The sequence below is a fragment of the Rousettus aegyptiacus genome, unplaced genomic scaffold, assembly GCF_014176215.1.
Source record: "Rousettus aegyptiacus isolate mRouAeg1 unplaced genomic scaffold, mRouAeg1.p scaffold_m13_p_11, whole genome shotgun sequence".
NCBI classification, from domain to species: Eukaryota; Metazoa; Chordata; class Mammalia; order Chiroptera; family Pteropodidae; genus Rousettus; species Rousettus aegyptiacus.
Genome location: NW_023416286.1, coordinates 71434926 through 71507014, shown reverse-complemented (window position 1 = coordinate 71507014; position 72089 = coordinate 71434926). Strand labels below are relative to the sequence as shown.

The 72089-nt window shown below is 40.2% G+C and overlaps 2 protein-coding genes across 3 annotated transcripts; both read right to left on the bottom strand.

The window, feature by feature from the left end:
• Nucleotides 1–5082: 5082 nt before the first annotated feature.
• On the bottom strand, nt 5083–9647 carry POU4F1 (POU class 4 homeobox 1). Its single transcript, XM_016160992.2, has 2 exons — nt 9284–9647; nt 5083–8633 (listed from the first exon to the last, which is right to left on the bottom strand). The coding sequence occupies exons 1-2, from the start codon at nt 9404–9406 to the stop codon at nt 7494–7496; spliced, it is 1263 nt and encodes a 420-aa protein (XP_016016478.2). The 5' UTR covers nt 9407–9647; the 3' UTR covers nt 5083–7493.
• A 9140-nt stretch (nt 9648–18787) lies between these two features.
• On the bottom strand, nt 18788–57105 carry OBI1 (ORC ubiquitin ligase 1). Of its 2 annotated transcripts, none has more exons than XM_016160995.2 (6): nt 56979–57105; nt 46523–46658; nt 44081–44172; nt 41697–41945; nt 38343–38431; nt 18788–21523 (listed from the first exon to the last, which is right to left on the bottom strand). In XM_016160995.2, exons 1-6 carry the CDS (start codon nt 57048–57050, stop codon nt 20008–20010), a joined length of 2154 nt encoding a protein of 717 aa, XP_016016481.2. In that variant the 5' UTR covers nt 57051–57105; the 3' UTR covers nt 18788–20007. The 2 variants fall into 2 exon arrangements, with proteins under 2 accessions (XP_016016481.2, XP_036084781.1); XM_036228888.1 differs by lacking the exon at nt 56979–57105 and adding an exon at nt 53887–56096.
• Nucleotides 57106–72089: the final 14984 nt, after the last annotated feature.

The window sequence follows — 72089 nt, the reverse complement described above, 5'->3', positions numbered from 1 at the left end:
CCTTTGGGGGAGGGGAAAGACGGGTCGTAGAGAAGGCAGAGCTTCCCAAAAGTTGATTCTAGGCAAACAAATATCAGAAAGGAAATGAAGATTAAGAAACCACAACTTGTTTAAGCAGCCAGTCATAAAACTTTTGCGTAAGGCGTGGCAGAAGGGCGCGAGAGCCAGCTCATAGGCGCTAAGGCTGATTTCAAATCTCATGCTCAGGTTACACTTTTGGAGGGAGGATCCCGGCGCGCACTCTTGTCTCGCACACACTTGATTTTCCCTTCTTGCCCCCCCCCCCACACACACACACGTACGCGCGCGTTCACGCACACTTAGTTGAATAAAAGCAGGTGAAACAATTGAGACATGTCTGTTTTCTTTAAAACTGGGATAAAAGACACTCCCGCTCAAAGGCTTCATGGTTCCTCTCATTTAGGTATATTTTCAGAAGAAATGAAAGCCGCGGGGAGATACCTCTGCCCAGCGTCAAATGGATCCTACCTGCTTTTAAAAATGCCTGTATTCCATTGCTCATTCATAAAATACATTTTAAGCAAGATATTCGAGCTCCAATCTCAGTCTCAGAGCTCCTTGTCATATTCTGCTTCTCTTTCTCTTTCATCACAATGCTTTGGTAAAGTCGCATAAGTGATCAAAATTAACATAAATCATTATTAGTTATTAGGATTTGGTCTAAATTACACTGTGAATATCACACCAGCCCCATCTGCCGCCCCTGCTTTCGCAGCAATAGATTGCAGATAAAATAAATGTCCTTACCCCATTAGAATGTTCCTGTCTCTGTAGCCAAAAGCCAAACAAAAGCAATAAATACCGGGCTTTTCCTCTCCACTATTCAGCTGTGACTCTTTTCATCAGCTCTTCCTCTAGAAAAGCTCGATAGCTGCCTGAAAATATTGCATTTTATATCACCAAAGGGCGATTAATATTGCATTAACTGTATTTAACATTTTTTAAGCGCGAGTAATCTACAATGAGTTTGTTTCTGTTATTAAGCACGGGGGGTATCAAAACTACTGTAGACCACTTAAGGTATCTGTATAATCATATTATTTGTCTTAACATTTTGTATTTTTTATATAATGTTTGAACGTAGCGCGCGATGTTTGAAGTGGAAGGAGCCGTGTTAATGGTCTGCTAAAAGTATTCTGACACTGGCTGGAGACAGCCAGGTCCCTTCCTTCATTAAATGTTTATTGTCAACACTTGGCGGGGGCGGATCGGAAGGGGGCGACTGGTGTAAGTGAATTTCCTCTGCTGAAAATTGTCAACATTTGGTTTTATTCTGATCTGTGCCTACAAAAGTTTGTATACGTTATGCTGCACTGAAGCCAACCAAGAGTCAAAGTTACCAAAGTTTTGTTCGTAATTCGTTTACCTAATCAATGCAAGGAGTCTGCCTCTTTTCCTCTCCGCGCCCCCACCCCGCCCGCCCGCCCGCCCCATCCCCTTTACCATTTCTCTTTCCTAACTCTATTTTAACACATTCAGTTTCCCTTCTCCTGTTCCTAGTCTCTTTTCTGAATCAGAGAGATGCGACTACCGGGGCTTTCCGCACGGGAGGGGACGCGGGCACTTTTCGTCCCATCCCTGGGTTTGCAGGAGCAGGACGCTGCTCTCACTACGTGTGTTTTGCCAGCTTCTCTCCGACCAAGAGTTTCAACCTCCGTATTGCGATCCAGGATCCTGACTTCTGAGGGACTAAGGCCCAACGGCCAGCGCCCCGGGTATAAATCCTCGTCTAATAAATTCAAATCCGTAGCAGGGCTTTGGTGGTGTGTACCTGAACAACGAAACACAAGCCAAGATCGTTTTGCTCCCAATTCTTAAAAAAAAAAAAAAAAAAATGTAAACCAGTTTTGAAAGTTTTGTGGTGTTTAAGGCGTCTGTTGACTTGGGCAAACTGTAGGGAGGGGAGTATTTCTAACTTCTGTAAAATACCGGTCCCTTTCCTTTGCTCTCAGGACATACTCAAAGGCACTTACAGGGTGGGAGATGACCTTCGGGATCACCTAATTACCGGCTGCGCAACCCCGGTTCATCTCGCAGGGGCATCGGTGCACTATTGCGCATGTGCGGGCTCGGCGCGCTCCCTACGCTCGGTGCGCGCCCCTCCGCCCCGCGCTCCCCGCGGTCCGCGCCCCTCTGGCCACACCTGCGCAGGCGCGCCAGACCTCGGGCCTCCGGCGGTCGACAAACTCCGGCCTCCGTGGCCTGGTCAAGTCCCGGCCTGAGCCGGCTGTTCGGTCGCTGTCAGGAGCTGCAGCCTCCTCAACGAGAACGCTCCAGGCTGCGAGTCGCCCGCGGAGCGGCGCACACCGCACACACCGCGGTCGTTTGACTGCGGCTCACACTCTTGGGGCGCTGAGATGACCCGCGTGGTCGGCGCCGGGTGGGTGGGTGTTTTTCCATGGCAAAGCGAGCACCCTGCCTGGGGTGGGGGAGGGCGGGTCCCCTGCTGCCAACCCACCGCCCCAAAGTCCGAAGTCACGCAGCGGAGTCGACCGAGCCGTAGACGGCTGGAGGAGAAGCGGGAGACCTCCGAGGTCGCTTCCGAAATAGCTCCGGGAGTCCGAGGAACACTTGGCCGCTCGAGTTTCGAGGCCCGTCCTGGCCCGCGCCCAGCCTTGTAGATCCACCAGATTTGGGGGCGGGGAAAAGGGAGGGCTGCCTGTTCCCCATCAAGCTTACTTGGAAACAATTAGGAAAGTTTTTAATTAGCTTCTTGTTACCATTCATTTTGATAATTTCCAGAACTCTCAAGCCATGAATTATTCAAACGCCAAGCCAACCCGAGCGGGGCGGCGGCGCGCCTCGGTCGCACGTTCCCGGCCTGACTGGGGCCGCGCTGCTTGCCAGCTGCCCCGGAGGGCGTGAGCCGGCCGGGCGCCGACAGCCTCTGTGGCATGAAGTTTTGATCAAATATTAAATAACGTAATTATTGCGACAAGGCTTATCTCGCAGGTGGAAAAGAGGCCCCGGTGAGAATTAGAATTCGGCTGCTATTTTTTAAAAAAATCAATTAAGCTTGCGGTCTCCTTTGAAACCGCCCGCGAGGACTGTGTGGCTCTCGACGTGGGGCTAAGACTGCGAGGCAATAACACCGATAAGCAGAACCATACCAGATAATTGTTGTCATCACCTTTATCATCCCGCTGGCCACCAAGGCCAATCGAATGGGGTGGGGAACTTCACCACCCCAACTTCACCAACTTCACCTAGACTATGAAAGCCCATCCACGTGAAAGATGGGGCGGAGGATGCTTCACGCAGGGTTGGCGGGAGAGGCCCGGGCGACAGAGTCTGGGGCCAAGGGCGGGAACTGGCCAGGTAGGTCCTAGAGCCAGGGCGCCCTGTCCTCTCTAGGCGCTGCCACCTGTAGGAACGGGACTGAAGTTGTTTTTCACAAAGTAAAAATCGATACAATCACGGCAGTGGGTGCCTACGGTTTATTTATGTGAGTGTAATCGAAGTTGAGAGCAATTTCAGAACACGCATTAAACAAAAATTTATTCAGATTTAGTTGGTGTATCTTGAGAACATCATTTATTAGACCTACAAAGGGAGCAGGACCTGGAGCTAGGACTGGGGAAACGAGAAAATTTAAAACGAACGGATGGCACAAACGTGACAGGTGCATTTATGCTTATTTTTCTTTTGCCTTTCGTGCTCCACCACCGCCTGGTTTTTCTGAGAGGTAAAATGCAAATGGAGAATAATTTTCTCACTCTCCAACTTATTTTGAAATTATTCTTTAAAAGAGCTGGAACCACACATCTTGCTATTTCCACCCACTGGTGCTGTGAATCCACTTAGCATGAAATTACGCTCTTCAGAACCAGAAAACTTTGAGAGGCAAACTACTGCTGAGTGGCAAGCCTTTGCATTCTCTTTAAGAGGGGATTTGTTTGCTTGAATTGACAGTTAAAGGTGTCTTAGAATAAATAGTCTTATTCCTTCTCCCATGCAGAGTCACTCAGCAGATAGCAAAGCAGTTCTTGTTTTGCACAGTTTCCTACTACAGAAAATAGGAAACTCTGCAAAGCATGTATTTTCATAATGTTTTATTAATATTGTCTTCTTTTCATTTGGTAAGTTTACTTAATACAAAACAAATGCTTAAGATTCTTATTACATACATTGGTCATCATTACATAACACAAATGTATTTGCCTGTAACATTTCATTTGGGGCATATTTTTTTAAAAGAAGCCTTTGTAAATCTTTTCATCTGTTCATTCTTGGTTCTCCAACAATGAAATCCGGTCATACTCTTCTATAAAATAACGTGGGTTTTGTTTTTTTTACAAATGCATTTTATTAAAAATTTTGATGACATTTCAAGTCAATAACAACAGAAAAAATCAATTTTGATGGAAGAGATCTATTTTTAAAAATACCTCTAAATGCTTTTTTTTTTTAAACATTAACAACTGTTTAAAATCACAGCTTTTTAAATGCACTATTCTTTTTGAACATCAAGTGTTTTGTTTCACAGATTTGCCGGTGAAATTTAAAGGATTTAGCTAAAGTAGGATGACTTCAGAAGATATAATCCCAGCTATTAAGAAACTTTGTACATTTGGCATCTGATCTAGTCCCAGGTCACCAAAAAATAAAGAATCTCTGGTCCCTCTGGAGCAGTAGATGGCACACTAAATGTTCCAAATGAACAGAGGCATTTGACCTGGTGGCAGGACAGATTGGTGGATGGTTTTGATAATTATTAACCTCCAAAGAAAAGTCATTTAGATACAACATTACTAAAGAAACATTTTTAGGCTAAAACAACACTTATAAATCTCCAAACATTTCTGTCTGTCCCTGAATTTCTAGTTATATATTTTTGGGGTGCCTGATTATTTAATAGCTTCCACCACTCTCAAGTGAGGGCTGTGGCTTAAGAGTTTCTGCAGTTACAAAAAAAACTTTGATAAACACAGGCAACTAATATAGAATTCATGTTAGTCAGAGCACCACTTTTCACGAGTTGTCTGAAAGTGAATTGATAATGGAAAAAAAAAAACCCAAACCCCAAACAAACAAGACAACAACAAACAAAAAGAACCACATCATTCTCACCCTTTCTCCTCTTATCCCCCTTTCAACATCCTCCCCTATATTTTGGTTGAATTGAGTCTCATTGCTGATCCTCTCCACCAGGACTTGGCCCAGTATAGACACAAAAATTCACCCAAATCATAAAACTGCTCTTCTTTCAGTTATGTTTTATTTGTAAGTGTACTGGGACACATCCCCCTGTCATATTTTGGCGCACAGAAATGATTCTGATAGAAGTGGGGAGGGGAAAGAGAATAGAGCAAAGACATAACCAAGGAGAAAGCTCAGCAGACATACATGGACAGGTAAATCAACCCATAAGACATTTAAGGATTAACACTGGCAGTTTATAACCACTGTGTGAGTGTGTGTATTAAAGAAAATATTTACAATAATCTTCCTTTTTTACTTTTCCTCTAAATACAAGAATATGATAAGAATGTTGTGTTTTCGGTGAAAACAGGCAGTAGACTGTGAATCACACTATCCACAAAACGGTCTATCAGAAAGCTAGCCCAGTTTAGTGCTCAGTTTCAAATGCATAGAATGTTTGCGCTGCAAACAATGATATACCACATAATTAAATAAATAATATCTAACCAGAGTGAAACCTAATTGTGTTTCTTTCTGTACCTTTCAGATCATGCATGACTTCAGTCTTGTTAAATGGCAGGTTTTTTTCTTTTCCCATTTCTTCTGTTTTCAATTTTTTAGTTCTTATTAAAAGATGGTACTAAACCATCTCCATGCACAAGATCAAGAGTGTCTTGTGCACCAAGCAGGCATTTTACCTAACCACCTTCAACTGTCTTTCTCATTTTTAAATCCATCAGCAGTTCATCAAATACCTTGATTATTACTATGAATACTATACATGATTTTCTATTTGGGAGACTGGTAGTGCAAATTAAAGTTTTTGCTACCCAATGTTTATCCCCAGCAATAAATTACTTTTGAATAATAATAATAATTAATTAATAATAATAATGAAACACAGTTGTTCTGCTTCCCCCCACCCACCCAACATGCAGACCCTTTTGAAGCAAATGAAGGACTTTAAACTGCCTTCCTCTCATTTGGGATTTAGTTGATTTTTTTCTCACAGCCAAGTCCTACTGCAACTGAAAGCAGAAACTTCTCAACATTTCAATGATTTCACCTTCTCCAAGAGAGAAGGAAAGGGGACCTAGAAGATCTAGATGGGTCTTGTTCTGTGGAGAAAAAGGGACAGAGTATCTCTCCTAGTATTTTCCACCCCGTCAGTCTATTTGAATCGATAGGAAATAAAATTCAGTAGGTAGGTTAAAATAAACCACACTCAGAAAAATAAATGAGATGATAAGCAAGTTTTGTGAGTGGGGGGGCGGAAGGGGGAAGCTGCTTTTGAAATAGTCTGTTTCTAGATCTTAGATATAAGAGCAAAAAGAAAAAGAAAAATCTTGCTAAATTGTTTTATTTTCCTAGAATAACATATTTATTTCGGAGCTCCTAAGTTCTGCTTTTTTGTCAGCTCAGACTCCTTCTCTCTCCCTAAACACCCCTATCCAAATGTGCTCAGGCTTCAGGAGTACAGGCCAGGTCACTGGAAAACTTGGACTCTACCTAAATGGGCAGTCAAGCCTCTTCCCTTCAGCTGTTCCCCTACTCACTTTCTGACAATGGAAAGCAGCCATCGGAGTCTCATTGGAACGCAGAAAATAAATCAAACAGGACGGAATGGGGTGGAGGTGAGACTTCGAAGGAAAAATTAAACACACGGAACTACTAGCTTCGCTACCCAGAACCTCGCCTTCCAATTCGTTTGGTTTTCGGTTTTTAACTCAGTTCGTGCGTGTCGAGCTGGGTCAGTAATAATAATGGTAGTGCTCTTTTTTCCTCTTCCTTAGGGGGAAATGAAGCTGCAGAATACGGCTCCCTGGAGTTAAATTTCTAAAGCATATTCATTTGCCTTTGTTCTGTTTTGTTTTAGTTTGTCTTTATTCGTCTAGTTTTTGGTGGTTGGTAGGTTTGTTTTTGTACATAGATACTTGGTCCCCAAGAGATTTTGATAAGTGTCTCTGGTCCAAAACAGTCCATTTCCCTACCCTTCCCGAGTCTCCCCCCCACCCTAACCCCTAGAACCTTCCTGCTCTTCGAAACCTCTTCTCCAGTCTCCGCTTTCCTTACCCCACTCTCCGCTCATCCAAATGCTCCTTCTCCCCACCATCCTTTCCAGTGTCCACACCCAATACCCCAGTCTAGGCTGGGGGACGGAAAGGGCAGGGAGAGCAGAAAGGGGGCGGAAGAGAGCGCCCGAGGAGCGACTCTCAAATGCAAGCAGGACAACGGACACTCCAAAACCGGGGGGAAGCAGGCCAGGGAAAAGCCCCCACGAATGCCCCTTCAGCTCCCCGGTCCGTCCCACCCGGCACCTCCCACCCCCCTCAGTAAGTGGCGGAGAATTTCATCCTCTTCTGCTTCTGTCTCTGGTTGCAAAACCACACCCGCACCACGTTCTTTTTGAGGTCCAGTTTCTCGGCGATGGCGGCTATCTTCTCGGACGAGGGCCGAGGTTGTACAGCGAAGTAGGCCTCGAGAGAGCGCTTCTCGGGCGCGGCGATGGAAGTCCGCTTGCGCTTCTTCTCGCCGCCGTTGAAGAGCTCAGGCTTGTTCATTTTCTCGCGCTGCGCGCCCTCGGCCTCCTCGAGCCACGCCTGCAGGATGGGCTTGAGCGCGATCATGTTGTTATGCGAGAGCGTGAGCGACTCGAACCTGCAGATGGTGCTCTGGCTGAGCGAGCCCACGCCCGGGATCTTGAGGTTGGCCAGCGCCGAGCCCACGTCGGCCTGCGTCACGCCCAGCTTGATGCGCCGCTGCTTGAAGCGCTCCGCGAACGCCTCGAGCTCGCGCGGGTCCGTGTCCGAGTCGCAGATGGACGCCAGGCCCGCGGCGCCCACCACTGCCGCAGCCGCCGACGCCGCCGCCACCTGCCCGGCCGCTGCCGCCGCTGCCGCTGCCGCCGCGCCGTGGTGCGCCGCCGCCGCCACGAGCCCGGGGTGCGGCAGCCCCGACGGCATGTTCATGGCGGCCGCCGCCGCCGGGTGCGACAAGTGGCCCAGGCCATGCATGTGCGGATGCGGGTGCGCGGAGCCGCCCAGCAGCCCGCCGCCCGGGCCGCCGCCGCCGCCCCCCGGGCCGCCGCCGCCGCCGCCCCCGGGGCCGCCACCGCCTGGGCCGCCGCCGCCCCCCGGGCCGCCGCCGCCCCCCGGACCGTCGTGGGCGCCACCACCGCCGCCCGCCGCGCCCGCGCCTCCCGCTCCAGCCATAAGCGCGAGCGAAGGCGACGAGATGTGGTCCAGCAGGTCGCCCGGCTCGAGCGCCTGGTGATGGTGGTGGTGGTGGTGGTGGTGCGCCAGCGGCACGGTGGACGTGGACGTGCATGGCACGCTGTTCATCGTGTGGTACGTGGCGTCCGGCTTGAACGGGTGGCTCTTGCCCTGGGACACGGCGATGTCCACGGCCGCCAGCGCCTCGGCCCGCGCCAGCAGCGTTTCGTCTAGGCTGGCGAAGAGGTTGCTCTGCAGCTGCAGGCGACACAAACCAAACCAAAAAGACCACAAAACCAAAAAAGCAAAACACAAAACAAAACCAAAGCACAAACAAGCCAGAAAGCACAACAAGCAAGGGACAAACACAAAGCAACCAAAACAGCAGGGTGGGGATAGTGGAGAATGGGAAAGAAGGAATGGGGGACACATTGGGGATGAGAAAGGGGTACAAACGAGAAGGGTCGGGAGTGTGGGGAGGGAGACAGATGTAGGGAGAAGGGAGCACAGGAATACATTCCAGGAATGAGTAAGGGAGACGAAAAAAGAGGGGGGAAAGAAGAATTGGAGATGTAACTCGCAGCTGGGGACCCGTGTCGCGCACCCGAACGCGCAGAGATCGCCCTTCCGAGGCACTGAATTAACAGAGAAAGTGGAGGAAAGTCGAGAGTCATGGCCCCAGCGCTCCCCACTCTGATCGCAGACGCCTGACACGGAGACAGGGGCTACAGGAACACGACATTAGCGCCGCTGTACAAAACGTGCCAAGCAGCGGGATTCCTCTAAAAATTCCTGCCCTCAAATCCCCGCACCGGGACCTCTGCGCGCACCAGCACCGGACATGCAGCGTCTCGGATACGGGGAGGGGGCGGGTGCGCGGGCCGGGACCGCGGGCGTGGGGCGCTTACCGGCGGCGTGGGCAGGCAGGCCCGCCGGATGGCCTCGGAGCTGGAGTGCAGCGACGGGTACTTGTGCTCAGGGAGGGTAGGATGCATGGCAAAGTGAGGCTGCTTGCTGTTCATGGACATCATCTTGATGGCTTGGCATATAAATCCACAAACGGTCCGAAAGTCCGCGGGAAAGTGCGCACGCCGGCTACCCTGGCCTCCCTTCGGAGGCTGAGCCGCGGCGGCTGGCGGCGCGGAGGCGGCGGCCGCGCGTGGGACTGCTGCTGCTCCTGCTGCCGCCGCTGCCGCCCCGCGCTCGCTTTGACCGCGCAGAGCGCGGCGCGCCGGCCTCGCGATCCCACTTCTCCAAGAGCTCTAGCCCCGCGCGCGGACGGGATGCACTCCTCTAACACCTGAGCCCCACTTCTCGCGGCCGGCCCAGGGAGCTCTCGCGAGAACTCGCGGCCCCGCCGCGCTGACAGGCATCAGCTGTCTTCGTCTGTCTGACGCGCGCTCTCCCTCTCAGCGGCGCCGTGCGTCTGCGCGCGCGCGCGCGCTCACCAGCCAGGGACCTGCGCGTGGGAGCCGCTCTTATAGTGACCACCAGCAAGGACAGCGCAGGTGATGCACCTGTAGCTACCCGGGCATGCGCACTGTACGCCTCACCTTTCCCACTGCGGGTCTGGAAAGATCAAAGGGCCAGCTATTGTCTGAGTGTAGGCATCTTTTAAGGAGAAGACAAGATGTTTGCTTGAAGCTCAGAGGTTTCCCCTCTTTTCCCAACCCCCGCGCCAGCGCAAGCCCTGAATATATGCGCATTACTTAGGCACACCGCCTCTCCCGGATGTCTAACAAGCTGTTATATAATGTATACAGCTGGGCATTTGTATGTTAAATTATGCCCGCGCATTCTTCTGTATACAGTATAAATAACAACATAGAAATGCAGAAGATGCTGTCTTTTGCTGCAAGAACCTGTTTCTTTCAAGGTTTATAAATAGATTCTTGAAGAATAATCGTGATGACAGACATTTGTTTGAAGCAGTCAGGCGCTATTGATTTCCATATAATTTAATTTCCTCCGCATACTTTGTTGTTGTTGTTGTTGTTTTTGTGATTATAACTGTGTCAGACATCGACAGTGACAGCCACTTAGGAGCCACAAGGAGCGTGTGCTTTCTACTCAGGAATGGCTGTTGAAATTGTTCATTTCTCTTATTGTTTGTCTCCTTTAACTGTGTACAAACCCACATTTCAAACGAGCTCCGGATGATCTGAGGCTTCTAGTAAACAAAAGGAAAAATAGTTAACAGGCTGTAGTTGGGATCCTTTCCTCTCCTCAATGTGTGTGTGTGTGTGTGTGTGTGTGTGTGTGTGTGCGCGCACACACACACACTTTATCCTGGAAACTCCAGGAGAAGGAAATAGCTTCAGAGAAAAAGGAATCAAATGTCCAAAAGAAAACTTCATTTTCCTTTCCATCGTTTTGGCTTCTTCCTCTTTTATCTCTGTTTGTGTGTGTGTGTGTGTGTGTGTGTGTGTGTGTGTGTGTATATATATATATATATATTCTTCAGTAGGAGACAGATCAAATAATTTTATAGAAAAAGATGATTAAAATATTAATTCAAACCAATTTAAAGAACGAGGCCCAAGCTCTGGTCCAGCCTGTCTAGTATTTATTTATTTTTATTATTGTGAAATCAAAACCTACGAAGAAGAATAAATCAATTACTCAACCTATTATATGGCCCTTTGGTGCCAAGCAGATTAAGAACCTCCCCGGGGACCAAGTTCAGGTGCCTGAGTCCCCAGGGACGAAGCTCTTGCCCGGGGTGATAATAACAGCCCAGATGTCATCACATCTGCGGCGAGAGAGCTGGAGAGCGGCAAGGGGCTGCTTATGGGAAGCAGGGATTAGATAAATAATTTTTCTGGTCTCTCGCACAACCAAAGAGATCTGTATTTCTACCAAAGAGAAGATCTCATTTCTATAAACCTAAATTTCCGTTCGCGTTGATTTTATCTTTTCTTTGGACAAACGCGCGTGTATTTAGCATACCCACTGACTACCCCAATTCCAAGAGGAGCCCACAGGCGTCCCCATGTGTTTCTGTTTTTCTCTCTACCCCTTTTTAACCCTCTCCCCCCCCCCACCCCCCCGCGCCCCGCCTTGCAGCTCGAGAGCGGAGTAAGAAGGATGTTCATTTGCTGGTGCGAGAAGGAGCCGCATTTCCATCCATTATGCGGTCCCCTGGGAGTGCTAAATGCAACTTTATCTCTACGAGGAATGGAGGACAGCGCTGGAGGGAGCGAGTGAGTCCTACGTAGTCGTCGCACCGGGTGTCCAGGCTTAACCTAATCCTTCCTGACACCCTTCTAAGCGGTTCCCCGAGCTCTCGTTTAGGGGAAGGAAGGGCTCCACAGTGGGCGAGCGCCTGGGTTCTGCCCGTCCCTTAGGGAAAACCTGGCCGAAGGGTATAGGGGATGGAGCAGAAACACAAACAGCACTAGCTTGGACCTCGGGAGAACGAGGCAAACCCATCTCCCCGAAGCTTGTCTCGGTTTCCCCTCCGACGCTGGGAGGGCGCCGGTAAGCCCAGCGGGAGGGCATCGGGCCTGACGTGAAGACCTCAACGTCCTGCGGCGACTCCACTCTTGCTTCGACTCTTCTCTTTGCACACTGTGTCTCTTCTCACTTTGGGGTGGGGCAAACCTTTGTCCAGAATATCCCCCTTTTCCTTGGGGCTAGACATTACAAGAGCTGTGAGTACAATTCTTAACCCATCCCCCAACCAATGGAAGTCATTTGGGGGCACATCTGTGTCCACTGTGGCGCTTAGCAAGGTGCTTGTCCCAGATAAAAATGCCCCCATAAAACAATACATGTGTTGGAAGGAAGAATAGGCTTATGGGGAGGGCCAGGAGCAAAGCCAGAGAGAGTTCAACAAGCCAGGGCTAATGGGGCCAAGAAGGAAAATCTCTGGAGGCCCCTCTCTCTCTTTAAAAATCTCTAGGGGCCCCTCTCTCTCTTTAAAAACGAGATGGAGACTGGACCAGATGGGTGTCCTGTCCGCACACAGAGCTGCAAATCTTGATTTCAGCCTGTTCTTTTTCAGAAGTCAATTATTGCATTCCACCCTCATTAACTTTCTACATGTTCTTCCCTCCTCAAATGCTTGCTGAGCACGTCTGGGCCAGGGCAAGACACTAGAGACAAAATGAGGTCTAAAATATGGGTATCTGACCTCCAGAAGGTGGCAGTCTCTGGGAGTGAGGCAGCTACAAGTGAAGAAGTGTCTATGGTACAGGTGTGACAGGTGTGATGAGAGGGAGTTGTAGAGAAATATGGGGTGGGCTGAGGGGGCTGAGGGATGCTCAGTGGAGAATTATCATGCCACATCTCCGCTGGGCCTTAGCCCCAGGCTAGAGTGGGGCTCAGTGGTGGATCTGCAAGCAGTTCCTTGGACTGCATGGTGCCTTTCTCTACTTACCCCAAGGCAGTGAAAGGAAAGGGTGGTGGGCGGAGGCTCAGCCCACCAATATGTCACTGCTTTGTTTTCCCAGTTTGGCAACTGCAGTAACTAGTTGGTCCCTGCCTGTGCTAATGATGCCCACATGGGGTCTGAGCCTTGGCACAGATTTCTGTGCAGGTTTCTCCCCCACCCCCTTCCCTTCTTCTTGTTTAATGACCAACACAGATTCCCCCTTCCCCGCATCTCATAGCTTTGCATTTTATCAAGAGGGGGATAATGAATGCACAGCTATTGATTTTCAAGGAATTTCCGCCCCCAGGGATAGGGAGTCTATCATCTGGATCAGAAACACATTTCTTTCCCCTCATTAATTAATTTTCTCCTCCTCCTTTGGCAGGCCCCACTTCACATTTCCTTTGGCAGCGCCTCTTACCCAAGCTCAGGAAACAGACATTCGTTGGTTGAAGTGAGGACAGTTTACAGAAGCGCTGTGCACAGGCCGGCACCTTTGGTGGGTGAACTCTCCTCCCCTTTGACTACACCCCGTCCCCGCCCCCGCCACACACACACACACACACACACACACACACACACACACACACACACACACACACACACACACACACCCCGCCCAAGTTCGAGACAGCGTGCCTGACAGCTGCCGCACGCTCTGGCTGCCTTTCTCCTTCCAGAGCCGCTCGGCAAAAGTTAGCGCTGGAGTCAGGAGCCGCTACCTGCACGTGCCGACCCCACCCCCACGCCCATTAAATTGAGTTATTTGTTCGGATTCACGCACAGGCTTGCAACCCTCGGTAATGTCCACTTAAATGCGTGGAGGTTGTGTGGGCACAGGGGGAGGAGACCCGGCTCCACGTTCTTGCCCGAAATAGGGCATCTGGCCCTACCTGCAGGCTGGGCCACCTAGGGTCTGGGGGGCCCAAGAGTGATTTCCGTTCCTCCTAGACTCGGGGCGCCAAGTTTCCCGCGGGCAGTTGCCCAGTTTGAAACTAGGCTTTGCAAGAGAAGCCCCCCAAAGTCCAGAGACAGTCGGCTTTAGAAGCAGCTGAGGTTGTTTTAAGCAGTAAGAAAGGGCAGGCAGGGAGGAGGGGCACACAAGTGTGTGTTGAGTGTGTGTGTGTGTGTGTGTGTGTGTGTGTGTGGCAGCGGGGGGGAGGAGGAGGTCGATTCTCAGAAAGAAGGGCTGCACTAGGGCGGTCTCGGCGCGCTCCTGCTGGGACCCAATCTGAGAGGTGAGCTACAGCGGGACTGGTGCGGTACTTTCGCTTCGCCGCGGGGCCGCCTTCCCAGGGCCACGTCTGGGCTACGTTGATCCTCGGTCTCAGCGCTACTCCTCGCGCATTCCGGCAGCGTCCCTTCACGTGGTGAAAAGAGTGAGCTCCTCGCTGGCCCTGCAGGGGCCCTCCGACCTCCCCGCACAACCTGCAAGGCGGCGGTGCCCACCCCATCCTATCCTGGATGGTGCCTCTGCCTTCTGCCAGCCCCAGGGCCCAGCTCAGCCCAAGGCGTGCGTCCAGAGCCACGCTCTTGCTGGCAGGGGCTCGGAGACTTTCTGGGGGCCACGGTCCTTCTTTTCTACCCCGCCCTGCGGGTACCCGTGGGAATTCGTTTCCCTCGGTCTACAAGGCGGGCTGGGTGAGTTGTTGGGGCTGGAAATGATCTCTTCCCGTGAGGTTCTCAGTCCGGCATTCAGACCGGGTCCCAGCTGGTTCTTGAGTAAGGCGGTGGAAAGCCTAGTTTTCTTTCTTCTGGCCGTTTAATTCAAATGCACCGTCTTTGGGGAACACTTTCCTGGATGTGGACTACCCACCCTATCCCAAGATGTCGCTGATGCCCTTGCGCCCCTACAGATGGCCCAGTAGCGTTCACCGCGCGGGTCACTATCACTCTTGGCGCTTCATATGTAGAAATCTGTGTATCCACCTCCATCCTAATCTTTCTGTGGACTTAAAACCCACCTACCTTGTGAAAGCCCTACGGGTGATTCAAGGCAACTCCATGCTAACGAGCACGCCTCCCCGCCCGCTAGTTGCCAGAACCAGTTTTGCTGTCCAAGGGAATAACATTGTACCACTAAATATGGCCTCGGGCCCCTGAGGCTTAGGTCCCCAGAGGAGCAAAGCCTGCCTGCCCAGCCAGGCACCTTCAAAGAGCGTGATGGTCAGAGAAGGGGCCTCGAGGTGTCTGGGGAAAAAAACAACAACGAACAAAACAACTCTACGACAGACGTCCCCATCCATGACCCCAAGCGATGAGATGGAAGTTCTGTCGCCTTCCCTCTCCCCAGGTAGTCTGCCTGCCGCTGCGGCAGGAACGCTCGCACGTCTTGGTTGGAGGGAGTTCCGCTGGCGCAAACGGACAGCAGAGGACCCCCAGCCCCCCACCAGTGCAGTTCCTCGCACCGAGAGGCGGGCTCCGTCGCCCTCCGCAGGCTCAGCTCTGCCTGCAAGAGCAGGATTCCTCAAAGGCTCCAGAAGCCGCAGAAGAAAGCGCGAAGCTGCGAGTCCAAATGCCAGAGTGTGGAGCTGGGTCCTGTCGCCCGGCTGCAACGCTTGCCGGCGCCACCGCCAGCAGCCCCTCCTCCCCGCCACCCGCACAAATCAAAGCCCCTTGCGAGGGACTGGGAAATAGTTGCCTTGTCATGTAACACATTGCCCTGATTTATTATAAAATTTTAACGAAATCATGCATATTTTAACAGCCTTTAATCACTGCATGAAAATTTAATTCATGGACTGTAGCGCGTTTAAATAAATGAAGTGTTAATTCATTAGGATTAATTAATTTGTTAAAGGATTGTGTGCAAGGTTAAGGTGGAAAGAAAACTCTTTGTTGGTTTCGCGTCTTAATCGCCAGGTTTCGTGAGTGGTAATAAAATGAAAGGAAACCGCAGAGCTAGTTGTTTCTTGGCGGGGTGGAGGGGAGGGGGCTTGGGCGGGACCAAGTGAGAGAGCCTCAAGAACGCTGGAAACTCCGGCGGGAGAGGCACCGGCGGGTAGGTCCTCCCGGGAGAGTACGAGCGCGGGGAGGAGGGACGCGGAAGGAGAGCGGCACTGGCTGCGGGAATCCGAGAAGGCTGGGTTCGCTGGAATCAGAGGGTGGAAAGACGGCACAGAGCCGAGGCCAGCGGGCCAGACCTCACTCCTCCATTCCCAACACAAAGATGACCCTGTGAGTGAAGCAAGGTCGCGCCTTCTGGCCTTTGGAGCGCCAAGCCTCGGCTTAATGGACAGATGATGGGCCAGTCCTGCCACCTTCTGAGACTTCCAGCGCCCAGGGAGTCACTGTCTCGCCATCAGGCCGCCGGCCCTAGCGGCGAGGACGAGCTGGGAGGCTCACTGGACGCTCAGAGAGAGAAGGCGGGGCAAAGCCAAACTTGCAAGCTCAGTCTGCAATCTGGAAACCTTTTTCAATCGGGAGCCCTGGCGTTAGGGAAATGGTTCCTTCTACACCTCTTCTACGATGATATCTGAATAGGCGCCCCCTCCAGGAACACGCAGAAGAGATGTCCTCTTCCACAATGAACTTTGACCCATCCTTAAAGACCCAAAGCAAATAGTGCCTTCGTGAAGCCGCCTGGGTTCCCCTGTTCCATTCTATTCCCAGCACGGGGGCACTTTTCTACTCAGCAATGTTACATGAATTATAATGGACCAGAACTAGGACTCCTTTTCACAGAAGTCTCAGTAAATGCCTGTGAAACGCTTGCCTTTGGGGACTGGATCTTTACACCCCCAAATTATAAATGTCACAGAAGGTGCACTAGTCTACATATTTGGTTAATCCAACATTTATTAGAGGGAGCCTACTCCTTGTTAGGACAGCAGACCTAGGAATCTACCTTCTTTAAAGAAGTGGAGCTTCAAGAAATTCTAGGCTGCTTCTGTCATATAAAACTGAAGATGGCCCTAGCCTTAGTTCCAGCCGACTTCTTAAAAGAAATCTGCATTTAGTAGATGCTTCCTCCTTTGGAATGGGGTTCCGAGAATTAGGCAATAAATGTTCACTATGCACTCTGAGATCATTGCTTAAAAGGGTTTCTCTCTGCCAAGTATTATTAGAAGGATCGGGTTACATGATAGGCAAAGACTGTGTTGTAGGGCACCCGTGAAAGAAATTAAAGACCTTAGGAGGCTTTGGGAAACCCTTCTAATAGGCCACACTCCATAAAATTAAACTGTTAATCTCAGTTTGATGTTTTCTACAAATATCAGTCACAAGTGCAAAAGTGAGGGGAAAGCAATGCACGTGTTACTTTGAAAAATTGAAAACCATTCGAATATATAGAAACAAGTTCCTAAAACATGTTAGGGTTCAAGACCAAAGTTATTACCTTGTTCAGTGGTACCTTTAGTTGTTTTAAACCAATATAAAGATTGAGAGACTCTAGGGAAACAAAGCAGATTTGAAATTAAAGGGCTAAAAATCTTATTTACCATTTTCACTTTTGGTCTCATTTGATCCAAACAGGTAAAAAAAAGACTTGTCATTTTGCATGGTTTGAAGATTTTGAAAATTAAAAGATAAACACTAAAGGTCATGTCAAAAAAAAAAAACAAAACAAACAAATCTAGCGTCATATCACATTCCCTCAGCCATAGCATTTTAAAAGATAAGCAGACAACAAATGCTGTTTTTGTAAAGACATGAACTGATGTCTCCTTTTTCACTAGTGCACTTTTTTCTAACTTAGTTTTAGTGTTATTCTAAAATTCACCTAAATGTCAGTTAATGTGAATCTTTATAAACTTAAAAGTTACTCACGTGCACGCGCGCACACACACACTCATCACTGAGCTCCCACTTAGTAAGATCCAGGAACACAGACAGGAATTTAATGCTACTTGGGAAAAAAAACTATTATTTCTAAAATACTACTTTAAAAGGAATCCTTGAAAATTTCAAATCCATTCATCCTTTGGCCTATAAATGTAAACTCCCATGCATGGGGCAGGAAGAGTATAAACTCTGGAGTCAGAAGCTCAGCTGTAAGAGAGAGCTCTATTCCATTCCAGCTGTGTGTGACCGCTAATCCTCAATTCACTTATATGTAAACTGGGGATAATAGTTGGCTCACAGAATCTGAAAAGCGGATTAGAAATAGAGCCTAGCGAAGTACTTGGTTTCAATATGTAGGGTTTTTTTTTTAGTGTGTATATAATAGATATATTTAAAGATATGAGACCACCATATTTGTTAGGACATATCCTATAGTAAAGATGACAAATGAGAATGTGTGCTTAAAATCACATCCTGCACAGATTATTCCCTTCAAATGAGGAATGTCACAGACCTAATTTATGAAATATTGTTTTGAGGAGGATGGAACACTTTCTGAAACAGCTAAGAAACACTCTGGTCCAACATAGACACTCTCGCCCTGGGAAGGCTTTAGTTAAATCAGGATTTCCATGGCATAGTACTAGTATACATTTGGATTAAAAACTGACACATTCATGATAAAGAAGTTACAGAAGAGTGAGGCTTATCCCCACTCTTATTTTATATTAACTTTTCAAAAATTTTATTTTGGCTCTTATACTTCTAAAGTGGAGGGCATGATTCTCTAAATCATAAAAGTGACTTGTTATACTTTCGTATAGTTTTGTTGAATCCTTAGAGCCTGTTATAACAGCGGTCAGCAATTTTTTTCTGTGAAGGGCCAATTAGTAAATATTTGAGGCTTTGTGGACAACATGGTCTCTATCACAACTCTTTAACTCTGCCATTGCACTGCAAAAGCAGCCAGAGATAATATGTAAACAATGAGTATAGCTATGTTCTAATAAGACATTTAGAAACATTTAATTTTGAATTTCATGTATTTTCCTGTGTTATGAGCTAGTTTTAGGGTTTTTAAAAACCATAAAAAGCATAAAAACCATTTTTAGTTCATAGGCCTTTTGTAAAGGTGCAGGACAGATTTGGTCCATGGCCATAGTCTGTCAACTCCTATTATCATAAGATCGATTTAAAATGATGTTTATCTGGTCTTTATAGGCTAATTCAATAGCTGAGACAACATCACAGATTAAGAGTGCTTATGACATCCTTTATTCAATTCACATAGAAAAGCATGCAGTATTAATGTAAAACAGTACAGTGTTAATGTAAAATTGTTCAGTGCACATTAGATAAACAAGTCATTGACACGCAAACCATTCTTAAAAGCCTAGATAGGCCTACCAAACATGTTTAGAATATACTTTTTCATAGCCTAAATTAACAATTGTGCTTTAGCTGACCTGTTCTCACCCACTCTTCATGAAAAACAATAATTTTGTCCTACATAAAAGGTATTCTATTAGCCAACTGAAACTTCTTTTTTCTTAAGAAAAAATAGTGCAAGCAAGAATGCTACCATGCATAGTCTTCACAGAGAACAGAACATGCAAAGAAGAATGTCACTGCTCCAAAAAGCTCCCCTGGGATGTAAGTGGATCAAGAACTTGTCGGTGAGTGCTTTTGCACCTCTAAGTCTAGAACAACGAAGGTACCATTTTAGGCTCCTCTAAACCAAACTGTTCCATGCCTTTTTTTCCTCCAAAAAGTTTCAATTTCTGATTTTCAACATGCACAAAAAGATGAGCAAATGAAAGTTCTCTGACATAAAACAAATATTTTCAAATAGAAATGTATTCTTTCATACTAGCAAAAAAATATTTTTTACAAAAATTGAACAAAACATAGTATTAAAAATGAAACACACATGTAAAACCTAAAAAAAAAAATGTAAATGAATATTGGCATAGGGTTAGAGTGCTAATTTTCCATCATGGCCTAGGCCACCACTAAACATAAATTAAAGGGGGCAGGCAAAATAACATCCATCCTAGGGAAAGCTTTAAAGAAACTCAAGTGTCTTATGAGCAGTGTGTAGACAAAACTTAAAAGTTTTACTTAAGAAATCCAAGTTCTATTAAAGGCTCATTAATAGGCCATTGTAGCTAACAGTTAAATCAAGATTCAAAACATAATATATCAAATCCAGACACATATACTATTCATTAAAAAGAAACCATCTCCCCACCTTTTCTGGTAAAAAAGATTCCCAAATGAAAATTAAAAAGAACAAACTGCTCAAAATGAACAAAAGTATTCTGGTACAGGCTAATCCACCATTCTGACTTGACACTTGACTAAAAGATTACCAATTAAAAATCATATAGAACTTTTACAAGGGAGAAAAAAGTACTTTAAAAACTTACATTCCTTTCAGGACAAAAACATAAATGACAGCTTAATAATGGGTCAACTTTTAGTTGCTTTTGATGGGCTGGCATTGGAAAGGCTGCTCTGGATTTTTCTTTTCGTTGACTGATTCACATTTTTATTCCTCTTTTCAGGCACAAAAGAAGTAGACCAAGGAGACTGAAGGTGGTTATGAAGATCATGCATCTCTGAGGACATCTTAAACAAAGATGACCCAAATCTTTGATCTTCAAATAGCCGGCGTGAACTGCTTAACAAAACACCCTGGGAAAACTCAGTCTGAAACAAACAGCTTGGGGGTTTGATTTCGATTGTTCCTGAGTCAGAACTGGGATGGAGTGAAAAATCTTCATTCATTTCCTGGTCAGATGGAGAGAGGAAAAAATAAGAAGTGGGTTTCCATTCATTTCCATTTTCTAACTGACCAGTAGTTAGAGAACCTTTGGAAAGGTTTGGCTTAGTTCTTTCTTCCAACTCATCTGGTTCCTCAAGAAATTCACTGCCTTGAGATGACTTTGATAACCCATCCAAATCCACTGACTTAAAACCGTTATTACAAGGGCTCTTGCTATTGTCTGATTCCGACATCATAGAATCTAACTCAGAAATTTTGTCAAGGTAAGCTGCGTCCATTGAGGCTTCGCTGGATGTTCTTGTCCGATTCATTTCAAAAGAGCGAATAGAATTCAACCTCTTGGATAAACATGAGCCTGATTTCTCACTGAATTTTGAAGAAATTTCTCCAACAGAATTTGCTATCATGTTCCCCTCTGAGTTTTCAAAATCTAAGCTTTGGGCATAGCTTGTGGAACAACAATCCCAAAACCCTGTTTTTGGGGAAGTAAAACATTCTGATTTCTTTTCATTTTCGCTTCTGCCGTCTTCTGAAGATTCTTTATTACAAACATTTGAAGAATCACAAAAATCATCAAACACCAATTTTCTGAGATGGTTTGAGTGACTTTTGGAGCATCCTGCTTTTCCCACAGAGTTCTCTCTATTTTCTGGAGTACTGAGCTGAAGGCAACTAAGGGACAAAGGAGTACAAGGAGCTGGAAGGTCATAAAGTTCTTCAGCTTTATAGGGTGCACAATCACTTGGCTTATTACCCCATTCTCTTTCTAAGTAAGTATCCATACTTGTATCTGTCACATCTAACATTATTTCCACCTGTTTTTGATATAGGTCTTTGTTCTTAGAACAATTTGGTTCTGTTTTGCTGGTGCTTTCCTGTCGGGCAGAACTGTTAGAAGGCTGTGCCAGGTGAGAACTTGAGGTGGCTGAGCAAAGCTGCTTTCTGGCACCATCACCTTGATTCTTTGAAGGCATATCTTCCTTGCTGCCTTTGCTCCCCTTGTCATCTGTAGAAAGTGTGCTCTGACAAATGGAATTCATTGCTTCTTTCTCTTCACTTGAATTTTTTAGCTGTGCAATTTGAGATTCTAGTTCTTCTATATACTTATCGCTTCGTTCCAGGGCTTTCTTGAGGCGATTGGTTTCACGTTCATACTGTTCTACTTTGGACTGAAGCGCAGCTATTGTAAACCTTCCAAACCTACAAGAAATGGAGGGATAGTTAACTACGTAGTTTAAGCTTTTTTCTTTCCTTTTCCATGTCTAAGAGTACCAACTATCTCAGTCTGTTCTAATTTCACATGATAGTGACATTTCAGACCACTCAATGCAGAGGACAAAAGCAATACCGGATGTAGTATCTTCAAAAAAAAGGTTTTCTCACTATGTAACAATAAGCATATGATAATAATGGCAAAGATCTAACAGAATACTTTTGCAGTAAAATTGGTCTAGTGGTAGCAGAGAGGCAGAAACTCACTGACGAGTTCCCTTCCAAGAGCTAGGCTAGCTCTATCAATTCAGCTCATATATGCATGTAGAGTTATCTCCTAAAACAATGGCAAAGATTTATGATAACATTTGAACAGTGGTCCACATCTTGAAATATTTACATTCAATCATTTTCCTATCATACAGCAGTGTTTTATAATACATTTCTTATACAGTGTCACCTTGTCAAACATAAAATGCCAATTTGAAATTCAGAGATCTTAGCGTCCCAGCAGGGGTGGTTTTAAATACTTATTTGGTACCTTTCAATTATAGCCACCCTTGATCTGAAGCTTTAACTTGGCCTTTCTGAACACTGGGCTTTAATTCATTTCAGTTCTACTTATTTTTGGCATTTTACAACTGTATGAAACATCAATCTCATTTCCTCCAACTCTGAAATACAAAGTCAGTGCTTGTGGTTCCAATATTTTACACATAAAAACATTTTCACATTTCTGAAAAGGAATATTTTGGAGAGTAACTGAAAAAGAATACATCAAAAATTCACTCCTTTTACTTGGGATTATCTTATTTTCATTATTCCCTTAAGAATGGGTATTGGTTCAGCCAAAAAAACTATTTGTGAGCACCTGCTATGGCCTGGTGGTATATCCAGAACTGGGGATTCAAAGATCCATAACACTGTCCCGGCTTCAGGGGATATAAAATGTCTACCTCAAATTCCATCTGACCACCAAGGAAAATTCCTTTTTTTTAGGAAACTGCTTTCAATGAGCCAATAAAAATAAGCCTTACATTCTAACCCCATGAAAAATAATTTCTCTCCACAAAAGTTCTCTTAATAAAAGCCTTTTTTTATTCATTTTTTAATGAAATATTGACCCATCTTGAAGAATTCATGGGTTGTCTCTTTGAGGGAAGGTACCCGGGAAGGTGACTTCTTAAAATTGTGTTATCTATAGGTTTATCTTTTTCTCTCCGTAATAATAAAAATAATTACAATTAATAAAATATGCCTAGTATTTAAAATATATATATAAAGGAGAGGGAACCAATAGTAACTGTGCTATATGTTTTATGACTCCACTCAATGACCATCACCTCCTCCTAAACTGTAGCCCAATTCACTCTCCAGCTTACTCCTGACATGATCTTAGCTCTTGTCACTAAGGGAAAAAAAGCAGGGGCAAAGGTAAATATAGATTCATAAAATCTCAGGGTTAGAAAGGGCCTTAAAAGACTCGTTGCCAAATATTGATCTACTCACTGCAATTAACTGAACTTTCAGAAAGAGCATTACCCCTTCAACCTCTAAAAAGGAAAACAAAAACCCAAAGGTATAACAAAAACAAAAGCAACTACAATAACAGGCCTCCCTGTTTTAAAGACAAAAATTTACTACTGTGAGTATCTGGTTAAACGAAGGATGGGAGTTTTTCCTTCTCTGTTAAAGAAAAATATTTTGGTTTGTAAATACAGTATTTGACAGAGCTGTAGTTTCTGTAATAGAATTTTTAAAAGTGGACAACGATGTTTAGTGCACTCAGCAAAAATGGGAGTTCTTAATTCTAATACTAAGGTATAATCAAATAACTCATATTTTTAAATGGGAAAACTATGTAGCATATTTATTTAATGCACGCAGAAAAAGTGACAGCCTTAAATTTGTTTACCAAGATAAAATTTCTTGTTTCTTAAGTGCCGTTTTTATAATAAAGATATCCTCAGATGAAAAATAGCAAACAATTTAAAATTAAATAATGTTACTAGAAAATAAGTCTGTTACCAAAGGATGTCCTTGGGAACTCAGAGGCTTCCATAAGGAAAGACTAGGGACAAACGTGTAACATTTCCCAAAATATCAGTAGCTTCTTACTCAGAGTTTTAGCCTGGAATTTCAAACATAATGTCATTTAAAGATGCTATATATTTCTTATATGTTTTTTTTTAATTATTTTTAAAGGAAGTAAGTTAACAAATGATTCTGAGTTGAAGTCAAAGTGATAGCTCTAACCATTTTTTTGTGTGTGTGTTATTTCCAAGAGAAAGCTGAAGTACCCTGAGAACTAACAACAGAGGCCAGCAACAGAGCACATGTGAGAGGAACAAGCAAGCAGAAGTCACTGATAGAGCTGTCTGTTTTCTAAAAGGTCACTGCCCTCAATTCCCCAAAGTTCCATTTCAATACTTTACAAGTCTATAAAACTTTGAGTGATCAGACCAGGCTAGTAAGGCACTGGGCTGATAGGCAAACAAACAGAAATGTATAGTGAAAGCCATGGAACTGATCAATTAATTAATCAAGCCATGTAATTTATTTATTTTCTGTCTCTTTCTTCTCCATTAGAGTGTAAGCTGCAGGAAAGCAAGGGGTTTGACTATCTTATATTTATTGCTAGCTCTCTAGAACAATTCATAATATTCAGCAGTCTCTCAATAAATATTTCTCGAATAAATGTTATTTTCTTACTTTAAGATACATCAATGCTTTACATCAAGACATAGCCAACACCAAAGGATAAGCCAAAGGTCCTTGGGCCTCTTTTACAGGTGAGTATTATGATTCACTATATTACGAAACTAAATGTTTCATACATTTGACTATTTCTTTTTTTTTTCTACTGACATCAAGGAAAGCAATAGAGAATGACAGATACACAGATAGCTTTTTTCTATAGGTTTGCCATTCTATACTGTTCCATCCAAAAAAACTTCCACTTTCACCTTAGCAAAAGAATGCAAACAGATGAGACTTTTGACATAGGTATTAGGGATTTTTAGCTTACCCTAGATACCTGTATTAAATTTGGAAAATGGAAATTTACTTGATTATATAGAAATAACAATTAGGGATGCATATCTAATGCTATACTTCCATGGAAGAAGATACGTATGATAAGTGCTTATTCAGCTTTGGGTTTTAATACTCTTATTCACACTAATTCCAGAAATTTCCAGAGTACATATCATTAAATGAATCAATGCCAAGGCAAGCCAGAGGGACTTCTAACATCATTTACTGTACTTCCTTTTCCTGAGCAAATTTCAAAATGGAGTATTTTCATAAACATTCCATTAGAGACCAAAGGCTTTGATTTTCAAAATAGCTGTGATGGCCAAAGGCTTCATTTTGTCAGAGAAGACAGCACAGAGCAGTATGGGAGCTACAACTAATATGGGAAATGTGTTCTGCTAGAATTTAAGAGAAGCTTAAAGGATTTTTGATCTTTCAATGTTAACTGATATGTACATTCTGGTTGAGGGCTCCCCTTGTCCAAAAAGCTACAGAAGTACAAGACTATTCCTATCCCTACTAAAAGAGAAATGAAAGTCCTATTGGTTTGACTTTTGAGGTACTGTAACTATTTTAAGGGCACCTCCAACAAAGGAAAGCTTCCAAGATCACATTTTCTCATGGCCATCCCTTAAGAGGAACAGAATGTATGTTTGAAGGGGCTCAGAAGAAAGCAACTGTGGTAAAGAATAAATACCAGAACCAAGTGTCAATGGAACTAACCTCCAGTGCTATGTCGCCATTAACTAGTTGTGAAAACTTGAACAATTTATTTTGTTCTCTAGTTCTCAATGGCATCCCCAACAAAAGGGATAAATGCAGCATCCCCAGCAGGTTCCTGAGACCACCAAACTTCAACGATGTCATCTTGAGGAACAAGGGGGACACTGGTGAAGTGAGCTCACCTGCCTCCCATGTTAGCTTTAATTTTTTATCTTTTCTTTACTTGCTAGTTGAAGTAACAGTGAAACAAAATGAAAGCAATCTTTGGATCTGGCCTACCTGACAGATTTTCAAACTGATGTCCTTGCTGTACATGGTTCTGATATGCACGAATTTCAGTTACCACCATTTAATTAAATAATAACAATCAGTTAACTGGTTCAAACTTATCACATTATATGAACTGTGAGTAATGGCATAGGGTAAAAACTTCACTGCTACTTTTTCATTTCACAAAACACTATATAAATCACAGATGTGCAACACGATCAGTGGCCAATCAGGTCACTTCTTTCAAAGTCTGAAAGTGACCGGTCATTGAGCATCTCTTATTCAGTTCACACATAGACAGTAAAACATGTAGTTGTGCTGCCACGTGATATTTTACAAAAAGGCATAATCAAAAGAATTAGACAACAAAAATAAAGGTGCAGCAAAGATAAAACGTGATTGTTAGAAGTGAAATTATAATCGAATGTAAATGTAGTTATAGAAGAACAGCTGACCATGATGTTGAAACTGTCATCATTCAAGAGACCTCTGTTAGAGGCAAACTACTGACATAAATGAGAAAAACGGTTGTGACGAAAAGGATAAAGCTGACTAGAGGACGTGACAGACTGGCAAAAAACTTCACATTGCAGCAACATGGAGAGGTTTCATGACATTGAAAGCACAAAAGATAAAATGCTGGAATGGGAACGATGCAAACTTAGGAGTATGACATTTCGTTACGGCGTGAGAAAATATGCTAGCTTCGTATCAGAAATTATATGATAAAGTGGCAAGCACTATTCAGATTATTCTATACAAGTTTCTTACAAAAAATAAAACATTTTAATTCTAAATGTTTTAAACTGTACTATATCAATACTAGTGTACTAAATACTAGTTTCACTATTTTTTTCATTTTCATACACATTTATAACTGACAGTAAGAGATTTAATATTTTGATAAAATTGTTCAAGGTTACAGAACAATTCAATTCTTTCTTTTGATTATTATGAATACTTTGTGTGGTTTTTGCTTGAATGATCACTTTTATGGTCCTATATAACCATGCAAGGTGAGGCTTACCAATTTTAGTATATGTCCTGCCAAAAGGGGGCACAGGATGACCTATACTAAAGTAATGGCTGGTATATGAGAAAATCAAGTAAACTTAAGTGTCTCAAAAAAATTTTTTTAAAGAATTACCACATTTACCCTAAGAATGATTCATAAGAGTGTATTTTATTGTAGAGTTATCTGTCTACTTAGCTATAGTTGCATATCCTCTCATTCCCTTTTAGAGATAGTAGAAAAGTTCTCTTCTTTTAAAATAAAGAGAGGTATGAAGGAGAAGGCAGAATTTCAGATGGAAGAACTTTCCACTGATTCTTTCCCTTCCCTAAGTATTTTCTCCTAAATCATGGTCTACCAGTTAGATCCTTTCAATTCACAAACTCCTCTTTTTGACTGCACATCACTCGAGGAGCTTGTAATATGACCTCCTTGGGAACCTGAGTTTTGATAGAAGTGGGAAGAAAAGGAAACGGTCCCAATGCTGGGCTCTGCCTTGGGTGCTGTGTACAGGATGGGGAGGGGTCATATTTAAGGGAGAGAGGACAGGTGGGACCAGGACTGTAGGGAGCTTAAACCTCTTTGGCTGGGAAGGGAAGGGGTGGGGTGGGGACACAACGACTTTCTCTCTCACCTGCTTCCAATGAGTTTTTTGTATGTGACCCACATCTAGCTCATCCCGTGCTTGTGTCAGGAGAACGCAAGGAAGCGCCGTCTTTAAATTACTAGGGAAGCTTTCAGAAGTGGCCTATACATTCTTATCTGCTGCTGAGCCGTATGACTTGCAGTGTTGAAGAGAGTTTTTAAAAAATTAAACATTCAGTTATGAAAATGCTATGTTCTTAGAGAATTTTTAATCATAATTGTACCATCTATCCTAATCACACAGTTGGTTCCATAAAAATATATTAAATGTGAGGCATACTGAGAGAGAACAGGAAACAATTCTTCCATCCTGGAAGCTCCGGATAAAGTTTTTGTTCCCTGGACCATAATTTTTTTTTTAAAAAAAAAGAGGAATGTGAACTTTTGAGATGAAACTTACAAGAGGATATGTAACAAATAAACCTTTAGTAGTCTAAGTGACAACTACTGACAATGATGATGACAGTAACAACAGCAGCAACCACAAATTATTGAATGTTTACTTGTTTCAAGCTATATGCCTGATATACATTTTCTTATTTAAATTCTCATGTCAACTTTATGAAGGGAGATGTTACTTTTGCTTTAAAGATGAGAAATGAGAGGCTTAAAAGTTATACAGAAAGTAAATAGCAGGAAAAGGATTTGGATTCAAGTCTGAGTCCATGTTTGAACACATATGAAGTATGTGAGCATGAGATCCCTTCTTGAGTGATATTAGCACCTATTTATACTGTAAAATGGTATAAAATTAAAGCTAGGTTTACTGAGCACAAAGTCTGTATACACAGTCAAGGGACTAGTATTGTAATATTTATTAATACATACATTTGCTCATAGAAACATGGAGAAAGAAAACAAGATGTGAGAAGACATACAGATATGGGTGTACAAAGTTTAAAAATATTTGTCAAACACCTACTTTGTTTTAGACACAAGGTCAAGAATATTTTGAAATTTCCAAAGATCATTTTTTAAAGTAGCCTTGCAGGAAACTATAGCACAGATTATGCTGGCAAATGCCAACCTAAAGAGTGTGGTATTTTAACTAAAGATATGAAGACTAGTTCTAAACTAGAACTACAAACTGAAAGCTCCATCATTAATGCACTGGGAATAGAAAGTATACATGATCATCCTGTCTACCTCATGCACAATCAGCAGGCATTTTCAACTATAAGGAAACAATGCTATTTATGTGAAAAAGGCAAAAATTTAAATAAAAAATTTTAGAGCTTAAACATCACCTACGTACTTGGTTTCAGGGTTTAATACTGAGAAATAAAGAAATATGAGCTATGTTATACTGCATCTTTGTTTAATCACAAAACATAAAGTGCTTCATTATTTGCAAGAATAATTTTAAAAACACACAATTTCTTCCTTCATGATGAAGACCACAAGGGCAGTGGAACTAGACAAAGAATTGAGGCTCGTGCAGCCATTCCTCCTCCCTTTACGTCCCAAAGGTATTTAAAAATTAAGGCAGAGTTTGCTTTGCAAGCTTTCAAATGGAGAGCAGTTTAAAAATTATGGCTCATATCATAAACACAATTTTAAGGGAAGTTTTGTGTGTGTACGTACATGTGTTTACTTTATTAAACTAACCAGGCATCTGTCAAAAATTGTGGTGTTGAAAGTTTTTGCTGAGATACCTGGAAGTTCTTAATAGAAAGAACCCGAGTTTTGGCAGCATATGTAAATTGAAGAGGAACCAATTCCCTTTTGTGCTTAAGTATTTTAAATGGGCTGACCCATACACACACACACACACACACACATACACACACACACACACACACAAACTGTCTGTGAAGGTGGACTACTCTTTTTACTGTGGAATAAATTCAATTCTACTTGATAAATATATTTCATTTCATTTCCATGCAGAAATGCCCTAATTTTCTGCCCGAAAAGAAAAGATCAGCCTTCAAGTTTGTATGACATCAATGGGGATCATAATCTTTCATGGAAAGAGAGAACCGTAAGACATGCTAGTTCATATCTTTTTACAGTTCCAAGAGGAATAAAGGACTTAACACCTCTTCCCAAAATACAATAACCTTAATAACAACAAAATCTCAATAGTGTAAGAGTGAAAAAATGTTGAGTGAAAAAAGCATACTTTAAAACTTCTGGCCTAGTATCTATCTATACATTTTCCATTACAGTTAAATCAATCTCTCAGCACAAGGAACAATCTAAAAAAAAAAAGAAAAAGAAAAAGAAAAAAAAGATAAAACAAAAAACTGTGATCCAGCCACTCGGTAATTATTACTCAGATGACAGTCACTGAAGACTAATGTTTGCTGAGGGGCTGTGAAGAAGGGAAACAAAAGGAGTAAAAGAAATTATCCTTGTCCTCAAGCAGTTCATAATCTTTCTGACAACCTTATTGCTTAGTCATTAGCATGCACTGCAAGCTCCTAAAATACCTTATCAATACAACTTGTCTTTACAAGTTGACAGGAAAATGCAGTAACTGTCCATCCCCAATTAGCTGACTATCCAGAGAAGGGCTCCTCAGGCAGCTGTGGGGCCTGAGCACACCAGGCTGTCACAGTCTGGCCCCAGGGTATTATCTGGCTCCCCTGACAGTCGATAAGTTCCCCTTCTGGGAAAACCAAAGGGCATAGCAGAATCACTCATGGATCAGGCTGGGGTCAAATACCAGGAATCACAGTATTTGTCAGAGCAGGACCATAATAAATAAAAAAGGCCAGGTCAAAAAGGGACAATAGTCATGGCCAGCAAGACTAGAGGTGCTGCTGAGGAAGCGGAAAGCCCATAGTCCCAGTGATACAGGCAAGTCTTAGAACACAGTTTAGGAAGAGCAGACCTAGGAAAGGGGAAGGGACCACAGCTCGGAGTCAGCATGGAGACAGGTAAGGGCAGGAAAACCCAGTCCCAGTAAGGAGACTCAGAGAAGAAATCTTGTCTGGAAGCCAGGCAGGCCTCCTCCTTTCCCTATTTCTAGTATAGCTTAGGAAAACTTCAGGAAATCCCTCTGCTCTCCTCATCTGGAGAAAATGCCAGGAATCTGATTTCTTGCCCTCTTAAACCTTTTGTACTTTAAATTTCAAGAAAGTTCAAAATCTTAATTCCCTGGTCAGTTCCCTCCAAGTAGTAGTATAGAGTATTAGAATATAAGAACTTCTTCCTTCCACCAGACCCCAGAGAAGGTACATCGGTGTGCACATACCTATTTTCTACACATACATGTATCTGTGCATTTTAAAAAGTATGTCTTAGCTCCAAAGGGCTCATAGATTAACTGAGCGCAACAGTCAGAAAGGTCAATATACAATGTGATCCTTAAAACACTATGATAGAATAACAAAAGGAAAGTGTTCCCTCTGTCTAGGGAAATCACAAAGAGCCTCACAGATCAAGTGACGACTGGCCTAGATCTCAAAGGATAGGTAGGAATTAGCCAGGCAGAATCAAAAGGAATAGGGAAAAGCTAATGCGGAGGGCCAGGGAAGGCAAAGGCAAAGGCATGAGCAAAGGTCCAAAGACATGTCACAACATGGTGAATCTGCGCCAAGCGAGAAATTTAGCATGGCCAAAGCAGAGTATAAGAATGGAGAGGCTGGAGAGGAGATAAGAAGGCTAAAACTGAAGTCCTACTAGTAAGGAATTTAAGTTTTAATTTGCGGACAATGGGGAATCATCAAAGGTCATTAAGCATGAGAGTAAGATGGTCGAATTTATATTCTAAAAGTAGGCAACAATAAAGCAGATGCTAGAGGATCAAGTGTGGAAAAGAAGAGCAAGAAGTTGGAAGGTTGTTAAAATAGGCTAAGCAAGAAATCACGTGGATCTAAACTAGTGGGAAAGAGAAGAAGAGGGATTACAAAGGCATTTAAGAGCAGGATAGACAGAATATACAGAACAATTAGGTGTGGGAATAGAAAGGGTAGAGAAACGTACGAAGACCGAGGTTTTTATCTTAGGCAACCAGATGAGTAGTAAAGCCATTAGGAAGAACAGTGACGGAGCAATAGGATAAACAATGTTTTGGATGGGATGGATAATGGATACAAGTATTTACACACTCACCTCTATCAGTTCTTTGTGCTGCATATTGTGCCAAAGACATAAAATTATTTCCTTTAATCATTTCAATATCCACAATGTGGATAACATTTTGTATAAAGAAAACCTGATAGCTCCAAGAGCTTAAGTAATTTATCCAATGTTATTTATCTATTCATTCAATTTTCAACAAGTATGAATCAGGTGCCTTTCAGGTGCCAGGGCTTTGCAAGTGAAGAAGATAGCAGCTAGGTCCTTCCCCTTATGGAGTTCCAAGTTTTATTTATTTATTTATTAGCTTATTTTTGGAGTTTTAAGCTTAGAATGAAGGAGACAGACAACAAAAAGGTCAAGCAATTAAACGAACAAGATAATTTCAGATATTGGTAAGGGCTAAGAAAATAACAGTACTATAACATTAGTTGAGCATTAGCGATGGGCTCCAAGTGCATTTCAAGTTTTAATTCATTTAATCCTCACTACTGTCCCCACTCCACAGAAGACAAAAACTGAGATACAGAAAGGTTAAATGTCTTCCCTCAAATCACAGAGCTAGTAAGTAAACAAAGCAGAGTTCAGTCCTAGGGAGCCTGGCTCAGGAGCTCATAATTATACTCCATATAGCTTCACCATACCATTTTATTATTACGGTATCACTAACGGACAGAGTAAGGAAGTAGAAGGTGCTTTTGATTGAATGATCAGGAAACACCTTTCTGAATCTGATGACAGAGACAGCCACATAAATATCTGGAAGCAGAACATTCTAAGCAGCGGGAAAAGGTCCAGCATGTTTTAGAAACAGAAGAAGGCCAGTATGGCTGGAGCAGGATGAGCTGGGGGAATGAGAATAAGGTGAATGAGAGGACAGTAGGCAAGTATAAACTAGCTTGTGAAGAATATGAATTGTATTTCAGAAAATCACCGGATATTGTTAGGTATAAATTTAGTTATAATTTCAATTAAACTTTATAAAAAGACAATTTCAAGTGTGGTGAAAACGAATTGGATAGGGGAAGACGGGGCAGAGCAAAAGCAGAGAAGTTTGAATCCAGGTACTCTGTCTCCACATCTACGCATTTACAGTGGTCCCTCCTTATCCACGGGGGACATGTTCCAAGACCCCCAATGGGTGCCTGAAACCACAGACAGTATTGAATCCTATATGACATATTTTTTTCCTCACATATATCCCCATGAAAAGTTTAATTTATAAATTAGGCATAGTAAGAGATTAACACTAGTAATAAACTAGAAAAATTATAACAAAATACTGTAATAAAACTTATGTGAACAGCTTTGGGGTAATTACCAAGTAAAATAAGGGTTACCTGAATGCAAGCACCACCGCTATCCTGTCATAGATGATCTGATAAGAGAGATGGCTACTTAGTGACTAAGGGAAGGAAAGCACGTATAGCATGGGTACATTGGACAAAGGGATGATTCACTTCCCGGGCAAGAAGGGGTGGGGCAACGTGAGATTCCATCCTGCTACACAGAATGGTGCACAACTTCAAACTTATTGTTTATTTTTGGAATTTTCCACTTAATATTTTTGGACTGCTGTTGGTCTTAGGTAACTAGGACCGTGGAAAGCAAAACTTCAGATAAGGGTGGGGAGAACTACTGTAAAGTCATTCATCACTTAATGATGGGGATATGTTTTGAGAAATGAGATGTCAGGCAGATTTCAGCCCTGTGTGAACATCAGTGTACTTAAACAAACCTAGGTGGTACAGCCCATCACTGTAACTGCATGTGCAATACTTTTATACAATTGACAGTGGAGAAGGTTTGTTTACACCAGCATCACCACAAACATGTGAGACCAAAGTTTTAAATTTTCTTTTGTAACCTCTGACATACAGGCAGATTATTATTAAAGCTATAATTAAAGCTATAGATGAGATGACTCAGGGAACACGAATACAGCAAAAAGGGAAGAAAGCCACATCATAATCTATGAAGTCTATTCTTTCTTCTTCAGAACACTTCTTTTTCATATACTAATGAAAGGAAATACTGCTCACTGTCCAGAGGGTATCTGGAGCCTTTACCTTCCCTCCGAAGGAGCTAGGGCATGGGTGAAGCCTGGTCTGAAGTGACAAGCCTTGGGGAAAAGAGCACTGCATGCAAGGAGACATTATCAAAGCCATAAATCTTATTAAAGCCACAATAAGAACACAGAACATTCTTGAACATACTTATAGAAAGGAAATCCATTAATCCAATTATAACCAAGTTTGATATAAATGACCTATGAAGTTTGCAATTAAGTGAGTTAGCAATTGAGTGAAAGAATAGCTGTTCTGCAAAGCCTCAAAATAGCTGGCAACGTGGCGTGAACCCTGCTTCTCATGCCTAAAGCAAAAACATGACACAACTAAACACAGAGAACTTGGAGAGAGGGCATGACACTTTCATACGCTCTATGAGTCAATTTTTCATACCTCTTCAAGGGACAAATGTATCCACATTTCCCGGTACAGTTTAGGAATAGTAATTGAAGCCAAGGGAATTTAAGAATGTGAAAATGCAACACTAACGTCTTCTCTTCAGCTTCTCATTCTTGTTGTTTCCTGGTTGTAATTAGTGAGAAGGGACTGGAGCTGAAGGGACCACACAGTACTCCTAATAGCACGAGCTGTTTCCTCTTGTTCAAAATGCCTTCCTCTTCAGTGAAATCTCCATTCTTCAAAGGTGGGCTCAAGTCCTGCCTCTTCGATAAAGACTCTCCTCACTACAACCCACCTACCATTTTCTGAACCCATATTGCTATCTCTGCTATTTGGCTTAGTATCTGTTGAATATTTAATTGTATCCTATATTTTTGTCTCTTGCCTTCATTAGATTATGAGCTTCCTAGAGATTGGGACTATGTTTTGTTGGTTTTAATTTTTTTTTATTATAAAAATGTTGAAATATTCACAGAAGTAGAAAGAAATATATAACACATCCCCATATACTCATCGCCCACTTCGAATTACCAAGATTTTGCCTCCTTTCTCACATATACATATCCCTTTTTTCTATTGTTAAAATATTTTATAGTCCATATTTTAATATGCATTTCTAAAAATAGAAAGGACATTATCTAAGTAACCATAATACCTAAACAAAATTAATAGTAATTCCATGGTATAATTTAATATCTAGTTCATATTCAACTTTATCTAATTACCTCAAAATGTCTTTTGACATGCTTTATTATTAATCAATATCCACATAACATCCACACACAGTTGACCCTTGAACAACATGGAGGTTAGGGATGCTGACTCCTCACATAGTCAAAAATCTGCAGATGTTCAACTCCCTTATATAAAATAACTTTTGACTCCCCAAAACTTAACTACTGTCATCCCTTGGTATCCATGGGGGATTGGTTCTTTATATAAAATGGTGTGGAACAATCCATACAATCAGCTCTTCACATCCATGGACTCCCAACCGTGGATGGAAATTGCTGTTTTCGATATGCAGTTGGGTGAATCCAAGATGTGAAACCCTGGGTATACAGTGAGCTATCTGTACATTTATTGAAAAAAATCCACAATAAGTGAATCTGCGCAGTTCAAACCCATGGTGCTCAACTGTATGGCATTTGGTTTCATCTCTTAGTTCTCTTTTGTTGTGAAGCAGGCTCCCCCTTCCATTTTGCCAATGATTTCATGAAGAAACCTAGTTATTTTTCTTATTCAGTGTACCACATTCTGGACTGTATGCTTGCTTTCTCATAGTTCTAGGGGCTACGTTTTTCATTCATTCACTCAACAAATATTAGGAACAAATTATGAGCCAGAAATGCAGTGGCTACAACGGTGAATACAACTATAGTCCTGGATCAAAGAGAAGAAAGTCATAAAACAAGTAATTATGCAAAACATTATTAATTGTGATATGTGCTAAGAAGGGCAAGTATACAGTAGTAAGAGAAATTACAGCAAGGGAACCTAATCTACTTTAGGGATCAGGAAGAGTATTTACTTTGTACAGTTTAAAGCACTTCACATAGTGTTAAGTAAATAAATATTCGGTATTTCTGGGTTGCCTAGGAGGGTGAGTTTTCTTCAGATATCAGCCTTGTAAGCTAAAGGACATACCACTTCTTGAGTTCTGAACATCAAATCTGATTCTCTCAGTAGTCCAGGTTAGAAAAAAATGATGGTTCCCCCAGGTGAAATATATAATTTGAGAAGAGAAAAGAAGAATTTGGGAAGTGTAGATAAAGTCAAAGAAAAAGATCAAATTTCTTGACTGCCAGTTCAGATATTAAGACAATAAACTTTTGATGCGGAATAGAATGAATACTATTGAAATCTAGAAGAACATGCTTAGTAGGATATCTGTCACATTGCTCAAAAGGACTTTAAGTTAAAACTGAGAAAGGAAAAGTATCCAGGTGCACTTTAAGACTGGATATAATAAAGAATAACAGATAGAACAGAAAACAGTAACAGAAGAAATAAATAATCCAGATCTTCATTTAAAAAGATAATGCACTGTTTTTAAGTGGATTATGAAATATATTACTTTTGTACAATACTGTCTACTTGAGACCAACGTAAATGTTTAAGTTCTCTTTCCAAACACGTTAGTCTAGTTTGGGGGCACTAGCATATTTGTTTGAGTGTCTTGAAAAGAAATAAATTCTAGTATGGACTAAATTGTGTTCTCTACACCCCCCCTCCGCCCCCAACAAATTCATATGTTGAAGCCCTAACCCCAATGTGACCATAATTAGAGATAGGATTTTTAGGATGTAATTAAGGTTAAATGAGATCATAAGGATGAGGCCCTAATCCGATAGGATTGGTGTCCTTATAAGAGGAAGAGAGACCAGAGACTTCTCTCTCTATCACATTCATTCTCTCTCTCTCTCTCTAACATGTGAAGACATAGTGAGAAGGTGGCTGGCTGTGTGTAAGCCAAAATATAGTCCTCACCAGAAACCAAAACTGCCGAACCTTATCTCTGTCTTCTAGCCTTCAGAAATGTGAGAAAATAAATATCCTGTGTATTAGCCACCCCAACTAGAGTATTTTGTTATGGCACTCCAAGCTGATAAATACACCTTCCTTAGTTTAAAATCTCTAGTGTTTACAATTTAAAGCTTTTTTGAAAGATTTGTAGAATATAACTGCATAACTTGAAGGATACATCAGAAACTAAGGCCATGTGTATAAAAAGCATTCCTTGACATCTAACTAGGTAGATAATAGAAAAATAATTGGTCAAGGCACTTCCTAATCAAGGGAACAAATTAGAACGAATGGTTTTTATTTGCTTACATGTACTTTTAAACTCTTGAATATTCATATTCTTTTCAGTATAAGTAGAAGCTCTCCTCAGGTGAACCAGATCTGGGCATTTTCAGCTGTGGTCAGCTTCTCTTTGAATCCCACTAGGGTTTGGTGATGCAGAGCAAACAAGGCTATAAATCAAATGCAATGCATTTAATACTTTAATGCATCACAAACTGATCTGAAATAGGGGTCGGTTCATATCATTTTTTAAATGAAAATGTACCCTTCCCTTGAAAGGAAGAAACAAGTTAAAAATAGCAAATCCTAAAGCTATAGTATGGCTGCTTATTAGAAAAGACAGAGGCCAGGCTTCTTCAGGTGAGATTCTTCAGTTACTTATCAGGCTGGAGCCATGGATATTTAAAAACTCACGTTGTGGCTGGCATTAAATCTGAAATCTTGTGGGCAACTTTTCAAGAAATAAAAGCTACAAACAAAATAGCTTTAGTTCCATTCAGCATGCTGTGGGAAATGGCTAATGGACAAGCATTACTATGACTGGCAAGGCGAGCTGCCAATAAATGAGAGAGCAGAGATTCAAAACTACCACATTAACAGCAACACTTCCTAAGCTTATTTCACTAATTTGTCAAAGTAGGACATTATCTGAAGTGAAAGCGAAATGAGGTTGGAGACACACGGGAAGGAACTATTTAAAAGTAAAAGCTATGCTTCTCCTTCTGTTGGTTACCTCTGTTTTGAGTAATTATGGTTTACTTCTACCATTTCCTGATACCACACTTGGTTTTACTGAAGGCAACATTTTCTCCTTTTCAAATGACAAGTAGAGACTATTTCTGGTAGGATAAATTTCCTTTGTTTGCCAATGCCTGTCTTGTCTTTTTCCACTAGGAAGAGATGAAGTTTAGTGGTTGGACAGGAAGAAAGTATGGAGTTCAAATATGCCACCCCTGGGAGAAGCATGGGGGTCATATTCTCTTCCCACTTCTCATTTTTTTTCCTAGAAGAAGAAAAACCTCAAGTGCTATATCTCATCTTTTCTCCATATTCAACTCTTAACTCTCAACTGTTTCTTATAATTTTAAACAGAATGTTAAGCGGGTCAATACCTGCAATCTCTTACATTTTGGAATGGAATGAAGACTATTCCACCAAGAAAGAATAAAACACTTAATTGTATAGTTCAAATCAGTACAAAACTGAACGATTAAAGCCTTAAATTCTATTTCAGATATGCTTTTTAGTGTAATGGAATAGAGCATGAAATCTGGGGCTTGACTACCTGGGTTCAAATCCTATTTTCACTACTTACTAGCTGTGCAGATTTAGACAAAATAATTTAATCTCTCTCTACATGTCCATTTCCTCATCTGTAAATGGAGAATAATAATAGTTCTACCTCACAGGTTGTTGTACTTGGCAAAAAGAATGCACTATATGAATGTTAACTATTATTATTTCAGAAAACTTCTAAAGGGCATTATGTTAATCTCTCTACTCTTTGTTAGTACTATTAAACAGTTATATGTAAAACCAAGTGAAAGTTTACCTGTTTTAGGTCACAAAACAATCCCCTTGCTAATCAGGGAAGGAAAAAGGATAACAATGAAATCCTCTCTTCAAAATTAGCCATAACTGCGACTAAGATTCTACCAATAATATAACTATACACTCAACTTTTAGAGGCAAGACATTCTACTTAAACCTACACACTTCAATGGAAAGAGTCAAATGAAGAACACATCAATAATAGCAGCTTATTCTAAAAACACTGACATAACCTGAAACATTGCTTTATGAACAAAATACATACTTCTGGGGTGATCTGTTATCAACTTCAGCCTTCAGTCGTAAATTCTCCCTCATGAGGCCACCATTTTCCAATTTTAATTTTTTATTTGCCTTAAAAAAAGAGTTGAAAATAATTAAGCACAAGCTAAAATAAAAGTGCCTTGTAAAAATTATGATATGAGTCATCAGTATTTGTTTAGAGTGAGAGTATCAGAAAACTAAAGGCTAGAGCATGACCTTCAGAAACTTAAAATCACCACTGGGAATGACTTGTGAAGCTGTGAATACAACCAAGCATTTTAAATCTGTATTTCCCCACCGCTCTGTAAATCTCCTGTCCAGGGAAATAAAAGGAACTATGTTAGTCAGCCTAGAGTCATTAAGGGAGTATACTAATAGCATTTTTTTTTTCCTTTTTCACATAACTAAACACTCTCAGCAGGGAAACGTTATATCATATGCGATTATTCACAAAACTTATGCTGAGTTAATTCTTGACTTTAAGATCGATTTTTGGTTGCTACTTAAAAATAGCTTTTTAGTGATAACAAATCTAACATGATTAAACTACTTTCTTTCTTTCTCCAGAAGGCTTTCCCAAGTGCCCTGACTCATAAGTTCTGAGACTCTCAAAATTGAGTTAATATCTTCTAATAAATTCTATGGATTCTCTTTTGATTAAAAAAAAAAATTCCAAGTACGACTTTATTTTTTAATTGCATGGTACCTAAATATTGCCTAACAAAACATTAATTACTAGAAAATCTAGAGGCTCAATATTGATTTCAGATAGCTTGAAAAGTAGTGTGCTTAATTTTTAGAGTTTTCTTAAAAGCTAACTCCTTTAAATTCCCTAGTCATTGCATTTTTGAATTCCAAAGAAATATGACTCCCTAGAGTAGAAACAAATTTCACTTATCTAGCAAGAGAAAAATCTTTGTTTGACTAGAACATTAGCATTCAAAGTGAATGGGTCACGAGAACTATTGACAACAGGAAGGTTTAAACCAAGACTTAAAAACGGATTTAAAAACTTTGACCAATGTTTCTGACTAATTTCCAGAACCTCTGACTATATTACTTGCCCACCCCACACAAATGCCCAAGAGAATAACAAGAGAAGCAAGGCAGAGAACATTCTTCTGGGTACAAAGCCTAACTCTCTTATATTCATGCAGGTTCCTCTTGGGCTCTGAGCACCTGCTTATCTTCATGGCTGCAAAACCAACCTGGACTGTAAAGGGTTAATTCTTTAAGTGACTGATAAACACCATTACTGCCCCTCTGAAGATATAAGTCATTTACTTCCCCATACACACAATGAATTAAGCTCTTAAGCATAGCACCATAAGAGAAGGCACTTAGTAAATGCTTTCTGATGATGATAAGCTTAAATTAGAAACTCATTTGATATTGCTTTTCCCCATCCCCTCTGTACTGTATCGTTATATTTCAAGGTCTCTCACCAGTCCTGGGGCTCTCTAATATTCTTTTTATGGGCTGGCTAGTTCCTCAATTATCAGGAGATATTTTCAAATTCAGGAGGATTGTGGGGTGAGGGGTAAAGATTACAAAGGGGAGAGTTCTAGATTTTGCATCTAAGACTAATGAAGTCTTCGGCTAACTATTTTGCATGCTCAATACTGATACTGGCTTCGTAATTGTTCAAAACTTACTCAGTACTGAAAACATCAGGAAAAAAAGTCTATTTCACTCATTCTAAGTGGTCCTTCACTCTGAATCTTTTGTACTCCTATATTTGATTTATAGTGTTATTATTTTGTTCTTTACCGTCAAGTTTTGCCTCTGTAGTCCATGATTTTTATTTATGCTTCAGTTTATTGTCTCATACTACCTCATACCATCACTAAGCACCCAAAATGGGCTTATTAAATATCTCAAATAATTCTGAGGTCTCAGGGTAGCTTTGGGTATTGAATTTAACATGTGACCTTTAAAAGAATAGAGAAAAACTGTTTTATGTGCTTTTCCTTGACATACATCCCCTACACCATTCTTATGAGACCAGAGTAGTTTTTATGTCAAGTCTTATGCTTGTATTGCCGAAAACTTAAATGAAGTCTAATAACTATAAAGGAGACCATGTTGAACTTCCTGATGGATCAAGAAAAGGGGAAGTTAACAAGACATGGCAGATTGATAAATACTGCAACTTCCCAGCTCTTTCCTTTTTGTGTCTTCTTCTCTTCTTAGACAAACCAACATGCTAATGTTGGCCATCAATACCCAAAGAAACTACATACTTCCCTTAAACTTGTGACAAATGTAGTGCAATTATATCTGTAGTTTTCTTCTTTTTTTTTCTCTCTGAAAGCACTGAGCTCCCTTCTTTCTCTTATCTTGGCCTTTTCTAAGCCCAAACAGCATTTATTTTATATGTGGGTAAGTGAAAATGTCTTAGTATTTATACTAAGTTGCAGATTCTTCTCTGCTACTTAACCTTACTGAGGATCTGAGGGCCAGTATGTGGTGGTACTTTAAAATATCATACAGAGCTCATCAATGATTTTAGGAGGCAGGATTTAGCAATTCAGTATGGTTACAGTACTTTAAGTGAATGCACATAGGTTGAATTGGTGGTTGTGGACCTGGATACAGAAAACCATCCCCATTCAGCGCAGCAGGACTCCACTGTGGATAAACTTGAAGTCAAGTTTGGCCAACAAAGCCATACAGCACTTGATTTTAATCTCTAGTGCTGACTGCATGTATCTCATGGATCTCATCTCCTTTCTTAGATTGGAAAATCCTAGGTTTGGCTTTTTCACCTATGCTTTTTCTATCCTGTTGGATAGATGGAAGAATTGAAGAAAATGAACCCATCTCATAAGCTACAATATTCTTTTGTATAATATAGTCTACAGAGGCTATTCACACCTCTCTTGGAATTAAAAATCAGAGAATGGTACTGCTATAAAAGATACGGTCCAAGACTTTCATTTTACAGTTAGGGAAATAGACACATTTGTTTTTATGTATACAGAGCAGTCACTGACATAAGCTTAAAAAAATTAAAGTAAATCACAGAGGGGAAAAAATATTCTTTAAATTGATGTCACTCCCCAACAAGAAGACGCAAACACATATAGAAGCACTAGAGTCCCTAATTATAGTCATAAATAGAACCACCTGATATTTCCTGGCATTAATGACATTTAAGGAGAAAAAGTTTTCCCACTGCTTATAAATGTTCATCCAGGGGTTTTGTCCTTTCCTCACAAATCATCTAATGATGAGTCAAGATAATATGGCTATTTGTACTTTTGAAGGTACTTAACAATATTAGAGAATTTTAAAAATAACTTAATAGAAATTTTAAAACTATAATAGAATTTTAAAAACAATCACGACTTACTTCCTTTAACTTATCCACATCATCTTTTACTTTTTCATATATTTCATTAGCTGTTCTAAGTTTTTTCTTCCACTCTGCTACAGTTTCTGGGTCAATTTTACTTGGATTATCTACAACTGGATGTTTTTCTTCACTTTGGTTGCCCTGTGTGAAGATTAAAGGATCCAGAATAGTCTTGATCTGTGACTCCAAGCTGAGATTTTTACTTTTGAGTTCTTCCATCTCTTTCTGCAGACAATCTATTTCATCCTGAAAAGGCATTGCAAAGGCATTAGGTAGACACAGACACTAAGTACATACATATGCTAACCTGAAGCCGATGCGTTTTTAAATTTTATACTAAAAATGCTGTAGATACGCCGATTCTTTATGCATTTGAATAATTTTGTGGGCAGAAAGTCACACACAGTTGACATTCTTGAAATGTATTTTGACTTTGATAATAACTACCATTCCCACCACTTTCATTTAAATTCAATGACAGTTTGTGGTTTAAAAATATAAAAATGTCAAACCTTTGATTTAAGATACTCAGGAAACCAAAGTCATGAATTCAACAAGGAAATAGATTCCTCAACAGAAAATTCTAAGGTATGCTTAATTTTTTTACTGAAGGAAATTAAAAATACAGTGTTGATGAAGGTGATCTATTATAGTTTTGTTTAATGTTTATATTTTTGGTTCTGCATTTGAAGTAGAAGTTCAAACCATATACCATTTCCTTCCTCTTTCCACTTTGGAATAATATCTGTAGTTAATTTTTAACTTTTCTACATTTTGATCCTTCAATTACAATTGTGACCATTCCAAGTATTAGATTTCCCCATCTGGAACTGCTTATTATCTTAAATCCAATTATTAAACTTTCAGGTAAAACCCTTTTCTGTGATACCATTTATTCATCTAAAATGGGTATTTCTTCTTAAATTAAGACTGAAAAATTCTGTTGTTAGAAAACTTCTTAAATTAAGACTGAAAAATTCTGTTGTTAGAAAACTCCAAGTGGCTCAATATGCCACTGATCTTCTAAAAGATTAATTTGATTAGTACCTAAGTATGATTAATATTCATTAATTATGGAAGAATACATTTTAAAATTAACACAGAAAGTACTTCTTACTATTTTAAATTACGACACACTTCAAGTTAAATAGCATTATAAAATGAGAAAGATCACTATTTGTTTGAATTAATATATTAATAAATATAAGCAGTAAACACATTTATTCAGTCATTTATTTATGTCCCACTTCATTAAAAAAAATTTTGAGACAGCTGAAGTAACTTTCACTTATATAGTTTAACTTAAAGATATTTTGTACCAAAAGAAGAGATCAATAACATCCCCCCCACTGTAGTCAACATAAAATGACAATTTGGCTTAATGTTCACTGTTCAAAATTATATCTATTCCATTAGCATGAAGCTAATCTGGAAAAATTTCATCACCATGTCAAATCACCTTCACAGAAAGAACACTACTGCATGATCCCACTTATAGTGGAAGCCTAAAAAGCAAATACATAGAAGCAGAGAGTTAAACAGTGGTTCCTAGAGGCAGGGAGGTGGTCGGGAAGTGAGGAGGTAGAAGTGAAGAGATGGGTCAAAGGTTTAAATATTGTAATTATGTAGGATAAATAAATCTAGGGATCTAATAAACAGCGTGATAACTACAGTTGGTAATAGTGTGTCGTATACTGGAAATTTGCTGAGATGTAAGGTGCTCTCACCATACACACATAAAAAAGTAACTGCGTGAGGAGATGGATGTGACACATACATTAATTAGTTTGACCGAAGGAATCACTTCACTGTGTACATGTACATCAAAATATCAAGTTGTACACCTTAAATATATACAATTTTTTAAATTTAAAAAGTTTACATGTAAAAAAACAATTAGGAAATACCATATTTCACTCAAAAAATCTCTTTGCTCGTAGTTGACAGAGAGGCATATTCACCAATGAAGCTTATAATTATCAGTGAATTTACAGGCAGAAACAAAAGCAGACTGAGGACCTTAGTCACTATTTACTAGAGTATTCATACTACCTTGTGGGGTTGGAAGACTGATTTTCACAAGATGGTTTATCTCCCAGTTTCCTGAGGGAGTAAACACTTGCAAAATGATGTGTCTGTTAAGGACAAATTTTAAATTAAAAAAAAAGAAAAAAAGAAAATGCTTCCATCCGTTCCTTTCCTCTATTTGAAATAGGAAAGAGAAAAAGAGAAAAAAGTACTTACCAAATAAGGCATTTTTAAATTGGCATTAAAATAAGATTTCATCAGATGTGTGCCTCTAAGAAGTCCATGGACTGAGATAGCTCAGTTTCACCTTGAATTCAATGCTGTCATCATTTTAAATTTTAATTATTATTTACCTCATATTCTTTGTGGAGTAACTCAAGTCTAGTTTTCCGAAGGTGCTTACGAACTGTATGGCTTAGCATAGGTTCACTTTCACTGGTCCCTCCTACAGGAAAAAAAAACAAAAAACAAAACAAACCTAACGTTTCACTCTGATTTGTGCAGAATAAAAATAAAAACAAAAATGAACCCTTTTCTTATTGTTTTATATAGTTCTCCAGTTTAATTTCTACTTAATATACATACTTGGGGCTGCCATCTTGGCCTTTTCTCTACCTCAACCCTGACAAAAGATAAATATCAAGTAACAAAGAAATACATTCTGTAAAATATCATGTTGAGTTTACTTACCTTTGTATCTTAATAATGAAGGCAAATGCTATATTTTATTATCGCATTTGGATTCAAATTTTGAATACCAAAGAATTGTTAAATAATGATAAAACCTTATTAACTACTGTCACCCCAATGAATTTAATTTAAAAAGTATCATCATATATTATACAGAAGCACTGTAATAAAATATATAAGACTCCATAATATCTCTACATCTTCCAAACTTTGTATTTATAGACAAAAAAAACCCAGAAGAAATAAACTTTAGGAGAACAAAAAAAGACAAAACTAATTATTATATATATATTTACCAATAAATTATATAAATATTGTCAACATTATCAATATATATTTCATATATATGATAATCACCAAATATATATTACTTATAAATAATAATACATAATATATACATTCTGATATATATTATTACAGCCAATGTATTTATTCAAACATACCTAGTCACTGGTAACACTAAACAGATTAATGTGTCTTTTCACTGATTCTAACAACTCAGTTACAGTGGATTATAAATCATAGAATTATCATCTGCTAGTAATGACTCATCAAATATACTAAAAACGATTTTTCCTGAAAGCTCTTCACTTATGCTGTGGTTACTTTCTTTATACTTCTTAGCATCATGATAATAGCAAAGGCATTTTACAGATGTTCTTTTTCAGGATGTACTATCCAAATGCAAGGATAGATGAACTATTTTACTTGAAAGAATTTATGATATATCACTTAGATATAAATGAATGAAGGAAGGAGCAGGGATGTGACTAGAAGCTGGGGGAAAACATTCCAATTATTTTAATTATCTAACCTCATGTTTTGCAAAAGACTTGACTCAGTGAAATACAGTATGGGCAAAAATCTAGAGGCAGAGAGATTAACACTGCAGTATGCAGCAAGGAGAGAAATATTCCTCTATCAGACTTTACCCAGGTATTCAAGAAAGAAACCAAAAGCCATCTCCGATTCCTCCTTCAGATCTCTTAGTTCCAAAGTCCCACTACTTCTTTTTATTCTAGCATTTATCTTTCTTTCCATTTCCAGTGTAAAAATCTTACTTAAGTCCATTTTCCCTAATTTGGAACCACTACAATGACTCCTTAAGTTTTCTGAAAGCTGTTTTCTATACATAGCTAATGACAGATTTACTTTCAATTTTTCCTAAAGCAAAAACAACAAAAAATTTCAATTTTTACAATCTAAGAGAAATAACTTATATGAGCACAGAACAAAAACCTAACATTCCAAAAGATCTTTAAATGTTTTATTTTTCAAGGCTCTTTTAAAGTCTTAACCCCCCTCTTACCTGTACTGGCATGGCATTGAATCTTCTTTTTTACCCTTCATCTAGACTCATATTCTCCCTGACCTAGGCAAGAGCCTTCTACCTGACCTACTCGCATCCTATCTTTCCCCTACAGCCCAACCAAATATCATTGCCTGAGTAAGATTCCTCAAGCATATTATGGATTTTTCCATTTCTTTGCTCAAAACCATCATGTGTACCTCACCATTCTTTTCGTCCACAGAGCAAGTCCTTGATTTTATTTGTCACTGAAGATTCTCTGCACTAAAGTCTCAATTAACTTTTCAGTCTCATTTCAGTCGTCAGACTCAAACTAGACTACTGATTATTTCCAAAAACAAGCTTTGTGTTTTCCTACCTCTAAACTTTAGTTCATGCTATTCCTGCTGCATGAAATACCTTCCTTAACCATTACCGAAATTTTTTCCATCCTTCAATCTCCATCTCAAAGGCCACCTTATTCATAAAGCCTTTCTTGACATTTCTAGCTGAACTTTCTTGCCTGAATTTTGTGGGCCTTTTCTTGGCCTTTAGCCTCTGCTGCTTTAAACTATTAATATTTTGGTCCACATGCACCTCTACCAAAATGTAAGTTCCATGAGGCTCTAAGATTTCTCATAGTGCCTTGTGCTCCTCAGTTGTTCTACTTATAGATTATACAAATGGCCAAACCATCCAGTATGATACTGGCAAAACAACATCATTGAAAGTCATCTATTTTGGTCTTCCTCCAAATATGCATTACTTAGAGATTGTTTCAAATCTATTTCTATGTGTTTATAAAATAGGCCCTTACCGATAATCTCTTTGCAAGGATTTTCAGGAGTGATGGGGACTCTGCAAGCTGGACACTGGCTATTATTCTTCAACCATAAATCGATACAAATCGAACAAAATACATGGTTGTTGATGCATATGACAGGCTGGCGCACCTTTGAAAAAAGAAATGTTACTTTTAGTACAGGGCAACAGTCATAACTAGAATCCCAATAGGTTTAGTTAAGAGCAAGCAAACAAATTGCTTTTCTAGAGCAGAGTAGGTGTAGCAGTAGAGTAGATGTTTCTGCCACCACAGTTTCTTAACTATGCTTAACAGAGATACTAGCTGAGATATCTAGTCATAGAGACTGAAACCTTTGACATATTATGGTTTTATTTTGTTCCAAACCACATTCATGGCCAAAAAAGAAAGTTTCTGTTCCGTTAAGGCTGGGACAATTTTCCTTCAATTACTCTATTTTAGAATTATGAAATGAGGATTACAAGGTTCTTTAAAGATCATTTAGTCCAAACACCTATCTCATGCTTGAAACCTTCCCTCAATTCATTCTACTATACTACAGAGCAACAGCAACCAATAGTTAATAAACATATGCATCTTACTGGAGAGTCCCCTAAAGCAGAGGCCTAAAAGGTAAAACAACTCTAAGAGTCCCACTTTCAAGTGGTATGTAATTAAAGAGCAAACAACACTGAAATAAATATTAACATACAACAAATATACTCCATTTAAACAAGTACAAACAATAATACTTTACACTTAGTCATATTTTACAAAGGGCTTTTACATGCATTTCACTTTCTTTGTGTTTTTTTTTTGTGTCTGTTTTTAAATAACACTGCGAGGTAAACAGAGTAAATATACTTTACAAATTAGGAAACCAAGGTGAGAAAAACTTAGGTGGCTTCCTCAGGGTTAACTAGGTCTTTTGAATGTTTAGTTGTTTCATCAGACAGAAAATAAAAAAGAATTTGCTTTAGTTTTATAACTGATATGATACTTTGGTCGTTTTCATATTTATTATCTATCTCACCAGAGGGAAAATAGGAGAGAAAAGTTGCTTTAGTTTTCTACCTGGTATTATATGTTTGTTTACATATCAATTGTCTATCTCCCCTATTAAAATGGAAGCTGCAAGAATGAAAGAAGCTCCTCAGTTTCATTCATTCATCCCTAAATCCCTGGTGCCTAGCAGACAGCTTAGTACACAAGTACCTACCTACTCAGTAAAGGTTTGCTGAATGAAGTAATTGCTATTAAGACAGTACTTAATATTCGATTAGTTGGGGGAACTGTATAGAGGGAATAATTACTTAAAATTCTTCAAACAGCACAAATTTAACAATAAAAACAAAACCAAGAAAGAACTGCTCAGGCTTTCACATGATTTACATGGTAATTTTACTGTGGGACTCAAATCACTTGGTGGCCATTTTCAATGTTTTCCTCCTTTAGAGTGCTTTTGACCTACGGACTGGAAGATTAAGGGAAAGCAGAGAAAGCAAAAGGAGAAAGAAGAGACAAACCACTACACACCACTTTGCTCAGAGAAAACACCTGTGCTGCCCTATGTCCACTTCATTATATGAAAACTCAGAATATGAGTAGTCGCCAATTTTAAAGGGGTCCCTACCCTCAAAGAAATCACAGACCTATTGCGATCCATATCAGGCAGGTAATCAGTGGAAGACTCACTGCAAAGTGCTCTCCAGTCTTAGTCTGGCTTTCCAAACCCGGGGATGCTCCCTTGATTAAGAACACTAGCATAAGAAAGCTAAACAGAGAAGATAATTCAGCAGGGATTTAAACTTCCTCTTGGGGAAAGCAATTTTAATTCATTCTGCTCACCTGATTTGATAGGACTGATTAAAATAAACAAATAAACAAATAAACAACAAATAAGTAAGACCCTAAAGCTTCTCAAACTCTTCTTCCAAAATACTCCTACCAACAGCCAGGAGTGAATGCTTATCTGGGAGTACAATATTGTGATTTATAAGAAATATATGTATTTGGTAATTCAGATGACCTAAATATATTCTCCAGATATATTTGATCCACAGCTCCTGGCTCACAGCTCTCAAACCCCAAGGAATTTTCTAAGTGATGGGAGCAACAATGGTGTCTCTTATGTTAATGAGGGGACTTTGGGATCTCACCCAAAGTGAGAGCTGGGTGCCAGGAGGAACTAACTTTGTAGTTAGAGGATTGGAACTTTCAGTCTTACCCCTTAATTTCCAGGGCAGGGAGAGGGCTTGAGGTTGAATCAACTGCCAGTGGCCAGTGAGTTAGTCAATCATAACTAGTAAAGAAACCTCCATAAAAACCCCAAAGGATAACATGTCAGATCTTTTTCAGAGAACTTCCACATTGGAGAATGAGAATGCTTCCATGGGCCACTGTGCCAGGCCCCAAGTTCCAAGAGGACAGATGCTCCTTTGTTTGAGTCCTTCCCTATGTATCTCTTCATCTGGCTATTGATACATGTCCTTTACTATCCCCTGTAATAAATTGGTAAACTAGTGGGTAAATGGGTTTTCTTCAGTTCTATAAGCTGTTCTAGCAAATTAATTGAACCCTGAGGAGGGAGTTGTAGAACTTCTCTTTTACAGTCAATCAGAAGCGCTGTTAATGATAACAAAAGAATTGCTATTATTAAAGGAGAAAAACATTATTATTAAAGGAGGAACAACCTGGGCTTGGGACTAGCTTCTGAAAAAGTGGAAGGCGTTTGAAGGCCTAAGCTCTTTACCTGTGGAATCTGATTCTATCTCTGGGTAGATAGTGCCAGAATTCAGTTGATTTTTGGACACCCTACTGGCTTCTGAGAATTGCTTGCTGGTATGGGGCAGCCTCCACACACTGGCTGGAACTAGCTCCAGGAACTCTTTCAGGGAGGCATTCCTCTTCAGTCTCAAAAGGCAGACAAATTTGAGTTTTCTTTGAAGGTTCTGTTTTTTCCTAAAAATTCATTTGATTTGGAAGTCTAGACCATAATTTATTCACATGTTTTAATTTAATCTTTAAGTCACGAAATGTTTTAAGAACAAAAAAGTCTCAAACTAAGTACCAGGAAGATACTGCCACGTCTATCCTATAGCTTCCCCAGACACATGCATGTGCCCACAATCACACCCCAAACTCTGCAACACTCCTGGGAGTATCTATACCCCCAAATTAAGAAGCTCAGCTAAAAAAAGAAGAGTTATCTCCTTGGATTTCTAGAGCAGTGATTTAATTTATTTTTTGTTTTTTTAAGCTATGAATGAACCTATCTGAAAATGGATGAAAAGCATTGCTCAAAACATAAAACTGTGCACATTATTTATGGGGATTCTAGTTGTTCTCCCACCCCTAATGGGCTTCCCTCATCAGAAGCATATTTAAAGGCAATCAGGTATTTTCTATGCAATTGCTCCCACAATAAAGGTTAAATACCTCCCCAATCTGAAAAACAGTTCTGAACAACTCAGTGGTTGGCGCTAATATTAACTAAGGTGAGAAAGACAAGAGTAAGAGAAGGTCTAGCACATGGTAGAAGTCAAGAATTCTGTTTGGGCCATGTTAAATTTTTAATGTCAAACTGACTTTTAAGTGGACAAGGGAAAGTCTGAGAATCACTGGCATAAAAAAAAAAAAAAATGATGCCATTTAAATCCACAGGACCCGAAGAAACCCTCTGCATGGGCAGAACAGCTGGAGACAGGGCAGAACAGCTGGAGATAAGGCATTCCAGCAAGCAGAGGAAGAGAAGGAGCAATCAGCTAAAGGAGCTGAGAAGGAGGGGCCCATGTTAGAAGACAGGAGAACGGTCTCATAGAAGTCAAGAGAACAAAATTTTTCAAGAGGGAGACAGTGGCCAAATATGTCAAATATTGGGGAGAGATGGTGTTTGATGTAGCCAGAGAAGTGACTATGGGATTTAACTGCATGGAAGTCAGTGTGATCTGTTATTGACAAGCATTGTTTCAGTAAATGGTAGGGATGGCAAGTTGATTGGAGGCTGAGAGACAAGAAGGGTGAAGAAGTGAAAAGATATAATACAGAAAATTCTTTCATGTTTTGCTGTAGAGGAACGAACATAAAAATGAGGCCATGGTAAGGAACGGCAATGGCAAAAAGAGGCTATTTATGGTGGAGGAAGAAAGGAGAGGGATTAGAGCCACAGAGAGCAAAGCTCCTAAGAAGGCAAGAGGGGAATGAGCTATAAAGCACAAGGGGGAGATTCTGGCTTATGTAGGAGTGAGGCTCTATCTTCTATTATAACGGGAAAGAAGGCTGAGGGTATGAGAACACACACAAAGGAGATGGAAGATCTGTTGATGGAAAGATTAGAGAATTCGTGTTGCAACTGTTCCAAGTGCTTATGTTTTGTCATTAAACATGAGGTGAGGTTACCAGCTGAAAGTGAGAAGCTGAGAGGGACATCAACTTGAAAAAACAGAAGAATAAAATACTTATTTTGAAAAGTGAGAAAGTAAATTTACTAGGCACATGTAGCAGGATTGCCCAACACTGCTGAGTTCCTAGTCGAGGTCTGTGGTTTTGACTATAAAGTAAAACCAATTAACAGATGTGTAATTTTCCTACCAACTTTTAGCTGCTCAGGTTCAGACATGAAGTAAATTAGTTGGATTTACCCAGAGTTAGAGTTTTGCCAAAGAGGAAGAGTGAGACAAAGGACTGATGATAATAAATGACCATGGCTAATAAGAGAAATGAGTACTTGAATGGTAATGACAGTGAAAAAAATGAGTCATAGAATGGGTCCGGGTAAGGTTGACATATTGCTGGAGAGCAGGTATGACGAGAAAAGGATCACAGACTGATATGCTTATTCAAAATACTGGAGGTGGTACAGCTGCTTTCTCTAATGTTTTGTCCTTGGCCATCTTATGTGACATAGTTCTATTTCTCCCTTAATCTCTAATGTATCACATGGTGTTAACATCTTTTCTATGGTGACAGCTCCTGAAAATCCTCTGTAACTGTAAGTGTGAAAGCTTAGGCATCAAGAGTAAACCAGAGGCCAACTCCAGCTCCACCACTTATTGAGCTGTTTGACTGAGTTGAGCCCTTTAGTTATAAGGGGCATCAGTTTCCACCTCTGAGAATCCTAGTTTAACCTAGTACACTTTTCATTCAGGTGTTAGGATTTAATAGTGTAAAGATGTAGGCACAGATTTTCACATAACAATTCTTCAATCAAGAAAAAGAAGGAAAAGGTAACAATATTACTATATTCAGCTCAGGAACCAACTTCATGTAAAGATCCCGCAGATGCCTCAACCATAACATGTCCAAAACCAAACTTGGCTTCCTCCACATATTCGCTCCTCCTCCCACACTCCCTTTTGGCTAAATTACCGGCACTACCACCTCCTCAGTACTTGGGCTAGAATACTCAGAGCTGTCTGAGACTCACCCTTAAAACTTTTCCTCACCATCTAACCTGTCACCAAATCCCACTATCATCTATCAGGACTAAGCCAGAGATTTTAAGATATACCAATATTTTATGTACCACTAAGTAAAATGAATGGAAAATGCTGCAATTACAACTGTAAGATGCCATCACTTGTAAGATACAACCAGATTTCAGAGATGTTATCATGTGGAAAAAAGTACATCCCAGAACAGTTGCTATATGGCAAAGGTAACTCTAAATGTTCTTTTACCTATCAGCTATCCCTTCTTTTTCATCTTCACCTCAATAATGAGTTCAGGTTCTCATTCTTTTACCCCTGATCTACTGTAATCAACCCCTCCCAAACCTTCTTGCTTCCAAATGTTCACTTCTGGCCACTTTTCGTACTGATGACAGAGCTACCTTCCTAAAATTTAGATTAGCAGCTTTTACTGCTCTGCAAAACAGCAATGGTGTTCCCTGACCATTGTTTTAAGTATAGTAATCAAAGAGCAACATAATCTTGTTCTTAAAACAGCCATTTCCCTCAATCTTCTATTTCAATACTTGACATAACCTATAGTAACCATCCATATTCATTTTGGTGAATACTTGATGTTCACCAAAAAGAATATGAATAGGTCAGGCTCCGTGTTTATTATGCTCTCGTTTCTTAGTTTGATTTGTCCTGTTGGCCTCCAGTTTCCCTAATCAAAATAAAATCCCTTATACCTTTCAAGATGAATATCAAATACTATCTCCTCCATAAGGCCTTCATTAATCCTTTTTTTAAAGTGACTGGGTCTCTGAACCTAAGGGTACTCCTTAGACATTAATTTAATGTTCACTACTTTCTGTGTGTGCTGTACTTAGAAAATAGTTTATACCCTGCCTTCCCTATTAGATTCCAGGCTTCTTGGGGGCAGCAGCTGCATCCTACTCATCTTTGTATCCACCAACGGCACCTGATACAATTCCTTGCACACTCTGAGATTAATAAAAGTAAATTCTGATGTATTAAAATGAAAGGCTGAGATAATGCTTCTAAAAGTGTTTCAAGAAGCAAAAGGTCAATGGCCAGTGCAGAAGCGTGAAAAAGCAAAACTTCAACCTTTCCATTTAATCTGTCAAAATGATACAGAACCACCACCACAGGCAGACTACTTGAATCTGTCTGCTAAGAGCCATTAGCAACACCACATACTGCAAAATGATTTTCACTGTTCAATATCCAGTATTGTCACTGTCATTGTGTTGGATTTTCGAAATGGCTGACCAATTCATTTCTTTGGACCAAGTAGTTATCAAATGGTGATTTCTAGGTTTAAATTTAGGAGAATAGAAACCTATAAAAAAGAAAGAACTATTAAACCAATTTAGAGTACTCATTATTTCTCTGACTGTAAGCTATAGGGGCAAAACATAAAGAATCTAGCCTTCCCTCAATTGCTGTCCACCCATACTCTTCTACCCAGATCTTGCTATATACAACATCAAAACACACACAATTTTCTTTAATAAGATCTTCCCAAGGTACCGAAATAGTTGTAATTTGCCTGTTATGAGACTTTATAGCTAATTTAACCTCACATGTGATCTGTGGCAACAAAACAGAACTCGTATAAAATAAAAATGCAAGATGACAATGGCAAGGGTAAGTGACAAGTGCAATTCCAAACTCATCTGGAGAAAGCACACTGAAGTGAGATCCTAGGGTAATGCCCCCTGAGGCTAGTAAGGAGAAGAGAAAGCAAGGTGTAAAAGTGGGCTCTTCTCACTGGAATGAGCCTGAGGGGAGCAGTCCTAGGTGCAGAAAGATTAATCCTATAACCTGTAATTCTTTGTCCTTTCATAAAACTGTGGGCCACATTTGGCTGACACTCATGGCAAAACACAAATACAGTTAATAAAAGTATTACATGCAACGACAATTTGGTTTCACAGCTTGAATCCTAATTGAAGAGATAAATACCTGGAATTATCTAGAGATAACCTGGTCTGTAGCATTCTGGTGGCAGCACCAAATGCCACTTCACAGATATACTGGGCTAGATCATTCCTTTCTTTCTGCTGGCCCATTACTCCAAGGCATGGGGAAAAAATTAAGGAGAAATAGACAAGAAAATGTTATACAGAAATCATCCCACAGGATCTGTACCTAACTTCTTCAGGCCACACAGAGGTCTTTCTTACAACACTGGCAAGGTTGCTAAACATTAATGAGCAGAAAATTCATCTTTAAGACTGAAGGAGAGAGAGAGGTAGCAAATACCAAATGCCTAAACTTTCCAATTTTAACTACCATATTTGTATTCAAAAGACAAAGCACTGACTCTGTGCATACTTACACTATCACCACTTCTTTCCTCTCTGTTCTTCCCCACCCCTGTCAGTATCTATATCCTCTTCAGGTTCAAGGTCTCCTCCACCGCCTCTCTTTTATGCATACCTCCCCTCCCCCACCAATGGTGACTCTCCAGAAATAATGGCTCCTAACTCTGTAGAACAATCAAAAGGGAAGATTGCTGATGGTGAGATTTTGGGGACAGAAGGTGACGGCAGCACAAGAATCATTATCACAAGAATCATGGAGGGCCAGGCAATGTGGACCTTAAGGCAGATCTCAGGGTGGCTGAAGATGCTGTATGTCAGGGTAGTGGAAGTGACATCGGGTGCTGTTCCAGGCCACGCTGTCTCCAGTAACCCACAAATAGAGGTGTGTTTTGGAGGGTGAATATCACAGGCAGATCGGATTTGCTTCAACTATACAAAAGGCAACAGTCATATGGAACCAGTTAAAACCCCTGGATGTACTGTGGCAATTTCCAGAACAAACAGGTCCCACTCTGCTGGGAATGCAAATCTTCATCTAGTCAGGGTTATGGACCTCACAAAGCAACTGGGAAGAACAATTACTAGAAAAGGGTGATTTCCTCAGTTAGAGGGCCTGCCACAATGCCATAGGAAAGTTAATATTTATTGAATATTATTATGTGCCAGAATTCATTCTAAGCACTGCATATGAATTAATTCATTTAATCCTCCCCAAAACACAAGGATGGATGTTGATACTATTGCCATTCCCATTTTACAGATAAGGAAAATTTTCTGAGAGAGATTAAGTAACTTGTCATATGTAAGGTCATATAACTAGAAAGAAGAGCCTAGATTAGGATTCATGCAGTCTGAACATAGAACTCAGGCCCTCAACCACCATACTGTTCTGCTTCTGTAAAAATGCCTGTTTCCAAATTGTTATCTTTCATTATCAGATTTAATTTTAGAAAACAGCTAACTCATACCAGGAGGGGGAAGGACATCAAAAGTATCTGCTGTCATTGATGAACTCAAGTTGAGTTTTCAGAAAGTAATCGACTAAAGACAAAAGGTCGCATTTGAGGTTCAAATACCAGTGACTCTAAGCCTTAATCATCTTACTTTTAAAGATGAGGAAATCAGTCCCCACTATCTTATAGCACTGGTGAGAGGAGTAAATGAAATAATTAAATGCATACAAAAGCATTCTGTAATCCTCAAATCTCTATATTCTATTAGGTATAATTTTGTTAATCATAAAAAGGATAGAGGTATGGAAAATCAACCAAGATGAACACATTTTCAACACAATTGAAAAAGACAACCTATTAACTAATGGGAACTAGATATAAATGTGTACAACTAAGACCAAGTGAAAATCATTTCCCAAAGATATTTTTATCAGCCTTTAAGGCTACTGTTGGAGGAAATTCACTCAGAACTTAACACATACTTGTGGGAACTTCATGTCAAGGGCCAAATATAGATTGTAGCAAATAGATACATCAGCTCCTCCCTCCAGCCATGTACACAGGCGATGGTAGCAGATGCCAGCTCAAATACCAGCCTCCACCAGACCACCCTTGATCTCTCCAGTCAGAACTGATCAAGCCATTCCCTGTATGATCTCACAGCACATTTTCTTGGCATTTCATTCTGACTGGTATCAAGAGTTATTAGCTGCTTCCAAGCCTGACTTCCTACTACTTCTTGAACTCAGTAAATTCACACAGAACCCCAAACACCTAAGGCAGTTGACTGTATTGGCTGGCACTCAAAACATTTCTCTATGAAGTTTGTATTTCTCGATTCTAAGCCGACAGCTGTAAGCTAAGTCTGCACTTGGGGTAAACACACAGACACACCACCAAAAAAAAAAAAAAAAAAAAAAAAATCAGAATGGAGAAAAAAATCAGGTCGTTCACAGTATCTTCTCCCTTCTTGATGTGCATAGTTAAGAAATGCCCTTTTATAAACCGAATGGGAGGCACTAATAGAAAGGAATCGGAGAAGACTGTATCAAAACATTCAAAACCCCGTTTCCAATTCAGAACTACATTCTCTATCTAGTATCACAAATACTTTAGGCACCTCTTGCATCACAATGAGCGGTATTCTATCTCGTGACTGATCAGTTCTTGGAATTTAAGACCATACCTCTCATTCTACACTCAATTCAGAGACACGTGTTATTTACTTTTCGAATTCTGAATCCAGAGCACAGGCCACTCAAGGCCAGGTTAAGCAAAGAGAAGGATCTTGGACGTGGAAGACTCCCCACCTAGCACTGCAGGCCCAAGAACATGAACATCTAAATGTGTAGGGTACGAAAGAACCTTAGGTGAGGTCTCCAGGAAATGTGCTTTAATGGGCTTCACTACACGCCATACGGGTTTGCACAGAAGAGTAAAATCTTGTTGCGATTCGTTTCTAACGAGGCCTCCTTCGATGCCGGCGTTGGCCAGGCGAGGCCGCCGGCAGTAGCAAAGCCGTCTCGCCGCCCTTCCTTCAAACCCCAGGCTATTGTCATCCCCCTCGGAAAGGCGCACGGATCAACCCTTTAATCACCGCGCGCTCCCTCGGTCCCCCAGGACACGGGCTCCCATCGCCTGCGAATACGGCTTAGCATCTTCACCCATCTCGGCGCCTTACGCCCGGTCCGCGCTTCACCCGGAGACCGCCCTCGGCTCCGGCGAGTGACTTCATACCCGATCCCGTTTCGTAGCTGTGCCTGGAATCCCCCATTACCTTCCCCAAGCAAATGTGGCACGTGATGGGCAGAGTGAGCGACAATGTAACGTTCTGCACGGTCTGAGCCATGGCAGCGTTCAGAATCCCGCCAACACGGAAGTCCCGCCGACCGCCGAGCCCCGCTGCGACTGGGGCAGCGCGAGGCCGGCTACGGCAGCCCGGCGGGGCCAGAGCCCGCCAGGAGAGGAGACGAAAACGCGCTCTTGAAACGCGCGGTCGCCACGGTTTTTCTCTTTCTTTTTTCCTTAAATGTTAAAAAAAAAAAAAAAAAAAACTTTCCGCTGTCGGAAGCTGCAAGATTCCCGGGAATGAGAGGGAAGACGATTTACTACAGGTATTGAGGATCTTGAAAGTTTAAATGAAAGCGTAGTAGTGGTGAGAGGAGAGGAAATAAAGGCGATTTTAAATCCCCAAGTCTTTCCCGGAGAGTAGGTGGGTGGGGGGAATTTTCCGCCTAAAGATTAAACCCCACACAGCCTGCAAACACACAGTGTAGTCACAACAGGAAGAGCAAAAACGATCTCTACATTTTCATTTTTTAAAACAACTTTCTGCCACTCTCAGCTCTCTTTATTCCTAAATGATGTAATGTCACTTAAAAAGAACAAACTATGATTGTGTCTGTCTGTTTCTGGGACATTTTGAGTACATTTAATCGCAGCTTTCCCTGAAGACACGTGTTCACTGTTGGCGCTTTTGTGGTTTCTATCCAAAGTGAGATTTAAGGGTTGGAGCCACAGATTGAAGCTGCATATTAATAGTGCAAGCCATTCCCACTGCGAGAAAGCACTTGAGTTTAAAGCGCTTGAAGTTTTCATTTCAGGTGTATGGATGGATATGACATGCACCACTGTGCTGTCGAATTCCAAACGAGAATGTGTGAGGTTATAAATTCCCATTTCCTACCAATGAAAAAGGAAAACTCTTGAAGTTCCTAAATGAAACCTGAACATAACAGTTAGGGATTTAATTGCAATTTAAGTGAAGAGCCAATATAATCTATGAGTTGAGAGATTTAGAAACCAAACCAATGGAACTACTTTCACTAATCTTTTGGGAGAAGAGGCTGTATCATCTCAAGAAGCAGCCTCCTGGTTAAAAGAAAGAGGTTTGGGACCTGGATTGTGGGAATAGAAATCCCTGTCGGAACATTTTCCTGGCTCTACCAGCTTCAGAAAATTTAACCTCTCTGCTTCTTAGCTTCCTTGTTGGTAAAATTGTGTGTGTATGTGTGTGTGTGTGTGTGTGTGTGTGTGTGTTCGATGGGGTCAATGTATTATACTACCACCATGTCTATAAAAGGAACAGGCAATAATGAAACTGGAGCAGCTAGTAGTTCACTTGAAGAAACCTAAATCCAGTTCCAAATGGGCTCACAGGTGACAGTTAAGAATTCTTCCAGACAGCTCAGTAACTTCATTTCCTAGGAGCTAGAGACTATCATATCCTTGGAATTGGAGAACGGGGCAAAAACAGTCATATCGATTGTTAAATGGCCACTTTTTTCAGAATGCCTGGCATAAAAGTCATTTAGTTTGGCTCTTTCCTGGCTGTTTGACATCATATTATATGAGAACTAGATTTCACGTTTGCTAATACATCTTTCACATTCCTGGCTTTAGCTCTCAAGCTTCAGGATGAGAAAGCTCCAGGTCGTTACCCAGCGTCATTCAGGCTTCCGCATCTTACTGTATTCTTCCCTATTCCCATCTTGCCCATTCTCTATTCTCACCTTGCTTATACCTAAGGTGATATTTTTAGGGCCTGTCATCCCCACCCTCTGAGTGGGATGTAGGACTGAGAATATTCCATCTCTCACATTGATCCCTGGAAACAGTGCAGGGTAAAAGAATGTCTAAAATAATTTTTTTTTTAAGACTTTTCCATTGCTGATGGAGTAAGTTCATTTCTTGTTAACCATTTTAGTGATTGGTGTTAATACTCAGTCACAAAGATAAATTTTAAAAGTCATAACCTATATTTTAAGTAGAATGTTAAAACCTAAACTATTTCCAACATTTCTTTTGACAGTTACTATCACTGTAATAGCTTCTCAGTGCTGTTTTAGTGCTGTCCATATATCTACTTCTGTGATCACATGGTTATATAGTTGGTTGTTTATGTGTTTGTCCTCACAACAGACTGTCTGTTTCTTGAGGTCAGGGATTGTATCTGATTTATCTAGTATCTGGTATTAAGTGACTGTTCTACAAACCCTAGTATTTTCTTCAGCTACAAACTACCTTTATTACTAACCCAGGCTGTTTTAAACATTGTCTTTACTTGTTTTCCACTTCAGAATGGAAGACTATTGCTTTTTTGCTAATTATAAAAATAATAAGGCTCATCTTAAGAAAATTAAGCCATTTATACATATATAGAGTAATAAGCAGAAGTTCCTCTGCGTTTATGCCTCACCTCTCTGTCCTGTGTGGTAATCACTATAGACATTCTAGAGCATATCTTTACAAACATTTTAATTCACATATTACTGAGCATAAGCACAAATAGGATCATACAATAGCATACCTGCTTTATTCACTAATGCTTTGTAGATAAATACACACACACACACACACACACACACATCTAAATAATATTGTTAGCAATACCAGCTGATTAGGACTCTCTCTAGGTCCAAATTGATTCCAGGCCAACTTCCAGGCTTTGCTTTTAATAATGCAGAGGATTTAAGGCCATGAACACTATGCCTTTCCTCTGCTCTATGACAGGCATTTCCTTCTTTGACAAATCATGTTCATTTAGTCATTATTTGTCCCAAACTGTTAAATAATGTTGTTATTACTTTAATAGGAAAACAAAGATTACATGGCTCATTAACTTTCTGCTTCATTTCTCAACTTCATAGTAGCCTTAGGAGTTCCATCAGAACTCCTTAGTAACCTGAGGAGTTCTATCAGAGGTAGCACCTGGGATGAGCTAAACCTCCTAAATCCTGAGAATTATAAACTTTTAGAACTAGAAAGGATTTTAGGGGGTTTTACATAGACCTTTTCTTTTGTAGATGATGGAATTGAGGCATAGATAAGGTAAACCATCAGATAATGGTAGAGTTGAAGCTAAATCCTAGATGTTACTTGGACTCTGAAATCGTTGGCCCGATGCCTTCATGTAAGTGCAAGATGTATTATTATTAATAAAGTAATTCAGTAATAAAATCAGTCATAATTGAATTTCTTTCCTAAGAAAACCATCAAATAGCTATGGAACACCTTTTACCCCTTGTTTAAATCAGATTCATTTTTATGATAAATTATTTAAAAGCAAGTTTAAAAAAATATAAAATCTTAAGTGCTATTAAAAATTGATTAGGAATGCATTATTCTTTCATTGACCCAGTTCAGATTGTTTTTTAATTTTTTTCGTCAAAGCTAATAAATTTGAGTAGATGTTTCAGACAGACGTTTTGTAATCATTTGGTCATCAGTCAATTAATCACAACTTCATAAATATTGATTTCAGATTACATTTATTTTTCATTCCTGAAAGACAATCTTTTTGTTTGTTTGTTTTAAATTTATATACTCCCACTTAGATTGTGGTTAACACTGAGAAAACTCATAAAAGTTCGATTAAAAATTAATCAGAGGTGCTGGCCCAGTTGCGTGGACGTCAGGCATGGTACCATCTACTCACAGGCTGGAAATTCTGAGCTAAAATGTCTGAAGATCATGACATGAAAGATGCTTATTACTATAGCAGAGGAACTTGGCTTTTTCTTGTAGGGTTTTTTTTTTTTTTTTTTTTTTTTTTTAGAATTGACTGCTGGAAGTTAGCATTCTTCATTTAATGCATTTTTTTAAAAAAACATTAAGAAGCAACTAACTTAGACAAAGTTCTGTCTTGTGGAGCTTACATTCTAGTGGAAAAGTTATGCTGCACTGGCTTAGAACCAAATCCCAGGCTCTTGAGTAGCACTTGAAGTTTTAATATTGAATCTGCATATCAAGTTTGTATATAATACAATGTATATGATTGCAGAAGAAATAAATACAGGTAATTAGTTATTTGTTATTCCACCAAAATATAATTACCTTTTATGTGCCAGGCACTCATCTAAGGATTAGGTACACAGCTGTGAATAAGAAAGTCCCTGCCTTCATTTATTCATTCAACAAATATTTTATTGACTACCAGTGATGTGCCAGCCACTGTACTATTAATGAGCCATTTTATAAATGACTTTGCCATTCTATTCCACCATAAAATGCCTATTTCCAAAGTCATTTTTTTTCTTCTGAATGCTCTTTTGGTTAGCCCCTGGGATTATGACACAAGTTAGAATGTTAAATATTTTAAAATGTTGCAAATCGGGTTTAAATTAGGTAATTTTAAAAATAATGTTTTAGTTCTATCTAAGGCTAAGAGGTACTTCACAAGTGTTTGTCGATTGCTAGAGAATAAATGAAGGAAATATTATCTCCAGGAATATCGTAATAGGAACCATTAAGACGGAGAGGCTATGGGATTTGCCGAAGTAGCAGAATAATGGACTCAGCTCTGAGATCCTGGCTGTTTTTGTTTTTAAATTGCCAATAGAATACACTTTTTTCCCCCCTACTCCTCAGTTTAAGTGTGAGCAGACCTTTCAAGGTGAGGTCCTCCTGTGGGAATTCAAAGCCAAGCCCCTGTTTTCATCCTATTTACTGAAAGCCTATAAATAATTGCCTTCTATCTGAGGGCTCCTCTCCCACAAAAGCATCGTGCACTTGGCCGTGTCCTCTGCAACTGGCCGGAGAATTGCCAAGGTGCTTTACTGCTTTTAGATAAGTCATCAACACCTTCTTTACACACTCAAGATTCTCGGTCATTGTTTTAGCAGACGAATCATTTATTGCAAGTGTTATATAAGACATGGCTCCATTTCCCCACATCATCATCCTCAGCTCTTTGATCTATGACTTTTCTTTCTTTGCTCATACCATTCATTATGATAAAGTCTCAAGTTTCATCTCTTCTGTAATACTTTTCCTATCTGCTCCAACCTCCTCACAATCCCCTTGCCTTTCAAATTCTTTAACATTTATCCTATCAACCAATTTTTTACCTCATGAATTGATTCTGCAAACCCTTACTTAACATCTACTGTAGGTCAAGCACTGAGACAAATGCTAAAGTTAAAAAGTTGAAGGACAGGTTTAGCCCTGTCCTGGTGAAGTTTATAGTCCAAATGCAGGAAGGCAAATATATTAGGAAATCACCAATTATATAGTGAGTTAATTCCTACAGGAGTAGACAAGGAGAGCACCTACCTCAGCTATACACAGAGGCATGATTAGGCTCTATGTTTTTTAAAAAATCTCTCCCTAACTAGACTGAAATTCCATTGTTCATGTGTAGCACAGTGCCAAATGCACAGTGGATTTCAGCAACTAGTAGCTGATTGGCAATCTGTTCCTTTAGCTCAAAGTCTCTATCTATTTCCACATCGCCATTTTAGAATGTATATTAATTCATTTGAACAGTTTTTAAGAGTAGAAAGAACAAGTGTGTGTGTGTGTGTGTGTGTGTGTGTTCTTAAGAGTGATGTTTTCAAACCATCATACAAATTTATGTTTCTTTGTAAGAAATAGGAGGATCTGTCCAGAATATCAAGGCCATGGGCAAGAACCCTGGGGAGTAAGCTAGGGGAATGTCTCTTCTGCTATACAGCATTTGAATTCAACTTAGAGGAAGAGGTGCATCCAAATCAAAGAATAGGGAGGTAATAAGATATCTTCTCAGAAACAACTGGGGGCCTGACAGCATAAATGCACCTTTCCTTCTTTACTCCCCCAACTGCTTCCAGTGACTTCGTTTTCCTCCCTTAGAGAGTGTTGGCCTCCTATTCCCAGAAACTTGGAGTGGCCCCTGCAAGGCCAGTGGACTCCTTTTAAGCAACTGGGTCTGACTGCCATTCAAAGAAGGCATGTGATTATGTGATCACCTTAGAACTATCACATATACAAAATGATTTTGAGGTTGTGGTAATTAAATGGTCAAATCATAGTTATCTGGGAGCACTTATCCAGAGTCCTCTCATTCTTAAGCATGGCTTACTGGTGAAGGCATGGCTATTTAATCAGGGTTCAACTTTTGTGACTAGATAAGAAAATATCCAGTGGGGGCCAAGGCATGAGCAAATAAACAGTGTAATTCACCATAAATTAACAGACTGAATTCAATGAGAGCTGTATTTGTTTGCAAGGGCTGCTATAACAAATCATTGAGAACTGGGTGACTTAAATAATTGCGGTGTATTGTCTTACATTTTTGGGAGCTTTAAGTCTGAGATCAAGGCATCAGCAGGGTTGGTTCCTTCTGATGGCTTTGAGGAGGAATCTAATCTGTTCCATGCTTCTCTCTTAGCTGCTGGTGGTTTGCTGGCAATCTTTAGCATTTCTTGGCTAAGAAGCATCACTCTGATCTCTGCCTTCATCTTCACTACATGGTATGCATCTCTGTTTTCAAATTTCCCTTTTTTATAAAGAGGACAGTCATATTGGATTAGGGGTCTGCCCTACTTCAGTATGACCTCACCTTAATTAATTACATATATACTTACCTTATTTCTGAAAAAAGTCTCATCTGAGGTTAAGACTTTAATATGAATTTTCAGGGGAAACAATTCGACCTGTAACAGTAACCATGAATACTATTTACAGTGATGTCCAATTCCCTGCCTAGCCCTCTTATCTATGGTAGGGCTCTGGTTCTAGTTTGGCAAAAAAGATACAAGTAGAAATAATGTAGTTACTTCCTGGCTGAAGCATTTCATTACCTGTTGGAGGTTGTTGAGAGCTCTCTTTCCCTCTGTCATGGTGACAGTAACATTTAAGACAATTCCTGCTTCAAAATAAACTCATTAATGCAGAAAACAAGCTGATGCTTGCCAGATGAGAAGGGGGATTATTGGGTGGGGTGAAAAAGGTTGAGGGATTAAGAAGGACACATGTCATAGAGATGTAAAGTATAGAGAATATAGTTAATAACATAGTAATAACTATAGTGGCAGGTGGGTACTAGACTAGGGAGGAGTGATCACTTCATAAATTATATGAATGTCTAACCACTATGCTGTACATCTTAAACTAACAAAATATAATATTGAATGTCAACTGTAATTGAAAAAATCAAAAAAAGGACAGGGAGGTGAAGAGGAATAAGAGGTTAAAATTTCCAGGTACAAAACAAATAAGTCATGGGCATGTGGTGTACAGCACAGGGAATGTAGTCAATGATATTAATATAGTGTTGTGTGGTGTCAGATGGTTGCTGGACTTATCATGGTGATTACTTCTTTAGGTATATAAATGTTGAATAACTATGGTATACACCTGAAACTAATACAATATTGTATGTTAGCTATATTTTAATAAAAACCTTTTTTAAAAAATGACAATTCCTGCTTGATCAGTTTTAGTTCCAGAGGGAGGCAACATGGAGCAAAGCCCCTGATGGCTTTTCACAGGCGAATAGCCTAAAAGAGATTTAAATCTTTGTTATCATAAGTAACTAAGATGTGTTACCATAGCATAACTCTCATATTATATCAGCCTCCCTTGATATAATAACTTCGGGTGATATGATTTATTTTTATTTTCTTTATACTTTTTGCTGTGGACTGAATTGCGTCTCCTCAAAATTTACATGTTGGAGTCTGGACCCTCAGTGTAACTGTATCTGGAGACAGGGTCTTTAGAAGGCAAGTAAGGTTAAATGAGGTCATAAACCTAAATTGACAGGACTGTGGCCTTGTAGGAAGAAGATTCTGTCCTTCCCTTCTCTCCCTCCCCCTCTTTCTCACTCTCAACATACACACACACACCCCGTGTGGGGACACAGCAAGACAGAGGCTATCTGCAAGCCAGGAAGAGAACTCTCACGGGAGCCCGACTAGATCCAGTACCCTGATCAAGGTAGAACTTCTAGTCTCAGAACAGTGATTAAATAAATTTCTATTTTTTAAGTCGTCTGATCAATGGTATTTTGTCATAGCAACCTACACTAAGATAATCTTTTCTCTTATTTATATTTATTTATATATGTTTTCTTACTCATTTAGGATCTTTTCTTATTCATGATTTATTTATTTTCTTAAACTGTAAAAAAAATTTTACAACCATGAAAGTTTTAGTATTAGAAAAACATCCTTTAAAGCATGCATCATTATGCCATGTATTTTAGTGGATGTGCTGCCTAGGTTATCTTTTATAATGAATTAAATTCAAAGGAAAACCACATGAAAATCTCCATTTAATTCAATTTCATAGAAATGTATCAAGGACCTGCTGTGTCCAGCCACAGTTTCCATGGCCGCTGTCCTAAGAGTCTCACACAAATCTACTACCTCCCTTTCTGCAATTACAGACTTTTGATAATATACATCATTTCTGTACTTCATGCACTTACATTGTAATTAACTGTGGTAAATCATATTACTGTTCACAAAAATCTGTTCCCTCTGCTTCCTGGGGAAAGGTTATATTTTTGAGTTATACCGAAGTTGGGCTTGATCAGGTGACTTTCTTTGGCCAATGAAATGTGAGAAGTAACAGATCTTTTCCGTGCTGAAGCTGTAAGAGCCCACCTGTCCTTGCTTCCTCACACCTCTTTTTCCTTTGCCATGGCTACTGGAAATCTTTCAGAGGCAGCTGCTCTTTAAGCCTGAGTCCTACAGTGGAGACAACATAGAGCAGAGCCTCAGGCCATGTGCAATAGACTTGAAACGCGAGCTGGAAATAAGTCTGTTGTTATAAGCCACTGAGATTTTGGACTGTTTTTTTATAGCCGCACATCCTAGCCCTTCCTCATGGATACAACAACCCTGTCTTCTAAGTGCTCATTTTATGTGAGACTCTGCGGTGTCTGTACATAGAGCACAGGCTAGCCCTTTCTTGGAACTACAAGTGTGATAGACACAGAGATAACCCACTCTACTCTCCCTTTCAGAGGGACCTTGATGTCCTAGTTGTTGAGAGTATTGTCTGCAGACATTTTTTAGCTTTGAGCCCCTTCAGGGTTTGTATCAGCTACAGAGAGACAACTGTTGCAACCAAGGTCATATCGTTCCTAGGCTGGCCCACATTTGGTTACTCATGGAGGTAGAGATATAAAGGCCCAGCTAATGAAGAACCCTGATGAGCCATTCAGCTCTAGAGTTCCCATGGAATCTGCTCAAGTGTTGACGGATCTGGATCCCAGCTTGACTTATTACTTTGCCCAATCCTACTTCCTCCCTTCCCTTCTACAGGTGTCAATCACAAGGGCACTTCCTGACGGACCTCCTGTATGTTCAACTCTGTTTCAGAATCTTCTTCCCAGAGAGTCCAACCTGCAGCAACATGTCTGTCTATAAAGAAAATAACATGTGTGTTTGTGTGTGTGTGCATGCACGTACACACATGTACTGCTTATGGATCTCTCTGACTTGGTGTCTTCCCACTTTTCTTGTTCTAGTCTGTAAATATGCCATTATTTATTGTTAATTAGCTGTAGCCAGCCTTTGCTTCTGTGGGCCTCAGAAACTTACCTTCTTTCAGTGGATATGTCAAATGTGCAAGTTTAACTTTCAGAAGGCAACCTAGTTTCTTTGTTTAAAGTCATTGGGCATAAGAGGGACCTTTCAGAGGTCAAGAGGCTGGGCCACTTAGTTTTTGTTTGTTTTTATTTATTCTTATCATTTTTCACTAAAATATATTAGAAATGGAAAAAGCCAATGTAGTATCACAAATATTGTGGTATATTTTTCAAATTTACATTTAACATTAATTCTTTTAGCCCCCAAATACAATTTACTTACTTTCACATTGCCCAAAGTGATTATAGGAGTCATCATAGAATATTAATTTCTGGCACTATAGGTAGTGTTGTCTTATAAAATTTTTGGTTTTCACTATTGTTTTCAATCCATGAGTCACATCATGAAACCAATTAGTGGGTGAAGAGCAGAGCAACCAGGTTATTAAAATCTCCTTCACCTTCTCTCCCTCCAGCCAAGGTGAATTGGTAGAAAATCTTTATGTGGGATTTGTGTTTGCCCCTTTCCGTCCCATAGGGTCTTGGTAATTTATACTGACTTTTTCCCCGTTTCCCGTCTCCTCACCATCACCTCCGTCTGTCCCAGTTACAACAAATACTTTAAGAAACTTTTAATTAAACACATATATACAATGCATTGTGCTGGGTTGTCATGTAAAATAGATTTTTTACTGAGGTTTATATTAAAAAGTTTAGGAACCAGTATCTTAATATACATGTTTAGGCTGAATGATGAATGTTTCCTTTAAATATCATCAGTGTATCTATGATGAAGTATTTACATTCTTTTTGAGATAATGTTAAAGGTCAAAATTTGACTCATGGCCCAAGGTAAGACTTGGGCCAAATGAATCTTCTAGTCCTCCCCCACTCGCCTGCCCTAAGCAAACAACTATATTACCAACCCAAAGGGGCTTCGATGAAGACTTTTCTTCTCTGCTCTCATGCTGTCCTCTTACCCCTTCACCAAAGCTTACAGTTAAGCATCATATGTTTTCAGAACATAATCTCAACCTTATTGCTCTGACTTGGCAAAATCTGAGGGGAAGTTTGAAAATCGAGTTTCAGAGAGGTAGCAAAACTACATAACTATTAAGTGCCGTAAATGCATTTTCTAACTTGTGTTCTGTGTCTTTTCATTCAACAATCATTTGTCAAGAATACACTGTGTTCCAGAAAACATGTATTATACCTGCAGGATACTAAACTAGCAAGACATGGTGTCAGTCCTCAAAGAGCTTGAATCATTCTGGGGCTAGAGATATATTTAAATCTTGATCAAATAAGGCAAGATAATGTAGTCATAACAGCCACCACTTATGGAGCACATTTTCTGGGCTGGGTGCGAGGCCTGCACAGTGCTGTGGGGATCCTAAGGAGAAAGTCTTTCAGGGTAGGGATCAGGTATTACATCAGTTGGAAAGGATAGTTAGACTATCCAGCAATTGAAGGGGAGAGCAAGGCCCCCCAGAACAGCAGGACCTGTGTGTGCAGAGGAACTGGCTGGGTGAGAGACTTCTATTATCAGAATGGGTGCAAGAGTTTGGCTGTGGGATAATGGAAGGGAAGTCAGGAATATTCCAGGATTTGCAGCTTTGGTAGCAAGGCAGGGGGTGGGGAGTGGGTGGTGGTGGTGGTATAAATAGGCAATTATTGAATTTCATAAGCTTATTCGAGATGCTTTATTGTGGTCCTAACATAGATACTTTCTTCCTGGAAGACCGAACACTTTCTAAACTATCAAGTTTATATTTGACATGAATAAGTTGTGGAAAAAGCTGACTGAACTAAAATCAGGTATTTTTGTTGTAGTAATTTATTTTGAAAAAAGAGAATATATCTCAGTGTACTTCAATATGCAAGCCTTTCCATAAGGGACTCTTGTGTCTTGATTTAAAATCTATACCTAAAAGATTAATCAAATAGGAAAGTTCAGGTTTAGAATGTTTATATAGATAGGAGAAAGCAATGCAGTGGGTGGATAATGGGCAGGTAATCTCCAGAAGATGCAGTTTTATTGTATGATAACAGGGTACTGTCAAAAATGAATATCGAATTCACTGATGTTTGAGTGGCTCTGTCAGTATTTTGTCATTTTAACCATTATTTGGATGGATCTGCAAGGGATAAGACATCATTGTTTTAAAATAAACTTTTAAAAATATGAAAGCACAAGTTTTTATGAGGCCAAGCACATGCTAAATGGAAATTTTTTAAAGTTCAGCCTAAAGCCTTTTATAAGCTGGTAAAAATGTTTTATGTAGAATCTGCTATTTTTTTTTTTTATGAAAAAACGAGGACAATGTTCTAAAAAAGGAAAGCAAGGCACTAAGGAAATTTATACATTCTGTATTCATACTGTATTTATGCTATATGTGTATACATACACCTCCTAACCACATACCTACTTTTATGTACCTATGTAACAAATGCTTATTATACAGAATTCAAATAACTAGAAAGAGCCAATAACCAGTATCAATAGTACACAATTGTAATTGAGGTTCTTAATGATGATTCTATGACTCTGAAGACTCTTGAGATGCCTCTGGGATCCTCAAGGGCATATTAAATTCCGTCAAGGTCGATATTATTGTTAATTAGATTTTATTATATTATTTGGATATTGGTTATCCCTCCATGTGATACATTGTTGCTATCACTTGATCTAAATAGTTACTTGACTATGTTTTAATCTTCTATGTGTGAATATTTGTGAAAAAGTGAGTTAACATGCACATTTGATTTCGAAAGTGGCCTTCAGCTGTGGGTATAAATGTAGCATTTAATAAGATATCCCCTTAATATAAAAACAATATAACCTACATATCCTACTATTGCCTTATGTATATGTTTACTTACAATTTAATTTTTGAGGTATTTGGTAGGAGAGAGGTGTTTCTTTAGTTTTTGAGAAAAATCGACATACAATGTTAGTATACGGCATCAGTGAGTCCTTTTTATTCTCGTTTTGTGTTTTGTTCTCTAGTTTTTGTTCTGTTTCTCTTTTCGTCTCTAGTTGTTCCAGTTTCTCACCTTCAGTGATAATGCTTAGTTTGGTAGATCCATCTCTGGGCAATTAACATATGCCACAATATGCTTTTTAATTCTGTCTAGATTTACAGTTCCTAGTAACCGGGATCAGACAGAACCCATTCTTTTGGAGACCTCTCCTTTCCCCATCCCCAACTGGAAGAAATGATGAGAAATTTGTTTTCAGGATAGTAATAATAATAGCCATTTTACCGCATTCCACTTATTGGATTCCAGTCACTGTTAAGAGCGTTAAGTGCTTCCGTTCATTTAAGTCACAATAATACAGCCCTATGAGATAGTTACTGTTTTCCTTTTGAGAAAATGGAGATTCATTCATTCATTTAAAAAATACATATCAAACTCACATTATGTGCCGGGCACTGATCTAGGCTTGGGTACACAGCAGTGACTAAAACAGACACAAATTCCCCACCCTCTTAGAGTTTACATTCTGGCAGGGGCTCGAGAGGTTTTGAGACCTTGCTCAAAATAAGACAGTTATTGTGTGGTAGGACATAGAGCGTGTACTCCTAGCTACTGCTTCAATATTATTTTCTCAGTCATGTAAGTCCTTAAGGGAACCTCAATCTGTAGTGCCTTTTGAACTTTAAGTCAAAATGTCACAGAATCTAATTGGTTCAGTAAGTATTTCTGAGTGTCTACTATACATGGCTTAAAGGAAATCGCATAAGACTAAGAGGTAGGCACCCTTATAGTTGTGTCTCTGACACTATTAAAGAGAAAGTTCCCAAGCTTCTCTGGCCTTACAAGTACTAGATGAAATGTCACTGAGTTAACTCTATTTTTTTAATGATCCTATGTGCCTAAAAGTTTAAGATGCAGTTTATAAAAGTGTATGCACTTCACAAGCATATTCCAGATGTTGACCTTGGGGAATGTAAGCCCGTGTAGCATTTTGCAGGTTTTTGACTCTCTTTCAACATATTATCTGATTAGCTCATCACCATGAACCAGTGAGCAGACAGGAAGGATGCTAGTATTTCAGTGTTACATTTGAGGAAACGGAGGCTAAGTGGCTGCCCCAGGACACAGAACTGCAAACATTGGGACAAAGATTCAAATTCCCATAAATTTTGGCCCAGCCATTTCTGTTTGGAGGACAAGATTGAGCAAAGAAAGAATTGTTTATTAATCTCTTGATATAATCAAGACACTATGAACAAAAATAAATGGAATATAGACCCTACCTATTCTTAAAGCACTTGTAGTTCAGCAGGGAGGCTGAGAATACTTATACACAAATAAATCCTAAAAAGAAATAAAATGGCAAGCATCTGAAGAGAGATTCATATATGTGGCAATGGGAATTGGTTGGTGGAAAAGATTATTTTCAGTGGACATACAAGAGAAGTCTTCATAGAAAAACACCATTTGAGCCTTTCATCTATATGGAGTAGGGGGAAAGATATTCTAGGTGGAAGTGTTAGCATAAGCTAGATTATGGAAATTGGAAAGCATTAAGGAACATCCCACAGTTCAAGTTTAGCTGGGTAAGAGCAGCAGTAGGCCAGCCGGATAAGCTGAGGCCATTGGTGGAGTTTCCTGGGATGTTGGACTTTGTTTTGGGAGCTCTTGGGAGCTGATGGAAATATCTTACCATGGTGGGCGTGAGGGTGGGGAGCAGGGGGAGGCCTGTGATTGGAGTTATGCTTCAGAAAATCTGACCTATCAACAGTGTATAAAATGAATTGAATTGTGTAATAAAAAGGCAAAATATTATGTGTGCTGCATGCAGCCAGGAATAAGAGAGATGAATCTCTATAGGCTAGAATATCGAAAGATTTCATAGACCAGGAATGAGTTGGTCTGGGCTTTAAAGAATGGTCAGATTTGCTAAGGAGAGGTTTTGATAGATGAGGGTGAGGATGAGTGACATTTTAGGGCTCTGGTCATTTTAGAAATAAAAAGACATGTAACTCTTTGAACAGGAAAGCGATGATACAGGAATGCCCCCAGAGTAAATCCAGGGGTTCAGAAAGCTCTGAAATCAACCCAGAATGCATAGTTAGGGGCCAGGTGTACCTCTTGGGCTGCATGACCTAATCTTAGGGCAAGTTTAGACCAAGAGCAATGCCAAGCACCCCTCTGGGGAACACAACACTGTAATTCAGCTCCTAATGAGAGTATCAGATTTATGATATTCCCCAAAGCATCAAAACTTAAACAATCATCATTCGATGTACAGAAGTTGGTGGAAGAAATCAGGCCAGGTGGCTGGACAACGCACAGAAGCTCAGCCTGAAGCTATGTAGCTGTGCTGTAAACAGCTGGGAAACAGCTGCAGCTGACAGCCCCCGCTGGCATACTGCTGCTAGTGACAGGCGTGCTCAGTACCAGGAGCAGTGACATGAAATCTGCAAGGCTAAGCACGGGGGTGGTGAGCCTTGCAGGCCAACCCTGAGACACACATCAGAAGGCAGGCACCTCTGCTGTTAACTATTGTACTTCATACTTGCCCAGGAAGGAAAAATGCCACCAGAGTGTCCTCCCTGCTTCAAAAGGAGATTACGA

Bases quoted from the DNA above. Each gene is read 5' to 3' on its own strand.
- POU4F1 (XM_016160992.2), bottom strand. From the start codon at position 9,406: ATGATGTCCATGAACAGCAAGCAGCCTCACTTTGCCATGCATCCTACC. The intron at 8,634-9,283 runs GTAAGCGCCCCA...TGTCGCCTGCAG, and splicing joins CCTGCCTGCCCACGCCGCCG to CTGCAGAGCAACCTCTTCGC.
- OBI1 (XM_016160995.2), bottom strand. From the start codon at position 57,050: ATGGCTCAGACCGTGCAGAACGTTACATTGTCGCTCACTCTGCCCATC. The intron at 44,173-46,522 runs GTAAGGGCCTAT...TTTTTCCTGTAG, and splicing joins TCCTTGCAAAGAGATTATCG to GAGGGACCAGTGAAAGTGAA. The intron at 21,524-38,342 runs GTATGTATTTTG...CATTTCTTGTAG, and splicing joins GATAACAGATCACCCCAGAA to GTTTGGAAGGTTTACAATAG.